Below are 70,079 nucleotides of genomic sequence, written 5' to 3'. Positions count from 1 at the left end.
GGTCTGCGGACCCGCGCCGTACCGGATCTTCGCCTAAATGGACCTCTCCTCGGGAATACTCTGTGCTGATACCTGGACGTTTCATAGTCATCACCCGAGGCACCGCGGTATTCCTCATCTGAGACCCATCGGCGATTACGAGACGCATGCATGAGCATTCTCCGGTGACTCAGGGAATCACGCCAAGACGACACACTTGAGCTGGAAGAGATGCTGTCGCCGTCAACTCTTCTACGACGCCTGATCTCCCTTCGAACTCGCACCTGATGGAGCGTTTCACTGATGAGGGCTGAGGCAAGAAGAGTTACGAAGCCGAATATGAAGTTTTGACGCTTTGCCCAAAAGGTGTCCTTGTCGCACGATGCACATGGCGTTGCAAAGGGTGATCCTCGAAGTTGACTCATATTTGGGGCATGGTTGTAATACCTACGAAGCGGTGGGCAGCAAGACGTCCTTTTACGTGGATGGGCTGCTCACGTAACCCAAATGTGACTACCACTCTCGGTCAGTGTCTGTCTAGTTCTGATTCTGACAGTCAGACCACCTCCCATGGCTGTCCCGCTGTTTAGTGTCAGCAGAGAGAACGCTCTCTTCTGTGTGAGAGCCGACTTTTGTTTCCACTGCTGCAGCACGTGTCTTCTTTTCGCATCATGGTATCGGGGGGGGGGGGGGGCAGGGGGTCCACAACGGCCCCATGTGCTATTTCAAAAGAAAAACGATTTCGAAGCGATTTACGCCTCCACCCCACACGGACGCGATCCTCCTGTAAACAAATGTTTTGCGGAGCGAGTTGCAGTCGGCCTACCTTAGACGTGAATAGGCGATCTGCGCTGAGAAAGGAAGGGGTGTCCAGTACAGCTAATTGCAGCGTTACGATAATAACATCGGGTAGCACGCGCGTCAACTTTCACCACTGGTGCAACCAAAAAGTGTTTTGCCTACCCTCCGGTGAAAGCGCTAGGGTAATCCCTGTGCGGTAGTGCCGCAAGATTCTGAGAGGGGACCACAAAAGCAACAAACAGTTTAACTCCTACACAGCAAAAGCGGCCGTTGACCGTCGCCACAGACTGGTCTTTTCTCTCACTTCGACGCGTATGCTTCTGTGGTAATGGAAGTCAACGGGGACGGAGTGCCGGGATCCATACAAACCGCAGCAGGCGGGAGCACAGGTTTTCTGAGGCTACATGATTGTCAGCGAGGGTTATGCTGAGCACCACAAAATGGCAAGGCGAGAAAAAGTTTATGGCATAAGAGGGCATGCTTCGCGTTGTACGTGTGAGTGCTTCATTCAATGTGATCGACGCGATGATGCCATTTTTAGTGTGGAATCAGAGCACATTGAGAAAGCGACTTACCCTGTCATTATTCCCTCCTTTCAGAACTCGGCGTGCCGCCACGTTTGCACTGTGTTCGCTACTGTGGTCACCGTCTTTCGAGTTGCCGGGTTCGGCAGCCCATTTGCTGCCATGCTGGCTGATCACTAAGTTGATCCTAGTGCTCGCTGTATGGGCGAACTCTGACAGAGCCTCTAGTCGCAGCGGGATCGAAACTCCTGAGGTTTCTGCCCTCATTGTTGTCTCAAGTGCGAACGACTTTATCCTACGCATGTTCGGACGCGCGTCCAGTGCGGCGACCCTCCAGGGGCTACCTGTGGAAGCAGGTCCAGGAAACACTAAAGGAGTCGTGACTCTGCTAAAGACCTGCCAGTAGCATCCGTGGCAGAACGCAGACAGGAGAAAAAATGCTAGAGCCGTCAAAATCAAGCCAACTCGGGGGGGGTCTCCACCTCTGAGGATCACAATGGTGCCAGGAAGTGCAACCATAATGATTCTTCTGCTACGAGCGGGGGAATAATCCTTACGGAGACTTTTCAAGGTATCCTCCGTCGGTCGTGCAGGGCTTTGCAACCCGCCAGGACACATGCCATGCGCCACCACTCATCGTTAGAGTTCCATTGACGTTGAGCTTTTGTGCACAAGACGCACATTCTTGCCCTTGGTAGTCGTGGCTCTACGACAAAACAAGCGAAGGAAGCGTTGCCGCGTCAGAGCACGCTGAGGTCTGGCCTGCGAATCTTGGGAATTCACTTACTCGAGGTTTGCATGAGGATACGAAAGTCCCACCAACGTCGGGTACAGCAAACACAAGAGATGCTGACATGCTACCCCATTGAGTGCAGTCGGCACGCGCTGGACGGGCCACTGCGTCCTAACCTTGTGATGGTAACTGCGTCAACGCCCTCCGTTGCAGCGCAGCTTTCAAGTTCGACAGAAGAAATATCTCCACTGTCCACTTCGGAGGTGTCTCACTACATAAACAAAGGATCGACCGCCGTTGTCACCGCAGGACCAAAAGAAATTAATTACCGCTGCCAATGTTCTTCTGTCTCTTGCGTGCGCATCAGTGGCTCGTCCGACACGTAGATGGTGGGACAGGCAAACAGCAGTTGTTTGGGTGTAGGTACCCTTTTTTTCGTTACGCGCTCAGCAAACGTTGCTTAACAACGTAGTGACAATAGGAATGCAAGGATGACAAATATTTGCCTCTACCGGAGGTTGATGTCGTCTTAGCGCCGGAGAGGAGAAGCCGATCTGCCAGGTTCACGAGACAACGTGCAAAAATGTTGAGAGAAAATCCTCTGGTTAGTCTGGAAAGAAAATTGCCGCGGCTGGCTACATCGCAAGAGGATGGCATAGGTCACTCACGGTGCAGGATTATGGTGAGACCGGTTCGGTCGATACGCCTCTGAACCGTGACGATTGTAGTGCGAACAAGAAGGGGAACCAGTGGAGCTGTATCATCCGTGAAATAAACCACGGAGATACCCACAGTCTTCCAACCAAAACCAGAAACGGCTATATCGCACAGCAAACTGGAGCTGGTTCGCACCTAAGGCGATATTGCGCAACACTCGTCAGCTCTGCTTCGTTCTCCTGTTGAGCATGCGTTCAGACAGATATGCTGGGAAGGAGCAGGGAGTGCACTAAGGAAATTTATTGGATCGAGCATGCCTACGTGCTGTTGTTTGACATAATCTCCCTGCGTCGGAAAAGATGGTGAACACCTTATCCCTGCACTGCTACGCCATCGCTGCACTTGGTTGGAAGACGACGCTGGTCAACGCTTTACTTCAGCGACATATTGAAAATTGAGATTACGAAGTTATGGCGTGGAGCCCGTGACTCACTCTCAGAAACTAGCTGAGAAGCTGAGTGCTTGTGGGACCACCATATTATTTCATTACCAATTCTGCGGTCTGAGATATGGATTGCCTAGCAGCATCTCTATGCTCCGATATCATGTCGTAGCCAGCGACTTGTGAATCTGACACCCCACTACGAGTGCTGAGAGGCATGAACAAAAAACAGAAGGCAGCTGCTCTCGGTCACAGGCCTAGTCTGAGATACAAAGATTTTAGCTCACCAGCAGCTACACAGGGAGGGCAGAACTGTTTTTACTGCGCTGTAAACTTTTTCCGGGGATTACCTTTCTGGAAAGCATTCGGTTTGAGCGACTTCGGGCTGATGACTCGACCATTAGGCATATCAGTGAACATAGCGTTGTTGAGGTCTCCGGTAGGTTCCCCCAGTCGATCAGAAGCGGCAGGCCCTCGTTAACAACTATATGCACGGCGATACGGGGCATCAAGTGCCCGGGTGCGTGCCAGGTTGACGGCGTCGTCCGCCAACAAAGGTACAGCGTCCGGGGGCTGTTTGTTTGCGTTCTATCTAGTTGGCCTTGAAGCGTAAGGCTAGCACTCGATCGTCAGAGCCGAATATGGTAGTTTTGTATCTTTCGTGTCGGGATGATGTCGACGTCTCCGGCTTCTCGGATGCCACTGTTCTCTGCTCTCCTCCTTGTTCCAATACCGGTTCGATGGGAAGGAATCACTTTTTGCCATCGCTTCTACTCTAAAAATGGGCACAAGTGGGAAACAGCCTGAATGGTATTTTCTAGCATGTTATGCGGTGTTAAAGGTAATACCACATGTGTAAAGATACTCCATAAACGTTGGACATGCGTCTTTCGCGAAATGAGGCCCTGCGATATATCCTGCTGGAGCGGGAGGACCGGGCCGACCTCGCTCGCGTCGTGGTTGCTCAGAACGCCTAGTGCAATTCCAATAGCGCTTATCTCATGAATGATCTCCTTTTTGCACGATAAGGGGTGTGGTTTCTTTCTTCAGCCCGAGAATGCTTTGTTCCCTCAGAGGAGGCCAACAACGTATTGTCCTATTTTTCTTCGGAAAAGCATCAAGTTAGACAAGCAATGGGGCGGGTCTGCGAGAGCCCTGCTTGTCCCGCTCCTAGAGAGGCATCGACAACGACACCGCCATAGATTTCCGTAAGGAAAGCTAACATTCTGTATCCCCAGAAGTCGAAGAAACTGTGTAAAAGAACGCCCAAACAAGCTCGTTGTATTAAGAACAGAGCGGCTGCTCAGCGTTCCGGGATGAAAAGAGTTGTCACGGAATCTGACCAGAGAACTACTTTTTTCCGATATTATTGGACACTACTTAGGTGACATCCGCGGCAGAAACTGGCTATATAAGGTCGTGAATTACTGAGTTGTGGGTGAGCTGTAGTGATGTTACCAATTGTGGAAGCGTAACGTATGTTTACATGCTGCCAGCCACGAAGTATGAATTTTTGAAAGGATCAATAACGCGCCGATAACTTACGATGTGCCACAGCATATCCAGTAACACCGATGGATCTCCGCCGTAGGGCAACGTCTCGGTTGCGTGAAGAACACAAATCCTAGACCCATCTATTAGTATGTGAACTACCGCACGAGAGATGAAATCCGACAGTCACGAGTGGTCCTTGTTGTTGTAGCTTTTTTTTTTCAACTCCGGAGGAGTCAGAAATGCTTATTCTATTACATCAAGACAGACCGGACCACCGGCCACCAGCAACCTGTACCGCTGATTGGCAATACCCATCGTTTGACATCAATAATGTGGGTTTTTTCGTCGGGCCACAAAAAATCAAAGCATTGGAACAAATCATCGGTAGAAAGGTCAGAAGCCATGAACGAGCGCTACTAGGCCTCTCGAGGGTACGATAAGCAGAGCGGGGCTCTGAAAGCTAGCGTATCTGCCTTTCGTTTCGCTGAAGAGAGAAAGTTAGACTTGCTGCATATGCACTTCAGGCCTTGAAAATACTGACCTGCTGACTGAACCTACATTTTTTCGCCTACGTCGGAAGAGCCTGTAGCCGGTCACTGGTGTAGCCGGCGAGGTTCACCAGCTTCTGTACTGGTGTACCATGCCCGTCGTACACGGGCAGTCCCCGTGCACTGTGCGGTCATTGGGGTGTCCCTTTTCCGTCTGGCGTTACATAATCGGCCACTGCCTCTGGCCGGACTTACAAAGAATTGAAGGTAAAACATGTGGAGAGATGTTTCCTCTCGGAAGGAAAGACCAGAAGAGGTACATTTCAAACAGGGGAAAATAAAGAGGTGTTTACGGGGGGGTAAGAACCCCGGATGAGGAACTCCCCTCCACAACGTTGCTTGATTTCCAGTCTTGAAACCGAACGCACATGCTGCATCCTCGATTTTAATGTTGATCCTCCTCTATTCCTTGGCTGATTTGTTGACAAGAGAAGTATATGGATGCCGCTTCCCTTCCTTTTTCCTGGGTGGGAAAATACTGCACGCATTTCTCAGCACCGGTTTTACCCGGACAGTGACCGGGCAGGATATATCAGCACAACCGCGGACCCGCTCCACTCGTCCGGGGGGGCGCCTTTCATCTCCTAGCCTGGGGTTGCCTTCGGCCGCGCTGAGGAAGAAGGACTAAAAAAATCATGGTAAACGTGAGGGAGCATCTGACGTATGGGCAGACACTTTACCACCGTAAGGGAGAGCGTTTTTTAATAGGGTGGTACATGCCGTACATGCGCGTCGAGCAATGAGATAACGCCGATCACGTCAACAGACACAGGGCCTTTGGATTTCTTGGCTTTCTTTCTGGCCATTCATTCACAGCTCTTTTCTACCGTCTTGTGTCCTAGGAGCTTCTATGGTCCAGATCCCTCATCGCTTCCGTGGCGTGTATCAGCGAACCGCCATGTGGTGCGCCGGGGGGAGAACCCAATGCCATTCGACCGTCGACTGCGCACGGCGTGAAGTGTTCTGTTATACACCCAATTTTTTCTCCAACCGGCGTTTCAGGGCGATTCCACTATGCGCCGTCGTCACTTGTGTCCTGGTGGTGCTGTCGCCAGAATGGCTCGCCTTCCCGCGCGGGTCTTTTCCTCACCCAGCCCCTGCAGGGGTTGCTACCCCTGGGCGACCGCAGTTTTTTTTCGTCTCAGCGTCAAGACACAGTTTCCAAGCGAAGGGAAACCATACATCGTCAGACGGAGAGGTTCCGCCGACAGGGCAGGGGGCCACAGCAACATACACGCACACGGTGACAACCGGACGGCGCGGTGCTGGCGGAAGGTAGGTGCCCATAAAGAAAATCAGGGACTTCCGTGACAGGTCCGGCCTCCAATGAATCACGCCCAAAATGTCACGACACGGAGTTGTGGGGACTTAGGAATTCGTCTGTCTCCTCCCTTACTATTCAAGGAACATCTGGTACCAGTGACCTGCAGACAAATAAGCGCCAGCTGCGTCTACGGACCGGGGGACGATTCGTCAGCTGGTAACGACTCCGATAACAAGCTTCGGCGTAACGAACAAGTGGATCCGCGAGGGAGGAAGAGCTGTGCAGAAGCGATGACTGCGTTAAATATCTTCCGCCCCCTTCCAAAGTGGCGGCAGTAACGCATCGTTTCTTCGCAGGCGTGTTCGAAGATGCCTCGCTTCAGAAACGTTTTGCGCGTGTAGACCTAGATCGAGGCAACCCGCCGCGAACTGCTCCCGCGCTATGAACTTCCCTTCTTGTAGCTATTGGATTCCACGTCTCCTCGCCTTCGCTTCGCTCATGAATAGAAAATAGTTTGCCTCCTGTTTCATGTATCAGATCTCAGGCCTCGGCTCACGGAGTTCACATTTCGGGACAACGGAAAGAACGACGCCTGTTCACTCGGTTTCTCGTCGCTCTCGTACCCATTCTCGCGACTGCTTACGCAGCAAATACATTTTTCATGAAAGGTGACAAACGCTCAGGTAACGGACATACATCTAAAGGGAAAGAGAGGACAGCGCAGGTGCTGCCAGAAAGCAGAACGTAGGGGGAGCTAAATCTCCCTGCACGAGACACTTAAGGCATCTCACTAAGGATCATCCCTTTTTGAGTTCCAAGAGCCCTGGGTGGCGTGCGGGCGGAGCCTTGCTTGCTTATAGTCGTGGACTGTGATTGCGCGCAAGCGTTTAATAACTCTAGCGAAACAAGCCTATCTGCCGCTTGAGCTGCCACATAAGAGAATACACACATTCGAGAGCATATTTTGCATGGGGCTTCCGGCATCGAAACAATGCAGACGCGAAATTATGGGGTGTACAGACGACAAATATAGCAGGAGCGGTCCTCGACATGGTGCACGATAAAGCTTCCGGATGGCACCCAGGCCTAGGATCTTACCAACTGAGCCAAAAGCATACATGCACGCGTGCTCCTGCAACTTTCAAGTGAACAGCTGAGAGTGAATGAATCAGATCTTCTCCTCTCACAGACCAGTCCGTCTGCCGTTTTTGTGCATCTGACGGCCACTGTGTTGTTGGACCTCGAAGAGGCCGACCACAAGGCTCGGTTCCGCCGATAAAGAGATAGCCCTGTCGGCCTCCTCAGGCACCTGCACCAAAGAGACGAAAGAGATGGGGCGATACATGAATATCGCCTGCGCCAGGTGTTGTCATGAGGCAGGTCAGAAACGAAGTTCCTTGTTTTAACGGCACAGTGGTGCTCCTCTGTCTGACCTTTTTTCGCAGATACGGGAAAAGAGGTCACGACGGATCAGGCGCAGAAGCAGTAAGCAGATGTGTCTCAGCTGCAGATGGGAAGAAGGCTTTGAGGCGTGGCGTTCTTGAATTGGATGTCATAGGAAAGGCGGCTGTTGGGGATCTAGTCACATGCTTTAGCCGCGGCTGAAAAGGTGCAATTGAAAACTAAGTCCACACGTACTAACTGATCCACTTGAAGAACGACTGGTGCCCCCGTACTTCTATTCTTGTATGTTGACAGGGACGTGTTGCAAGGCTTCAGACTCGAAGCACAACCTCTATATTCTACTTTATGCTTGCATATGTATAGGCATATATCCTATCGAGGAATGGAACTTATCCACCCGTAGCCAAGAACAAATAGGTAGTACGCCTTTGGTTACCCATATGGATATATCGGTATACATATGTTTAAACAAGTGCGCCTACATGGATACACATATATATTCCCTGGGCATGTTCTGAGTACGTTTGTTAGCGAGAAGCACGGCCTCAACAAGGCGCGTGTGTGTGTGCACGTAGACATGCGTAGCTGCTGCAGACGCATGGAAAGTCGTTTATGTACTGTTGCTTTCTCGGCACGTACGATTCTACAGCAAATATGGTCTCAGGTATCGATGGGGGGTTAGAGAAACAAACGTAGCTGCATTGGAGGGGGTGCATCAACTCCCTGGCAACGCATGCCTCTTCTTCTATTGTTGTTCCTGATCACATCGTTAGTAATGCAATTTCAATGGCTTACGCGTAGGCCTATTTTCACAAGTGCATTTGTGTATGAATGGCGGACATCTAGGCAGGTCACTGCATGCTCATTAGTGACGGTACCATGTTTCTGGTGTTGAACGTTTTCTGTCTGCGTTTCGTGGAGTCCATTTGCTCCGGTATGAGGGTTTGCATGGCCGCTTCTCCTTGCCATTCCACCCCACGGTGACTCTGTTTGCAGGCCGGAGAGCGAGGAAGTGAGATTTACCAGCTGGAGTGCAAAATACGTTTCACTGTTGCCTGAAACGAGTGGATGGCGTCGCGTGGGTCTGTGTCCGTGTGGCGTGGCCGCGTGGTCTGTGCCAAGTCGACAAAAACAGAGGCATATAGTGCGCAACAATTCAGGTTCTCCAGAACATCTTCCTTGGTCAGCTATGGACTTCCAATCTTCTCAATCGTTCTTCTCCTGTTACCCCCATGTGCAGAGTTTTGTTGAATTCCTCGGGGCGTGAATCCTTGCAGAAACATCTGTTCCAAAGGTGTCTTCGTGATGGAGAAAGGGCGGCAGACACGAGCATCCTCTGCCTTTTCCACGGAGAAATGAAGTCCACATTCGTGAGTCGCGCTGGTGTTTCAGCGGACAAACAACCGGGTACGGCGGTCAACTCATTGCCGCGCACGCCATTGTGCCGCTTTCAGTCTTGATGTGGAAGATGCCTTCGGCTTTCGGCCATCTCGCTGCTGGGTCTGCAAAACCCAGTGCTGTGGCAGATTTTTTCACAGGCAGCGTCTGCACTCCTCCATTGCTGGATCCTTTGTTTCTCTCGGGAACACATTATCTGTTCTCACTGGCGCAGATTTACAAGCGTCTGCATGCCGCGTGCATCTCGTGTTAACAGTATCGGCCATAGTTTTGCCGCCTTCACCTCGCCATGGCTTCGTCTCCGATATCTGCTTCCCTGTTTTCCACCGGCAGGCGCTGCGCTCGAATCAACTTCGTGTCGCCACAGAATTCAAACATTTGCTTTTCACTTTTCTTTTCCCTCCCTGTTTGTTTACCGCATTGTCCTTAGGAGGCCCCGCCAGAGCCTGTAAGGCTGCCAGGACCGCCGCAAAAAAGGATCAGTTTCCGCTTGAGGCGCGAAACCCCGTTTCGAACTCTTCGATAGCCAGCACGTGTCCTGGAAAGGCTGTAGCGATCCGTGTTTTTCGTCTCCCCGAGAGCAATTGAAAAACAAACACATTTCGGTTTTTACTTGTGAAATAGTCTCTCAAGAAACAAGTTGCCGCATCGCTCTTGCGGAGTTTTGTCTGTGGCGAGACTTTGCCTGTTTCTTCTCTGGTCCCGCCACACCGGCGAAGAAAAGGGACATCTGGTTCGGGCGACTGGAGGCGGGGCTGGTATTTTGCATGAAGCAGGATGAGGTGCTTGTGAAGCGAGAACGTCCACGTGAAGGAAGAAACCGAATCGGTTCCTGGAGAGACTGCCTCGGAACATATCCAAACGAGGGTCCAGAGTGCGCGCTCCGGTCACCATCGCCGGGGGAGGCTCCACGCGGCCTCGGATGTTTTCTATCGGCCGGCGGCTGGAAGGTGTTTGTGTCGCATTTGAGAGTGCTCGTAGCTCTGTGTGTGCGTATTGTCTACTCAGGACTACACTTCGGTCAAAATGGTAAGACGCCAAGAAAGGAAAGGTTTGTCTGGAGAAAAAAGGCCGCCGTTCTGGAGAGGCGGGTAGGGTGGCGTATGTCTGGTGAGGGACATGCTTTCAGGCAGGATCGAGCCGTGTAGAACTCCTATCGGGTTCGCGAATTATTGCAGCTTGGTAATAACGTAGATGGTGCAACCTGTGTGGTTCGAACTGTATGCATGCGGCTGCAGACGTAACTGCAGACGAGGCCGAACGGGGAAAGCGGAGAAGGGTAGATGCGGATGTGTGTATGCGCAGACGCTTCCATGTTACAGGACAAGAACATGTGCAGCGGTTGGGACTACCAGGGAGATGGGTGGACAAGAGGAAGCTGATAGGCAAACATTCACACAGATATATGTGGACATATGGAGGTAGTCATCCGATTATGCATCCCTCTCAGTACCCCCAGATAGGTAAATAGTTGGCGAGGTGGGTTGAGGTAAAACCCCGACGGTAGGCAGGTTTAGGTAGCGGGAACCCTAGAGACCTCAAGAGAAAGGCACACAGCTACGTGTGATGCTACGCCAATGCGGCGTCAACGCACAGTCGCCTCCAGTAGTAGGAGAAAGCTGATACAGAAAAACTGTTGTTTCGTGACTCCGCCCATTATTCAACATGCGGCAAAAGCCGTCAGGCACAGGAGTCGCGATGGTTATAAACGAGTAGGAAGACGAATCGGTGACTCACGGTAGACAAGCGAATGAAATGTGCGGAGGCAACGGTTCAGAGATACATACACGTTCCGGTTGAACATCGGAACGCATATCGGTGCTGTGGCCGTCTCTCTCTCTGGCACTGTGGGGCCACCTGTTTAGCACGCGTGCAAGCTCGGCGCTTGCAATGCACTCTTTTGGACCTTACGTTTACTCATTACCCGGCCACCCGATGGTGACTGGTACGCTCTCGGAGAAGGGGGCTTTTAGAGCGGTTCGCTCATTGCCTTGCAACCTTTTCTGGCTTGTAACCGGGGGGAGGCGCTGGGCAATGGGGAACATTCGTTGTTAGCGCGTTCGCCTGAAGCTGTTTTGCTTCAGCAAGTGGTGAAGAACGTATTCCACAGAAAGCACGTGATGGCATCTGTCGGGTCTTTCGGCGGACCTGTTTCTCTTGCAGACGAAGAAAAAGAAGGTAAGTGGTGCACCTGCAGCCGTCCTTACGAAGGTGATTGTGACCACTGAGACAGATGCTGACCTGCAGCAGCAATGAAGCCGTTTTATGGCTTAACAGTCCCTCTGCAACACCATGCCGCCGACCTGTGGGCTTGCCTTGGCTTGTCGCCAAAGCGCCCTATATGCATGCGCGTGCCAACAAATACGGCAACCGGTAACGTGTTACGTTCGTGTGTCTACGCATGTGGAAAAACGATCGGCCGTGCACATGCGTGTTCTGTCATTCGTCTGCGAAGGCTTCTCAAGACAGCAGACGCAGGGCGCACATATGCGCCCATCTTACATGCAGACTTGCGTGTGGAGAATCGTTGCTTCCAGCTATGGAAGCTGTAAAGAAACGAAGGACACACAGCTTTACTTTTATGGTGTGAGGTGGTGTGCGTTGGGAGCTCCGTGTCGGGTTGGGCCGTTGCAAGTCAAGTCGATGTGTCGTAAGGAATCCGCTTCGCAGCAGCATTCCTGTTCAGTGTGCAGGGAAAAGGAGGTGTGCTTTTCTGGTGGCGTCACCATGGTTTTCGATTTCTCTTTCCTTTCGACAAATCCGTAAGTTGGCATGGACTCCTGCTGCCTGTTTCGTCGCTGTTGCGCTCTTCGGCGCATACCAGGTGAGTTGTATTAAGGGTATGGATTGAGCCACAAAGCCGGAAACTCACCGAGTCGCTAAGAGGAACGAACGGCCGATTCTGACTACCCACAGTTGCCTGCACTGATTATATGTACATATGCAACGCTGATTGATTCGTGGGCAAAAATAGGAATTCAGCCTCGCCTATTAGGTTTCCGCGGCCGCTTTTCCCAAAAATTTTCCACTGTACCGCCTTGCCGAGCAACGCACGGCGTCCCCCCCCAAGAGGCAGGTATCGCTTTGGTCGTGGAGCCGGGCGACGTCGGTTGGACTGACTTGCCGAATTGTGTTCGCCTGCCGTTACCTGTGTTTTCCCCCAGATTTTCAAAAGCGTAAGGTTCTCCATCGGCAGATCGCACCCACTCACAAGATCACGTACTCCGCTTTTTGAGAGGTTGTCATTGCATCCGTCATATCGTGACTGTCCATTGATCCAGTTCGAGGCAGTGAGCGGCGATTCGTGGTTGGCCGGCCCGTTGTTCCACGTGTTCCCCGACGGCTGCTGATTCGTGAGGCGACTGGGGGATATTGTCGGCCTGGCTAGGAGGCACGTGTCAGCCAGGACTGGCATCATGGGAGACCCTGTACGAGCGTGAGTGGTGAGGGGTGCCTATGCGAGCATCTTGAAACACACCACGGATGTGTCGAGGTCGCGGGCGGCCCTTCGGTAGATTGCGCGCTTTTCGGATCGTGGCCGTTAGTAGAGCGCTGCGTGGGAATGCCATCCAGGGTGAGAGGGGCGAAGTCCCTGCATCCTGCGGTCTCCGGGAGCGAGAAGGGAAAGGGAGGGTGCCTGTACGGGACACGAAATCCAATCTCGTCAGTCGGGGGCGCGTGCTGCCATGGTGTTGATGGCGGTCATTCGCCGGGCAACTGTGAGGCTGGATCGCGCTGGCGGACGTGTAACTTGCTGTAGACAGTAGAGGCTTCCACCTGCCTATTTAGTGCTGCTCTGACAGCGTGCGGTCGAGGCAGACGAGCCTGAGCCCCTGGATCTGAGAACCTCACTCCACTAATGCGGTGCCTCATCTAGGAAGGAGCTGTATCGTTTTTTTCTGCGTTCCCGGCTCGCGCTCTGCCTGCCTGCACATCGCCTATTGCGGCTCGCGACACGACGCGTAACAATTCAATAGCGAGAGGCGGTACGGCGCGTGCAGACCAAAATTTATATTCCTTGAAGCATAAGGCTGTAGCTTTACACCTGCAACTTTACACCGGCAGTGTATATCTGCGAAGCGACTGAACATCCAGGAGACCCTGTCGTTCAAAAGGATGTGTATGGGCTGCTCCATGGTGGCCTCCCTTGTTCCATACTGTGGCCCGTCTGTTCGCCGTTTCCTGTTTGTTTTCAGGATATCGGACCGGTACGGTTTTTTCTGCAGCCGCCCTGGGCATCGCACACGCGCTGCTAGCTGCCATCCAATCAAAAACTCCGCACCAGCTGTTGACCTGCAAATCCCCGCTATGTCCTGGGTCTCTCGCTTTTTTACCTCCAGGATTTCACATGCATGAATGAGCAAGGGTCTGATGTACTCTATGGCTACTCTCGAGCAGTGGCCAGCTGCAACAGATCTTTCTGAAAGCATGGTCCTCGCTTTCCGAGGCTCACGGCTTTGGACGGGTGGACGCTGCAGATGTGTCCTCGTTATGCGGGGAAAAGAAGCCACTGCTTCTACGAGCAGGGACTGCATAAGACATAGACGCCTCTGCTCGGTCTTCGTTTGGATTCACGGAAAAGCTCCCCAACTGCTGTTGCGAGACTGTAGTGATAGAGCGCGAAACCTGTGAACAGAAGCTTCTGTGTGTGTCTCCCCCACGACGACGTCCGCAGGCACAAATATATATATATCTATATATATACCGAAACTGTGGATTGCAAAGAACGGCTCGCTGTCCTTGGGAGCTTGCCCTGTCGGCCCTGCGAGGACTATCCGGTTTTTTCGATTTGGTGTCACCCGCCGTGTCGACGAGCATGTGAACGGTCCTCCGGATGCTTCGTCGACACTGTAGGGGCCGTGTGCCCTAAGACGGCGGCAGAAACGCAGGATGCTGCGCGGCGGTCTTGTATTTACTCACCGTCGCACGCAGCGCATATGTCGTGTGCTTCGTTCACCCCCTCTTGTAACTATGTTCCCCTCTTCCACTGGATCTTATTCTCTCTCAGGCGCTTCCGACCTAGACGCCTGGCCAAGTGCCCGTTGTCCTCTACGCATATCTCCTCGAGCATCGGCTTTTCCGCGTAGCTTTTCCCTGTCCCTGTGCGAACTTGCACGTTGCTTTGCTCACTGCTCAAAGGCGCTGAATTGCTTCCGACCAGCTTCACGGAACACTCTGTTGGCTCCCGCTCCCAGGAGTGTGCTTCTGCCTGTGTGTGCGCATATGACTGCTTTTTCTGTGTGACGTTCTCTGTCAGGATGAGCCTCCCGCTGAAGTAGGTTGGTTGAGAGCACGACGCCTGCAGCTAGTGGTGCAGCCGCACGCCTGTCAGGAAAACCGACACGGCTGGTCTCCCCTTTCGCTCTTTCCACGAAGACGAAAACGGATGTACTTTGGCCATCACCAATTCCTAGACAGCTACTCGGCAATTCCATGTTTTTCGGCGGTGTCCGGAGCGGGCCTTGCTCAAGGTTTGGTTCAATTTTCGTGACACACCCCCTTTTCGGAGTTTCCTCTTCGTCGACTCGGCGTTAGGTTCATCACGTTTTTTCCCGACTGCTTCATCCGCGCTTGTGCAGACGCCCGCCCGGGTGCCTGGGGTGGAGGTAAGTCTCGGTTCCTCCAACTGCTTCACTTGCGGGTTTTGGCCAAGGTGCGCAGTCACATCTCCTCCAAGCACTGACGGGCCGAAGCAAGCACCAGCGAATGGGGTAAAGACCCAGCGAGACCGGAGAGTTCGCCGGCTCGCGAGCAGGGTGCGAAAACGAGTCACGTTTTTGTCGAGTTCCTTGGAATCGATGGGAGCAGCAAGACACCTCTCGGGATACCAGGGCGGCACATGTGTGCGACCGTTCTATGCAGATACAGTGAAATGAGAGGCTCTCTGCGACGCCGCGTGTATTAACTTTCTATTAGATTTCCTTGTGAATCCGCGTCCGTTTTTGGCAGCGCGAGGAAAGACCAAGTGGAGGAACCCAAGATGCTGTGGATCGAACCCGCGCTTTCCGACAAACACACATGTCACAACGCTTTTTGGGATTTGCGTTATCCTTGCATCTTGCTTACAGAAAGACGTGTTGGTACGTTGTGGATCTTTTCTGGTTCTGTATAGGCCAGGTGATGGACATGACGATGCGTAATACAGAGCCGTCTGGAGAAAGAGCACACATTGCAGACTTCCTCTGAACTGTGATTCTGCCTCATCTGCAGGCGCTCCTCTCACTAGACTAGGATCTTTGCTCGCTCACATCCTTGCTTGAATCGTTCCAACTTTCTCCTCGGATGGGCGTCTAGATCCGTACTGTGTGCATTAGCGCTTGCGGTCTACGTGAGTTCTAGTGTTCCACGCTGTGCGGGGGAAATTGACGAATCGTTCGTTGCGTCTTTGCTCGCTGTGTGCTTGGCTAAAGAGGTGACGGGTCCTCTCCGAACAGCTTTCGTTCACGTGCTACCTCAAGGCTACCGACAAAGATGCGGTGGTGGTGGGCGCACATGCCGTGTGTATTTCTCCTTTCCAGCCTTTCTGGCCATGCCAGGTAACGCCTCCACTCGCTGTTACTTTTGGTTCTTTTGTATCACGCAGAGCTTGCGTACAATCGTAAGTGAAACAGCTGTTGGAGAACGGGTGGCCTCCCACACGAGACACGCCGAGGAAGAGCGAACTTCGTTCTGTTTCCTCACGGGGAGCGGATCTTGAGAGTGGCATGCTCTTCCTGAGTGTTTCCCAAGGAGCGCGAGACAACCAGCGCTGCTCGTGCGTTTCACCTCTAATACGAGTCCTTTCGGTTTTCCTTTATGCCTGTGGATAACTGTCTAACGAACCCTTAATGATCCGCGCGGTTTGCGTGTCCATCTTCTTAAGCATGCAAGCAGGCGGCATTCGTCGTGCCTATGCACGTATGTACCTCGTGCTATACGTATACATATATATCAATATACATATATATATATATATATGTTGATCTCTATGTATACATTCATTGGCATAACTGGATATGCGTCTCAAAGTTTTATAGTCTTGCGCGTGTACTACCGCAACAAGAGGTCTAAGAGTGAATGTGTGGTGCCTTCGAGTTTGCCTGTGAGTGTCGTCCTTTTTGTAAGTATTTGCTGGCGTACCACCACAGGCTGCAGATCTCGTGCACCTGAAACGCGCTTGGCAGTGTTTCAGAAGCCACAACAGCTGAGGGAGGGTTACCCGATTTTGCTCGAATTCTCGTGTTCTAGGATGGAGTTTGGTTCCGACGGAGAAATGGGTGGCAACCGAGCATGTGTGTCGGTGGCTGCGCATGTGGACGGCTAATGCCTTCGTCGAGGTGCGCGTCCCTGTCCGAGAAGCACATAAAAAAAACAGAAAAAAAACAGAATGATTCCATGTTTTATGTGGATCTGTTGCAAGGGCAGGCGGTGTTGTGAATGAGGCCCGACGAGCCTAGTGGACCCCCGTACTCTGTTCTTGTGTATGAACAGACTGTCGGCGCAGTGAGTTTGCTTGACCTCGTACAATCAGAGTAGAAGTACCTTTTGCCTCCCCACGGTCCACTCCCTGGAAGCTACACCATGAAACCGCCCCTGCATGTTGTAGCGCACCCTTGCCCGCGATAGGATGACTCGTTTGCAGAACGGCTGGGGCGCATCGGGTTTCACTCTTGTTGCAGGACACGCAGTAGACGCAAATGTGTGTGAACCGCCATACACGATGAGAAATCGAGGGAGAACGGGGAAATCGTACCAGACGTTTGTCCGGTCAACGACGTGAATTGTGGACCCGGTGTACATAGGGGCCGTCGAGATACGTGGATGCACAGCGTTCGCAGTGGCTGTCCCCGCAGACCGTGCTGTGAACACCTCGTCGGGTGCTCCAGGCAGGAATCTATTTATCTAGAACAGCTGTTCGACGAATAGACGCATGCACACGTTCTTTTTCCTCGCTTCCGTTCTCTATCGCCCCCGGGCGAACGGGAGTGTCGCTGACGTCTGCGGGGGTTTTAAGCGACTTTTTCGTGAGGTCTTTCGCGACAGTTGGGCTCCCTGTGTTTCGCTTCGTTTCTGTATGCCCCAGCCTGTAAGTGGAAAAGGAGCAGGTTCCTGCCGGACTCGCGGAAGCACAGGAACAAATTCGGACTGAAGCCCCTGATCTACGGTTTCACGCGCCAGGAAAAACGGCATCCCAGATAGGAAGGAGTGTAGCACACCCCTCGGCATGCTTGTGTAGCTACGCTTGGTTCTTGTGTAATACGGAGTGCAAGTCTGTCTGTGCAGTCCGTTAGCGATAACTGGTCTACGCGGATATCGGTGCACGTGTGTATGTTGCTTGGATTCACGCAACCGTAGACAGATGCTGGTGCACTGCTGTGACACGGCCTGAGATGCCCCTGTGCCGTGTCAGCCCGTGGGCACAGCGTACACGACGGATGGCGAGCACGCGTACGAAAGCAATCTCTGGACAATGCAACGAAATGCCTTGGAGAAAACATGGACTGGGCCCAAGAAAAAAGCGCCAATACCAACTCGGGGTCTCCTAAATAGGAAGCACACGGCAGATTTCTTCTCTCAACGGACACAAAGGTCGTGAGTTTCTTCTGGTCAGGGCTGGTGTCTTGACATAACCTTCGTCGAGATATTCTAACTCTTGGGATGTGCACGCTGTCGGTTTATCTGCGTTCTACAGGGAACGCCCCCGCGGGGGAGTCTCTCTTGTTCGTTTCTCGTGCGCAGCGCGCTCGAGTGCTGTGTAGCGATCCTCGGCAGAAAAACGAGTTGAGCTCTGCGACAGTTGTGTATACGCAAGTTCTACCTCGACAAGGAATGGTGAAGCTCGGGGTTTACGGGAAAATGTGATCACGAGCAACGCCAGTGGCAAGCGCAGGTTGTCAGCCGTCTTGTCTAGTTCGCCCTGCCACGTGCTTGTTAGCGGGAGAAAGACGAATGGAACATGCCTTGTCCCTGAACGATGTCTTCAACTCATACGCGTGAAAGGACACACGGGGAAGCGTTTCCGAAAAAAATTAAAGAAAGAATCTGCAGCCAAGTCCAAGATAGCCAGGCTTCATACTTGCAGTCGCACTGACAAATTTCCTGATTTCCCGTGTGTTATCTCATTTTCTCGTCTTGCAGGTAGTACGTCGGTTCACCTGCAACGACCGGAGTTTTCCGGGTTCCGAGCTCCTGGATGCAAGATCTGTTTTAGCCAGCAAGACATGCTTTATGCCCGAAGACAGTCCTTAAAGCAGATGGGCGTTCCAACGACAGGGGAGACGAGACGCATATGTATTGTGTATATATACACAGTGCATCTGCATCTGTACGATGTGTGTTTTTCTGTATATCTGTGTAAGAGTGGAGCTGGATTCGTGGTGCGGGGCAAACAAGAAAGGCGCCAGGGCTACGGCTGAGCAGCTGTTGAAACTTCATGGGATGAAGCTGACTGTTTTGGATAGCCAAGATCACCCGTAGCGGTCGGGAAACCTGAGGCTCTTTTCACACCCCCCAGATAGCAAAGGAACATGGCATGCACCCTTGGACGACGCGTGGCCGAAGTGGTTCCGCTACAAGTGCAACGATAATAAACGCTTTTTCTAGATCGTGGATCTGCCTGTCTTATGTTGGCTTGTAACAGGCGGCTGTCGTAAGCAATACGGTCACCATGCCTTGGTTAGGCTTTCCCCGCACCCAGTAATGCCTTTTAGAGATGCCGGGTGAAACGGCCGTTGACCCCGCGTTGTGCCCCACAGAACCTTCAGCCGAGGTCACTGACCGTGTAATCTTTGTCTATGTTTGGCGAACTCGTGCCAGGAGAGAAGCAGCGTTGTTGCAGAGCGATGCTGCCAGAGAGCTGAGGGAAAACTCAGAACACCGCATCTGAGGCTTTGGCAAAAACATTCATTCTTGGCGAAGGCACTGGCGGCAAAGCGAAGAGTACCCAGGAGCCTCCCAGAGGATGTGAAACGACTTTTGAGTGTTGCAGTTCCCTCTGCTTTCAACGGTCGGTTTTCCCCTTTGAAATGCACGCAACACGGATTGCGAAGCGCACATACAAAGTGTGCGTGCCGTGCGGCATGCTCATTTGGAGCCGTGGAAGAGACAGCAGACGTCTGGGCTCGTACACAGTATGGACCCGATCAGGCAAACCTGCGATACCAAGAGATCTTTCAGTGTAGCATATAGCAAAAGGCTAAACTTCGTCAGAGATCTAGCGACCGTTGGTGCCCAGCAATGAGGCACCTATGTTGCTCTTGCCTCAGTATCACTTTCCTCTGATGGCGCTCTCGTCATTTTTTCCGTTGTACCGTCAGGTGGGGGCGATGCTACTGGCGCGGCGCCGAGCACAGCGGACCTCCGACGGCCATCCGATTCAACCCCAGCCAGAAACGCCGCAAGCTCCCCAGCCTGATCCTTCTTCAGCGCCTCAGCCTGATCCTGCTGCCGTGTCCGAGCCGGCTTCTCAAGAACATGAACAGCCTGATCCTGGTGCCGCGTCCGATTCGGATTCTGAAGGGGATGAACAGTCTGATCTTGATACCGCGTCCGATTGTGATTCTCAAGTGGGTGAAAAGTCTGATCATGCTGGAGTGTCCGATTCGGATGTCGAAGAGTTCCACCAGCCGGCCGTCGATGCGGCAACGAAGGCGGTGTGCGAAGACCTCCTTCTTCCAGAGGGTCAGGACACTGAAGACCTCCTGCGCGTCACTCCGCTACAGTTCCCGCAAGACCCGGAAACTAAGGCAAAACTGTTACAGTTGGCTCGCCGTGTGCGGCCTTTGCAGTTACCTCGGAAAGGAGGTTTCTCTCTCCCCATTACGGCGAACATTGAAGAAGCTATGAGCCACGTGACTGATGGCCTCAACGTCGACGTTAGCTACGCAACTGCTTTCGCACAACCCCACTTTGAAAAAGTTATTGAAACATCTCCCCTACGACGTTTCGCTGAAGCATGCGAGAAGGGAGCCAGTACCCCCGCGGAGCGAGAGAGACAAGCCTTTTGGAGTAGGATGCTGAAACTGTACACCCTCCGTTCAACGGCAAGGAGCGAGCAACAGCAATTCGCCGATGTTGTAGGTGCGAAGTGGCTGGAGGAAAACGAAGCAGTTTATTCAAGTTTTTACCTTCGGATGTCGATTGCCACGATGGAGCTGCAGCGATTATACTTTGTGAGGTACATTGCGGCTGCACTCGACAACGGGTGGACTCTTCTGGATACGGACGGCAAGCCTATGCCAGCGGAAGTGACGCAGACCTACTTCATCCATTTGGAAAGACACATCCAGGTCAACCGTGCGCGGCTGAAGCTGTTCTTGTGGAAATTGGCAAACAGGGAAGACGAGCTCAGTCTGGAAGAGAAACAGACGGCGGATCGTATCATATCAGACAACGACCTAACGCAAACCCCCAGCGGGAGGCCTCTTCCCCCCTTCGAAGCCAGGATGTTTACCCTTGGGTGGGCTCCTCGCAGGGGCTAAATCGAGTAGCTCTACCGTTAGTGCGTGCACCTGGGACTTTGTCTCTCTTTTCAGTCCGACAACCGGCCTTCATCGTCGGAGACTCAAATGCGACCGACGTGTTCCACCGCAGCGTCGTAGCACGGTGCCGTCCACCCTGGAGGGTCACCAGGGGCTGGCAACGTTCACGACTGCCCACGAGTGTGAAACTGTAAAATCTTTTCAAACGTGTCGCGGGGTGACGGCCTCTGTAATGCGCAAGGCATTTCGTCTGCTCTCCGGCCGAAGGCAAGAGGTGAGGGTTGTTCAACAATCTGGAGTCGTGGTCTCCACCTGGGATACTGGGGGCCCGCAGGACACGCGAGGGATTCCGCTTTTAGTACACGGCGTAAGGGGTATAGACGCGGGTCAATGCTGCGTGGGATTGTGTGTGTTTCTTGTGAGTTGTTTGCTTATACAGTGAACGATGCTTTTATGTTTGTGCCCAGCATGACTATGATGTCCCGATGCAGGATGCTGGTCCTCAGAATTGTACCATAGATTATGTGTGCCATAATGTGTGTTTGTCGACTGCTGTAACATGTGTGCGTTGGATTAACATTACGCGCGGCCACTGAAGGAACCCTTGGGACGCATCGGTTTCTTGGCACAGTGAATAAGCACCAGTCGTACTGGGCTTTCCTTGAATGTCAGATTCGTAGCTGCGTTCAGACTCGGAAGAACGCACTTTCTCGCGGGATTGCTACTCCTCCTTCCTCGCTCCCGGTGCCGTCCGTGTACGACGGGATCCCCTTACTGAGAAAACGCACATCCGGGGTTGCCGTTGTCGTAACTGAAGCGGAACGCTGCTTCACAAGAAGTTGCCTTTCAGTCGCATTGCTGTCAGGAAAAAAACCATCGCTCAGTGGCGGCCACCAGGTTCTGCACAACTGCCGAAGGCAACCTTCCATTCGAATACAATTGCCACGATTTCGCCACCCTACCGGCTGCATCGGCCTCCACAGTCGGTCGCACATCAATCACTGTTTCTTGTATTGAGCCGAGAGAATTCAAGCAATGGCTGCTGCACTTCTTGGAGTGTGCGGCGAAATGTGGAGAGCAAGCCTGTCAGCATGGAAATGTCATCATACAGACGCGGGAAAGTGATTGGGGACGACACTGCCAAACATATCACTCCCTTCGCGTGAATGCTTTCCAATCATCCTCCATTTTATAATGATTTCAAAGGCAGCCGATTCTTACTGTCGTTTAGTCTGGAATGTTAGGCTGCTGGGCTCGAGAGCGAGCGATGTTACAGGCAGAAGCGACAGCAACCCGTGACCTCCCACCGCATTTCACTGTTCAGAACTCAACTTTGTTCGCTTGCTACGGTACAGCTGATTTGTTACATAGTGCGCCTTTTTCTGTAGCTCACTCTGTCTTACACAACCAATCTGTACTTTTGCTGGGCCTCGTCCTGATTGGGAACGAACGGCCGGATCGCATGGAAATGTACACTTTCAGACTCGGGGAGTGCTGTCACCTGGGACTGATTCACTTTCCGAGCAACAGAAAGTACATCATGTAGAAAGCGCTGCGCCCAGACTCTGTCCGAAATCAATTTACAACACGGAATGCATTTCAGCGTGACCCTCGTTGCCACTTGAGGAACGACGTCACATTGTCAACGCCTGCAGATTCATCATTGGAACCCATGGCCGTAAGAAAGGCATTTCCTTCCTAATCGATTTCCTACTACGCGTCAGTGTCGGTGTTGTAAAAGGAAGTCGCCTTGCAGAGTTGTTGTCGATTTTTTTTTCAGCGCGGTCTTGTTGTGTGGCGCGATCTCCGATCCTGCTCCATAAACGTAGGACGATGTAGCGCATGCACGCTGACAAGAAAGCAGAACCCCGACCTAAAGAACATGCTCTGTCTTCCGAATGCTTCGATTGCCGCTGTAGCAGTGCCGTGCTTTCTTGCTAGTTTTTTTGTAACATTCGAAGTCTCCTTTTATTCTGTCGTGTCACCGTTACCATGATCCTGTGACCTTGCTTTGCTCTCTCCCGTTCCGCCTTGGCGACGTGACCTCGGAAGGCGACACTTCCCTCGGCACGTCAAGACCCGTTTGGCTGCATTGGCGCGCTTCTCGTCTAAATGCGTCGTCCGACCTTCTCAGTCGTTTGGCGAACATCCAAGCTGGTTTTCGCTTGTTTCCAGTTGGGGCAACACTGCGGTGGAAAACGGAGCAGGGCTCGTCTTGCAACCAAACACTATGACTCGAGCTTGTTCTTCGCGGGGCTGTTCTCCAACAAAATTCATGGTGTCTTCCGTGTAGGTTCCAGCGGAGAGCATATGTAGTTTTTTCTGGTGGGCTGTTGTCGCCTACTTTGCTTCTTTGCCTTTTGCTTCACTTGTTCTTTTAGTCTGTCACTCATCTGACCGTGTCTCGCGTGTCGCTCTTTCACCCCTCTACGTTCCATGCGTCGCCGTGAATCTCTTCTTCACCCATCGCGGTTATATTGCCTTCTCACACGTCCGTTCCTTAGCGGTCCGTACATCGGGCTTCTGCCGTAGTTTCCCCTTCTTGTGCGGATATTTGCATCTAAGCCATCCGTTTCCGCCCCCCTCTGGCTCTCGTTGCGTTCTGTCTTCGCGGCCTGCGCCTTGGAGCACACTTGGCATCGTTTCTGTCCTCGTCTCTTTTTTGCTCTCTCTCTCCTCTGTATCTGCATTGGTACCCCGTTTCTGCAGCTGCTTCTTTCGCCCTTGTGTTTTCTCCCACCATGTCTTCTATCCGCGAACGCCAGGCAGAGCAGACTTCTCTGTTAGGCCGCTCTCGCGCCGAGCGTCTGCTCGATGGCATTTACCAAAGACAGAAGAAATATCTTCTGCAACAACGACGCCGAGCTGCAGCGGAGGCTGCCTCTCGCATCGTGCTTCCCGACGAAAAACGGCGCCGGTTGGTTCTGCCGGAAACCCCTTCTCCCTCGACCGATGCAGCTTCTGCCCAGAAGGGAAAGGCGAAGCTGAGGGCGCGCGCGTCTCAACACGACGCAGCCACTCCGTCGGCATCCGGGCCAAAGAGTGTGGAAGATGCCGTCGCCACGCTTCAGCGCCACATGTGGAAGCGCGCCAAGTTCCCCAAGGCCGTTAAACTCCTCCAGCAGCTCTGGCAGTCGCACTTTTCTTCGTCGACGAAACGCTGCTTGTTTGCAGGGTTCCTGACGGCTGCGTCGACCGAGACCTGCGTGAACGCGTCCGAAGGCAGGACAGAAATCCAGACCTTCTTCCGGGAAACCATCGAGCCTCTGCTCCAGAGCGAGCGGCGGAAACGCCAAGACCTGGCGCTTCATCTGGATCGCGTTCGCGCCGCGAGAACCAAGGCTCGGCAAGCAGTGCTGCAGGCGCAGCTCGCGACTGTGGTCATGCCGCGAGACAGCGCAGGCGGCAAACGGCACCACAACGGAAGCAGAGAAGACAGGGATTCGGGGAAACAGGCGACGGTGGCTGCCGTTGCCCAGGCGGCGGCGGCGCTCGTGGTCGGGCTGGAGGACGCCAAGCGGCGGCTCGAGGGACAGAAGGCCCAGGCACCTGGCGGGGACCCGCGAGACGGTGTGGGGTCTACGCAGGGCGACCGAGGGGACGCCGTCAAGGCGGAAGCTCAAGACGAGGTGGAGTTGTCGGATGAAGAGAAAGAACTCCTCGAAATCCTGCAGCTCAGATGCAAAACTCATCTTCTCCTCTTCACCGATGACCCCTTCCAGTTCAACCAGCAAGTTGCAGAACTTCGGCGGACAGTCGACGCCATCGCGGAATCTGTTGAGGCGGCAGCGGCGGAAGGAGAAGAACCAGAGGAAGACGAGGAGGGAACGGACGACCCGGCTCCCGAAGCTGGCAGGCAGAACTCCCCGGTAGGCGCTGACTCCGCGCCCCTCCCAGGAGGCCCCGGAGCGAAGTTTGTGGAAGCGAGCGCATCTTTGCCAGGAGATTCGACCGTTTCCTCGTCGCCTGTCTCTCCGGCGAAGGCCACCGATAGCTCCCACTCTGGTCTGAGGGAAGAAGAAGAGAGACGGGGTAAGGAAGCATGCCAGGCACTCGCGTCTGGGGCGACAGGCAGCCATACAGAAGTCTCCTCGCCGAAAAGTTCTGCGACACCAGGACAGGCACGGGAAACAGGAGACGACCAACCAGACAATCGTGCTGAGCAACAGCGGATGCCTGCCTCCAGTTCCGAACAAGAGGAAGAGAAGGGAGAGAACGAAATGCCTACTCCGAGCGACCCAGAAACCCCAGATTGTGCGGGCGAGGACCCGGACAGCGAAGACCTCGATGAGGAAATGTTTGAGTCGCCGGAGGTCAAATGGCCTCTACCACTCAAGTAAGCAGCGCAGGGACAATGGGGCGAACGCCTGAATCCTCAGTCACCTCTGCGGTCGTCGGTTCTTGGCTTCCGACGAACGGTGGCCTTTCCCCTTGCCAGTCCCTTTCGTGAAGACCATCTGTGGGCGATCCGAGCGGTCGGCAACCGGTGCTGTCACGGGTGACGCAGGCGATACAATTTGCTGGCCGCACATCTGAGGTTCCTCGTGATCCCGGGAAATTCTCCTTCTCGGTTCACTGAAGCTTTGCCTGGAAGGACACTGGTCAACCAGCTACACGTCTGCCTTTGCATTTGTCTGTACACGCATTGGGCTCCAAGGCGAAACAGAGTGCACACAGCGGTAAATTTGCGCACATTTGCACAGATAGATATGTTGAATCCGTGCGTGTGTGGGGACTACGCAGGTGCGTTTGTGCATTCACAAAACTGACCGCCAGATTCGCGATCCCGCGAAAGCGAGGAAGCTTGCGTATGCGCGGGAGACATGCACTGCTGTTCTTGTTCGTGCTGGGGTGTCCAGGAAATCCGAGCTGCTGAATCTGATGAGATGCTTCTTCATCGACTGTCTTGCGACCGTCTTCACCTACCGAAACGTAAGTCCCTTCTCCCCCTTTCGTCTCTGACGTCTGAGCTCCCCCGTCTCTTTCTTCTGCTTAGCATCTTGGATTCGGCCCGCCGCCAGTTCCCGTGCCCATCTCCCCGGTGTGGTGCCGTGTTCTTTCGTTTTCCTCTCCCCTGTCAGTCCAACCAGTCTCCACGTTCAAAGTCGGTTTGGACGGACCTCAGCGATCAAGCTCCCACCGTTTCTTTCTCTGGTGAAACTTCTTTCCGAGTAGACGACAAACCGGGGACAACGCGAGGGAAGACAGGGAAACGAGACCGTGCACCGACGCCACAAGGATCGCGGCTGGTGCTGTCATTCTCTGTTTTGTACGAGCCTCAAGTCCTGAAGAGTTTCCTGGAAGCTCCTCTAAAGGCCCCTCACTCGTCTGTTGTTCGCACCTCTTTTTGTCCCGCGTCGCCTGCCATATGCTGTTTGCCCTTAGCTTTCGTGGGCGCGCGCATCCATCGAGCAGCTCTTCCAGCACGTCTATCTCCACCGGTGAGTTCGCGAACCGAGTAACTGGGGACGGATTCTCTGTCACCTTAGCAATGCTGGTGCGAGGCAGCAAGCTCTGGGCGGTGTGCCGACCTTGTCTCTGTTGCGAGTCGGATGTCGCGTGCTGCTCGGCTGGTTTACCGTGGTCAGGGGAAGCGCAGCGTCAATGATACGAACGCTTTCGCGTGTTTTTTGAGGAGGCCGTCAGCCGGACACTGTTACTTGTGTTTCTCGTCCTCTCTCATTTTCGCTTTGCTTGGCAGTGTAACGACTCACGGAGTGGCAACGAAGCTCTGTCAACGACTGCGTGGCGCAGGTCGTCGCGGACGTGTTCTCTGTCTGTTCATCAGTGTACGGGAAAAGGGAGGGAAAGCAGAGACGGCGACTTCTTTAGTTTGCTCTTCACCACGTATTTCGCGGCCGCGGGCGGCCTACACCGGCCATGCATCCAGTCCCGCACGTGCCGGCTCGGCACTTCGTTGATAAGTGTAAGGTTTACTTGTCGAGATGATCGTTGAACTCTCGGAGGGGCGAGACATAAAGGGAAAAAGTGATCCTCCCGTTGTGAGTTCTTGTTCTCTCTGCGTGCAGGTCGATATTTACTGAGAGCGATCAGGGACAGATTAGCCTCTGGCAAGCGCAGCTCAAGGTGGCCCACAAAACCGCGACCAGTACGTCGTGTTTCGCCTGGTTTGTGCTGTTTACTTCTCAGCTTCTCACTAACTCAAGAAGCGAAGCGGGGAGTGTGTTTCTCGTGCAACGCATTCACCTCTCGTAGTTGGCAAACGTTTCCTCGTCACTTCCCTTGATTATGCCTTTCCTGGCACTTCCGTGAACGGATAAATATACAGATATAATAACGTTCACCTACGCAGATCCATTCGCTTCCCCACATGCCTTGTGTAGGTGTGTGTGGCCGTTTTTGGGTGCCGCTTCGGGCAATTACGAGGCGTGTTTCGCCACTCTGAATTTCGGTTAGACAGGAGAGGAGAGGGTAGGTCTTGCTTTTCGTTCGTTGCTTCTCTGTTATTGCCTGTTTCCGAAGCGTCTCTGTTTTTTTTCGGTTTTTCCCTCATGGGCGCAGATATCACGGCGCTGGGCATTGGCGAAGCAGCACATCCTGTTCAAGACGGACGCGACGAGAGAATCTCAACTGTCCACGGTAAACTCTGCGTGTTTTGTTCTTGATTGTCCGCCTTCTCTTCTTTTTTGTTTCCCCGGCGCATACCATGGGAACGACGGCAATGGTCGTTTCTCGCGGGGTCGTTTCAAACGGTTTTTGTGTGTGTTATCTCCACAGTAACACCCCGGCGCGACGCCCCACAACCCTGTTGCCGATGGGACACAAGGATCTACGCAGCGTATGCATAAATATACATATATATATATATATATCGGTTCAGCATATAATTACATCTATGCTCCGCACGGACTCATGCATATCTATCTAAATATATTCATATGGATGCATTGAGGGATTGCAAACGTATATGGTTACACATGTGTCTACTGCGTTGTCGGAGGTCTCCGGTTGGCGGGTCACACAGTGCCGGTGGATCCGTGTGGGCGTTCGGTTCGGCGGGAGTTTCCATCTGTGCACAAGAAAGTCTTTGCCGTAGTTATCTCGCCGCGGGAATGTCACCACGAAACCTTTTCGACCGCCCTTGGGTCCCGACGCGACCAAACGCAGTGCATGCAGTTTCCGTCTGTCCCCTGCGTTTTGCGATGCTTCAGGCTCTATCGTTTGGAGTGCGAAGCAGATGGGGTGCTAAGCGGAAGGGCGGCCAACCGAACATCTCCGTTTTCTCTCATCGGTTTCCACTGGAATCTCCTGGCTTCCGGGCTGCGGTGAGCGTGCACCGTGGACACGTGCTGTCTCTCGCGTCGCTCCCACGTTTCGCGTTTGCAGCGAGGTTAATTCGGGTCCAGTAAAGAGGATGTGTGTGCTGCTAATGCACGCACACTTGTCTTCTAAACATAACACACGATGTGGAGGCAACGCGTTTCCTCCCTTCGGCTGTCTCCCTGCCGTCGCGCCAACCCTGGCCACGCGTTCCGCTCTCCCACTGTACACCCGTATGTATCTGCACATAAACAAATACATATATGCTTGTGGATCTGTTGGTGTGTTTGTCGAAACCTGAGGGATGAAGATGCTTGCCTTTTATAAAATTGATTTCTGCCGGAGGATGCCCTGTACCGCTTTTAGGCGCCATTGGGGATCCAGGCTCCCGAGGGAAGAAAAAGGGAGAGGGAGAACACCACTCTAAGCCGCACTGATGACGCTTGCGAGGGGGGAGACTAGATCGCGCGCGGTATGAGATGGGCGTGGCACGGCTGGAGTCACAGAAGACCGCATGCGATCAGAGCTGCCGACGAGGATGACGGATTCGAACAAGAAATGAAGCAGCAGGGAGTGTCCTTGGCTAGGCCACTTTTGTGTGTCGCGTTGCGTCGCCTCGTTGCCGGCGCAGTCGTGAGGCTCTGTGGAGTGAATTCAGACTTGTGGTGCGTCGCCACCTTTTTTCTCCTGTCTGTTGTCTTCCCCTCACGAACTCTGTTAGCGTCCGTTTTTCGATTCTGTTAGCGTCAGCTCCTGCTGTTGCTATCATCTGTCGACTAGTGGGAGTATCCCAACCAGCGTGTTTGAACGCTTCTTTTGTCTCTTTCTCTCCGGTAGTTGCATCTGGTTGTATGGCGTTCGGACGCCTTTCTCTCTCGCTCAGACGGCAGAACCTACGCAGGTGTCTCTTCACTGTATCGTTTCCGTTCCTCCCTGGCTCGCCTGGCCACGAGGCAGCCTTGCGCGGCAAACCAGTCCTTGTTTGCGTGTCTTCCAAGCAGAGGATAAAATGTGAAAGTTCTGTGGAAGGTAGCGGAGAAAGCCAGTGAACGCGTGCGAGGGGTTGCGTGGCTGTGTCACTTAGTTTGTTGTCATTATCATGCGTCGACGAGTCGGTACGACCTCTTCCGCGGTCCGTCGCACCCCGAAAATAGACAGAGACCGTGCAAGGTCGATCTTCGTGAGAGGGGTTAACAGTTGTCCAAAAACTGGACGCCATAGCTAATGGGTTTGTCGAGGCCATTGGGAGCCGCCAAGGTCTCGTCAGGAAGCCCCGAGTTATCTTCCTCGCATGCCTTCCTGTCCGCTCTCACGGCCCGACTCGACTCGCCAGCATTAGGGCGACACCCTGCAGATGCAGTACCACCGTTGTCGGCCTAGAGTCAGTGCGTCAGCCGTAGCGACTCCAAGAATCGTGTACCAGCCTCTCGCAGGGAGAACAAATCCTTTCTGTGTGCGCATTCTGCCGCAGCCGAAACCAGAATTAAACCCACCACGAAGCGTCGAAGTGCCAGGGCACATTCTCAGATGCCACGTGGCGTTCGGTTTAGGTGTCCCGTCACCAAGAACAGCACTGCCGCAGTCGTCTCGCGCTCCTCTGAAACGGAATGCCGTCTAGCCCGTATGTGCGGCTGCAGCGTTGATACGACAATTCACCCCCCAGCTTCCGTTGTCCTTGGTTGCCCGCCACACTGTCGAAGTCGGTCGGCCCACGTTCACGCTGTGGGGACCGCGTCTGGTGTCGAGCCTCCATGGTTTCGTTTCTGGCCTCTGCATGCGGGATGCGTGTCAGAGCCTGCCACCAGGTCTGTTGCGGGGGGGGTGCGACAGACGCCGCTGCGCCACGGAGCCTGCGGCTCGGCCCCCTAGAAAGGCCGGAGACGGTTCCTTCTCTGTATTCTATCCTTTCACTTCTGCGTTGTGTGCTGAGACGCCACGCCTGCCTGTCGGGAGGCAGAGATCTAAACGACTGCTCTTCGACTGCAGTTAACGAGTCTTTCTGTCGAGAAGCAACCTTCGAGAAGGCACAAAAAGAACCGGAAGAAAGTCCACCGTCACTGAGGAGAGAAGGGTGCATCTGGAACTGGACTCGTGTCCTGTTTCCACGGTGTCAGGACGATGGCGCTGCCTACCTACACCGAACACCAGGAATGCCACACTTCCTAGCGATGTGTTCGAGGTCAAACAGACCTTGAACTGCCTCGCTCAACTGACGCACAAGCGAGTCAATGTTACGTAACTCGGTGAATTCGGGACCGCCAGGAGTGGAGTTCGCCCCCAACACAGACACGAGCCGTCTGACCACACACAAAACGTTATCGCGAGTTTTACGGTATGCAGCCAAACCAAGCTCTCGGCGAGAACTTTCCGAGAGCTCCTCCTCCTTCTCACTCGCGTCAGGCGCCACGAAGGGCGAATCTGCGGGGAAGGTCCCGAGCTCGACCCGGACCAGCGCGGCTAACGCTTGGACTGTCAGGAGACCTTGAAGTGGATACCCTCCATCGCGCCCTGTGCTTTTGTTCGGGTTGACACCAGACGTGTTTGAGCAGAGCAGCGCGGCGCTCTCAGGGAAGAACAGGAATCCATGAGAGAGGCGCGCCCGAAGGAAGGATCGATAACAAGTCAACAGCTCGTCCCTCGCTTCTGGAGGAAATCCACCTGGCCTCATCAGCCACCAACTTGCCTCACGAAGGCCCCAGAGCCCGCTGCCGTGGGGCGTTATGACCCCCCACGACGGATGGCTTCCCCTGAGCGTTTTCCTCACGTCGCCCGCGTTTGGCTCGGCCGATGATGCTTCTCTGAGTTTCGGGTTCCCCCCCTCGTCTGCCTGAGCCTCCATTTGATTTCCCGCCTTCTCGCCTTCGTACGGCCTCCTTCCGGCCCCACAAGCGTCTTCTCCGTCTTCTTCCGTTCCGTCACCGACTGTATCGGCTGCTCCCCCAAGCGAGAGAAAGAACGTGCGATCTGCGAGAGTGAGGATGCCGCCTTCAGAGAGGGTCAGGCGTCGACACTCAACAGGGAACGCAGGCGAGAAAGCGAGAAGCCACAGAAGAAGGAAGAGAACAGGGTCAGAAGTCTCTTCGCTTGTTTGGGCCCTGAGGACAAGCCGGGCGGCTCGCGTGAGCAAAACATCGTGAGCTTTTGCGCAGCAGAGAGGAAACGCAGTCGGAGGTGAAGCGCGAGACGCGGCACTCATCTTGTCAGAGGCATTAGGGGCGGCAGATGATCTACGCTTGGACTGCGGACACAGCAGGTCGACACCTGAATACCGGCCTTCCTCTCCATCGTGCTCTTCTCCACACCTCTCAAAGTCTCGTTCCAGTCCGCTGGTCTCCCCACACTTCTTCGTTCGTAGTGCAAGCACAACAGCGTTGTCTATACATGCCTCCGCCTCTTCCAGGCTCCTCGCCGAGACAGCTTTCCAGATCGTCATGAACGCGTCGCTGAAAGAAAGAGATGACTGGCCTTCACCCCGCATTCCTGGCCGGTCTAGCGTTTGCGGCGACGCTGACGGATCGCATGTCGTGCCATCTACACTGCTTTCCTTCTGCGCCTTGCTCTCTGCAGCCTCCGTTCCTTTGCCTTGGTCTGTTCCTGGGACCACTGCATGGGAAAGCGGATCGGCTTCAAGCAAATGGCCATACATCGAGGCCTTCCCAAGAGGCTGCAAAACCCATGCGTCAAGTAACCACCAGAGATCTTCCAACTGCTGTTGCGGGCGCTCTCCCTGGGGATTTGGATCCACGGAGTGGCAGCACCGCGAAGAAGCACGTACCCGGCAGAGACCAGCCACGCCGTTTGCAATACTCGGTTCTGTGTAGAAGAGAAGAAGGCCCGAGAGGAGAAGGCAAGGAGGGAAATAGTGTCCTAGATCCTCGACAAGGTGCGGCGCGGCACGCAGAAGGAAGACGAGTGGAAACGCCCTGTCGTAGCCTCGGTCTGCTGCGTCCTTCCCGTCCTGTCCCACACTTTTTGTGTCAGGCATGCCAGACCCAGGTACCCCAGAACAAGAGGAAGAAGAGGTATGGAGACCTAGCGAGCCCCACAAGCTCCCCCCGACGAGCGCGTCAAGCGGAGACACAAATAGAGGAACGCACGGCAGTTCCCCGTGAAGGGTCTCGCGTGAGGCCTTATCTTCACTGCTTCCCTCACGCTGTGTTGCATCTACACTTCGCTCCTCCGTGTGCTCGTACGCCGCCTCATCCTCTCCAACGTTGGCAGAGACGCTGCTGCAGGAGCTGCACAGGTCATCGAGGGACTGAAGGAGACACAGAGGCGCCGGGCAAAGGCTCTCCTGACGTCTCGCCACTGCTCCGCCCTCGCATTCTGCCTCGGCTGCTTCGTCCTCTTGTCTGGCGTCGACTTCTGTGATGACAGCTGAGAGTGCGCGATAAACGGTCGCGAACGAGACACCGTTGTGGCGCGAATTTTCCTTCTTGCAGGAGACGGGTCCCGGGAATCTCTGACGAGCGACTCCGTGCGGGGAGGTGCCTCCGGAAGGAGGGAAACAAAGGACGAACCATTCGGCGGCTGCAGCTATCCACTTCTGCCTCCATTCGTCCTGGTCGCCCTTCCAGAGAAGCTGTCCTCTTTCAGCTTTTCCGTTTCCGCCTTCTTCGCCCTCGCTTTGACCTGCGCTGTTGGGCGTCTTCCTTCCCACGCTGCGTGGCAGATAGAGCTCAGAGGGCATGCAGGTCTGGAGTCTTTCCGAAGTCCCGGTTGCGAAAACGGTATTCGAATATAGAGAGACAGTACACTTGAGAAACGTGTGAGAGGTCGTCGCTGCGCTAAACGCCGCCAAGAGACACTCTTGTTCTTCGCGTGCAGTCCAGAGGGTTGCCCCGTAGCCCGCCTCGCTGGCGTCTTCTTGTCCTTCCTCTTCCTTCGCGAGCGCAGAGGCTGTGACGGTGCAGAGGCGCCGCAGGCCGAGGAGCGCGAGCATGAGACGTGCCAGAATATCGAAGAGGAGCAGGGGCCCGGAGCACGCACTCGCTTCATGAGAGCGCAGAGGAGGAGCCGAAGAAGGTGAGACGCCGGATGAAGCTGAAGCGGATCCAGACGCAGAGGCAATCCCTCGACTTTCGGACTTCTCAGCTTTCTTACCGCGAAAGGCCAAAATCGAGCCGCAGGCATCCAGGCGCCGCCGGCGCCCCACCAGAGGCTCTGGCCACCGCAGGTGCTGGAACAGAGCGAGCAGGAAAGCGTTCAAACTGCGACACAGCGATGTGGCGGAAATGCCGAGAGCGCGAAGCAGCCTCGGCGGAAAGACATCTTCAAAGACACGTTCGGTCGCACCGTCCGGACCTTGCGAAGCAGCGCGTGGAGCGGCAGCCAAAGTAGACGCGCGGCGCACGAGGTAGATGGCCATGGAAAGGAATTCCGAGACAGTGACGAGGAAGCGTGCCTCCGTTAAGATCCTCTCAATGTCATGAGGCAGAGCGTTCCGGCGATTCGCTTCGAGGTTCTTGCGACCGTGGTCAAACAGACACGCATGATCACTGCATTCTCCTCGGAAAGCGGTCGGCTTGCAGGAAGGCCTTGAACAAGACGCCGTCTTGTCACACGAAAACGGCGACGATGAAAGCGAAACCGTCTCCTCAGTGGCTCCACTCTCCGCCTGCTCTTCGCCGAAGCCTTGTTCCCGGGTCAGCGAGCCAGCGGCGTTGCACCGGTGGCCAGCAACGAATGAACTTTCCCTCTCCAAAGGAAGCGAAGCAAAATTCTCACTGGTGGCGGGAATGCCGCCTCGCCAGCACTGCGACGCCCGGCGCCGCGCCACAGCGCTGTCGGCTGTCTCATTCTCGTCCCCAAGAGTCTCCGTATGTTTGGTCCCCGTCTCTTTTCCAGCGCTCCTCACATCCGCGCCGTGTCTCTGACAACAACATCGGATTCCTGACGCCCAACCAGTTTCCACGGCGTACGCGGTGAAGCTGGCTGCAAGGCCGGCTCGGTCGCCGTTCCAGTTTAGCTTCACAGCCATTTGCTTCATAACTTGAATACAGGGGACGCCAGGCGAGGGAAACGCTGTGCTCTGGGAGTTCCACGTGTCTTCGCGTTCACGCTTCGGTGAGAATATTGAACCCAAAGACGAAGACTCTTCACGAGTCTCACAAAGGAGTGCGTCCAAAATGGGACGGGACGAACGCAGCCATCGGAAGAAAAGGAGCTCCTCGTCTCTGGTCCACGCCACCCTCGCTGTCTGGTTTCTGCTCTTCCCTTCACTCTCTTCCCGGCAGCTCTTGGCATCTTGCTTTCCGTCGCCCGCCAGCGCCTGCTTCTCGGACGCGCTCGCCGAGCTGAAGCTCGCTTTCGACCCGTTATCCGACAGTGATGGTTCTCCATCCTCGCCCTTCTTCGTGCTGCTGTTCATTGGCGACAGACTCCCGACGTTCCCGTAGGTGGCCCCGGCGGAAACAGAAGCCGGCAAACCGGCTGGTCCGTCGCGTTTGTTTGTCTTTGCTTTTGTGCGGGTTTTTTCTGCCCGCGCAGGGGCTGCGCAGCGGCCGCTAAGGCTGGTCTTGCTTCGAGGAGCCGGAAGAAGCGACCGAAGAACCTGCGACGCGCCGGCGGAAGCGAGCTGAAGCGCAGTCTGGACGACGCGGAAAGCAGCGCGCGAAGGGAGCGACGAGGCGTGAGGCTTCAACTGCCAAAAGAGGCGAAGAAGCACGGGAACGGGGCCTAGAAGCGATGCACCCTGATAGAATCGCAATGGACACACGTGGACGGAGAAAGGTGGCGGCGCTTTGAGAGCGGCCGGGGCAACGAAGCAGCAAACGCCACTAGCACTTTGGTGACTCAGACGTTGACAACCAAAAGGAAGCAACCGACGGACAAGTGCACAGAAACGCAAGGAAACCTACGAAAAGAGCTGAGGACCAGCAAAGAAGCACACACGTCTTACGGGACGTCACGACACTCTCTACGAGCACCACAGGGGGGTGGAAGGAACGACAAACAGCAAGGAACAAGACGAGCGCGTCGAGACACCCAAGACACTGGAATCTAACGGAAACCGAAAGACGCCGTAGAATCATGACGTGCGTCGAACATCAGACGCCCGCGTTGCTGAACACCAGCACAGAACGTCAATCCACCTCAGTTGTCTACGCTCTTCCTTGTCATCACGCGAGTTTTTCTTCGCAGAGGGAAGATGCCCTCACCTCCATGCCAGAGAGGGGAAGCCGTTCCCGTTCGTCGCGCCTGTCGCGCCTCCGTTTCTCCAGACTGAGAGCTGCCCAGAGGAACACTTCTCTCGCGACACTACCATGGAACGTCCAGATCGTCTCCGCCTGCAGGTCGAGGGAGGCCACCTGCTGCGACAGTTTGCGCGCGGACCCGCCCAGACCAGGAGGCAAGGAAGGAGGGAGCGAACAAGCCAGCGGAGAGGCGGCTGTCGGTGGAAGCAACTCGCACGTGGTTCCGGGTCCTTGTTCTTGGGGTGGAAGCGACGACGCGGTCGTTTCCAAGAGAAGACGTAGGAGGAGTGCCTCGCCATAGACCTGTTGTAGGACAGTTGCGAACTGGTGTGCATACGTGGAAAGAACCGGAAAGAACACGGCGAATTCGTCAGGTTTCCCAGACCGAGAAACGGCGACGCGCATGACACGAAGCGCTTCCGCTGCCGCCAGAAGCTGCTGGACCTCAGTCCGAAATGTTTCTGAGCCGCCCCAGGCTTCCGCTACCGGTGTGCGGACAGCCGACAAGCTTCCAGAGCGATCGACAGACGCGAGGTGAGTCGGACGCGCTTCGGAAGAAGGACCATCAGTTAAACGTGTCCCCTGCGCGGCGTCATCGTGGAGTCGAGTTAACTCTGGTTCGGCCAGTTGTTCTCCCTGTTCGTTGTGAGTCCGCTCGCGCTTTCCATCTAGTCGTGGGACGACAGATGCGCCCTCCATGATGCTCTGGTTGATCAACGCCCAAACTGTGGAAGACGCCTCCCCCCATAGAGCTTCTCCTGCGTCGACGTCCCCATCGCTTGCGGGCAGTTGAACGTTTCCCCACCGAGCGACACACCGAAGCAAGCGAAGGAGGTCAAGGAGTACCCTGCGTTCTGCCACAGATAGCGGCGTCCCACAGCGCTCCACCAGGGCTGTAGCTTCGGCCTTTTTCGTGGACAGCATGTGCCCATACACCTCACCAGGAGTCAGGTGTTGAGGTCTGTTGGCCGCCGAAGCGTCGCAGCCTTTCGAGGTCGAAGCCCGAGCGGCGCCCTGGCGCTGGATACGAAGCCCGCGGGCACTCGAGCCGACAATGAGGCTCTGCGCCAGGTGCTGAAGGCGCTGCAAAAGCGCAGGATGACGGACGATCTGCTCGGCTGCCGAGGGGCCGAGGAGCGAACAAGCGAGCAGCAGACGGAGACAGCTGCGCTCGATTTCCTCGTCTCCCTCGTAGGTGGAGAAAAAGAGAGACAGGCGATCTAAAAGAGGACTGTACGTGAGGAGAGAAGAGATCGGATGGCGGAAGAAGAGCTCAGCGATCGAGACGTCTTCCTCGTCCTCGGAGGTGGGGTTCTCCTCAGCAGAGTCCCCATCTGGAGCCGAGAACTGAACCCGTCGGGGTCGCGGGTCCTGTGGCTCCTCGGTCTCGTGACAGCTCATCCTGCGTTGGTGCGCTCGTACGCGCAGGCACAGAGCTTGCCAGAACGTGCATGCGCCCCCGCACCCCGTCTTCTCTTCTTCTCCGCCACCGGGCCCGGCGAACGTCAACAGAGGAAATCCAATATCTCCTTCCTCAACCAGGTCGAAGCCCCCTAAGCCATACAAGCACACGCGGTCGGCGACTGCCTGCTTCTGCGGATCTGAGGTTCCCTCCCTTCGGCCTGGCGACGAAGCGGCGGAAGCTGTATCCTGTGCTTCTCTTTTCTTTCCTGTTCCGCCTTCGCCTGCTTCGCCGGCGATCGCGCGTCGCCCAGAGTGAAGCCATGGGCCAGACGCGGACATTTGGCCTTCTCCGCGGTTGAGGAAGTCAGCTGTGTTGGCCTCTGTGGCGTCTGCAGAGACCCGCGACGGTATGGGGTGCTCTGGAGCGGCCTCGTCGTTGCCGCGCGTTCGCGCGGCCCTTTGTGCGCTCTTCCTGCACGTTTCGAGAAAAAACGGGAACGACCGGCTGCCCCCCCAGACAACGCCTCGCCAGCGGAACTCGCCCTCGCCATCGCCAGTCTCTCCATCCTCGCCGTCCTCTCCGTGTCCTCGTCCTGCGCCTCCTCCCCGTTCTCCACTCTCTTCGGCGCCGTCCCCGCGCCTCCAAACGTCGGCGAGCACAACCGTCTCGTCGCGCGTAGGGACAGAGACGGCAGCGTCGAGGGCGACTAGGGCCGCCCGGTGCATTGCAGGCGTCTGCTGCTGAAGGAGAGACGCGAGCCTCCAGCAGAGGAACAGATCTCGAAAGACGAACCGTCTCCACCTCGGGAAACCTACGCCGAAAGCTGAGACGAAGGCAGAGTCGGAGAGGGCGAGGCGTGGCAGAAGCGGAAACGTTTCTCCGCTTGCCTTTCCCTTCTCAGTAGCGCCTCCGAGATACACGGAAGCTAAAACAGAAGTAAACTCGCTTTCGCATTCACACGCCGGGTCGCCGCGAGCCGTCCCCGTGCCTCCCCGAATCGCCGTAGGGCTTGCTCCCCTCCAGCGACGGAGACAAACGAGCGTCCGAGACTGCCGAAGCACGGCACCTAGTGTACGAACAGCCAGCGCGGCCTGCGGGCGGCTGGCGCTCTGAGCCAGCTGAAACAGCTCGCCCAGAGTATAACCGGGGAGCGCAGCTTCGTCTCCGTGGTGATGGAGACCCCGGTGGTACTCTAGAGGGTCTGCGGGAACCAAATCACGAAGACTGCGAACCGAGAGTGCCTCCGACGAGAAGGCCGCTTTGTCGATTTGCTGAAGCAAGTACGCTGCTTGCCAAAGAGCCTGAAATGCGAAGACCTGACTCCGAAGCTTTCCATCAAAGTCGAACCGAAGCCGCTCAATGCGAATGCGTCGTTCCGGTGTCTTTCGTGGCCTCGCTGAGCCCGTGGCAATCGCTTTCACCTCCGCTTCGCCCCATTCTTCTTCACCGGCTTCCTCCACAGGTCCCCCGTGGGCGTCCTCATCGCCAAGAGGATTCGCCCACTGAAGCTTCGCAGCCTCCTGGATGTCGAAGCGCACATAACTCTTTGCTCCTCTCGGTTTTGCATCTTCCTGAACTCCCGGTGAGGCGCCCGACACCGCCGTCTCCGGCGAAATGCGCTGCGCGCTTTGCGTACTCTTTGTGGTGCCACACTTCCCTCCCGCTTGCTTTTCTTCGTCCCTGACGAATGCGGAGGCACTTGCAGGGTTCTGAATCCTTTGCTTCACGCCAGCTTTCTCCGACAAGACACGTGGATCCACGCTCCACTCCAGAATGCACTTCCCGCCACCAGGAAGCGCGAAGGAGGCCGACGACGATGAAGCTGGGAGTGCGGACGAGGCAGACGACCTGATGCAAGACGGAGAGACAGAGGAACACGCTGCAGAAGGCGACATTGACGGGGTGGCTCCACCATGACGGTCCTTCGTCGACATCCTGATGATGCCTTCTCCGTCTGGACAACCAGTCGATGCGCCAGGCGCTTGAAGGGATCGCCCTTCACCGTCCTTCCCCTGCGCTGTTCCCCGGTCCCCTACCCCACGAGTGGAGTCGCCAGCGCCTGCGTCGCCTCCCCCACCTCTTTGGACCGCCTGTGCCCGCCTAAGTGCACGTCTCTGGAGAACTGCAAACCGTTTCGTTCCGAAACGCTGGAGGATCTCTTCCTGCGCCTCTCGAATTTCGTGGGGTTGCATGCGCCTCAGAATTTCGAGGTTGTGGTCTTCAATTTCTTCAAACGCTTTCTTGCTTAGACGCCAACCTCCGGGAGCGCCTGCGTCTTCTTGTCCCCTTGGGGCGCGTCCTCCTCCTGCCTCTCCAGCTGGCCGACAGACACCCTCGAGCCTTGGCACTGCTTCTCCAGCTTCGCTCTCGTCTCGCCGAGACAGCAATGAACGGTGGACAGGCACCGGAAAGCCGTAAGGAGCTTCGACAGCCGCGTACGAAGGCACCGTCGATGAAGTCGCGCGCGGACCTTGGCCACCCCCGGCTGCAGGTGCTGACTCCGGCCGGCTCAACGAAGCTGATAGAGAGTCGCTTGCGCTGGCGGTAGATATCACGGATGGCCCCGTCGAACTTTCAGACGAAGCGTTTCGTTCAACGACACTTCCGAGGACGAACGCAGAGAGCGAGCCGTCTTCCTCGGTTTCTCGGATCGCCAACTGAGCGATCTCAGCGTCTGCCTTGCTTTTCTCGAACACTCCGCCGACCCCCGGGAAACCGTCAGACGCGAATGGAGATCCATGTCTCTCTGCATTCGCTGAGAAGACGCAACGCACGCAGGGTAGCGCAGGCGCACACGTCAGAATGGCAGGCAACACCGCGTCAATGCTCAATTTTGGGATCCTGCTCTTGTCATCGATCGAAAGCCCGGAAGCAAAGGAGAGGCTCCCACACGCATCTGGAAAACGTGAGAAGGATATGTCTCCCTGTTTCTATAGCCCCTGAAGACGAGGGAAAGATATCGCCCACCCTCGAACACACGAAACGATCCGCGACACTACGTGCATGCGCTTCTGGAGTCCGTATAACAGAACGATCCATTGCACGCGCGCCGTGGCTAGTGACTCTCGCTGTAGAGGCCTGCTCGCCCTCTCTCGCGGTTTTTATCCACGGAGCTAACCCAAGTTCTTCGCCGGACATCCCAGGTGCGCCTCCCTACCTTGTTCTTCTGCTTCGTACGGATTCAGGGCGAAACGCGTGCTCTTCGCCGAGGCAAAGAAAGACCTCGGAGTGGGAGACCTGCTCGGAGTCACCGCGTTTCCCGCCTCAAGCGAGAAGTCGTCCTCGATCCGCGAGGCACGCGTTCGACCGGAAGGGCGGAACGAGGAAGCAGAAAGATCTGCAGACGCAGGGAAACGCAGCGGATCCACAGGAGGGAAGAGAGACACTCGACCTAGAGGTGTCGTTGACGCACTAAGTTTGAAGACGCTCGGCTGTCGACGAGCAGGAACTCCGCCACCAGGAGAGACACGTGAAGACGATGAAGAAGCGGAATCAGGGCCGCAGTTGTCAGAGCTGTAGCCAGAACGACACTCAGAAGACAGATCCTTTCGGCAATTTGAAGGATCCGCCATCTCTGTAAAAAATGGAAAATGCAGGATTGACTCGAAGGACCGGAGGGGGGGAAACACGAGGGAGCGCGTGTTGCCCAGGAAAGAGAAGACAAACCGGAAACTGCTCTTCGTTCGTCCGATGGGTTGGCGCGCTTCGAAGGGGCTGATCCGTTCTTGAGTATGCCACAGAATCGGAGATTGGAGGGAAAGGGAGACACAGACAGAAAAAGCCGCCAAAAGGCTGCACGCCCGGCGTCCCCTGTCGGTAAAAAAAAACGAATTCGTTACGGCGAAAAGGAAATCCCCGATGTTCACCAGTCCAACGCAGTCCCGGGGAGCAACGACAAGTAGAGCTGCGTAATCCAGCTAAAACTTCCAGTGGGGATAAGTCGGCGAATGCGAGGAAACGCTGGAGAAAGCCTCAACATCTGAATACCGCGTCGTCTCCGTCGTCACTGCCGCTGGTGGACTATAAACTCAAGCACCTCAAGCTTCTCCCTCAGGCGACAAACATCGAAATGCAGATTCACTCGGGACAACGGCGAAAGGCACCCACAAAAAACGAGTCGTGTTCTTTTTTCGTCGTCGATGACTCTGGAGTATCGACCTGACTCCTCGTCTCCTCAACAGCTTTGCGGGTTCCGTTCGGGAACTGGCTTCTTTGGAAAAATAGTTCATTTTGCACGTGCGCTTCCCATCGCTTACGCGTTTCAGTTTTTCTTAGCGTCCGACGCACATTTTGTCCGTTTTCTTGACAGTCCGTTTGCCGTTCCGTCGCGGCAGAGTTGCTCCGACTTTTCTCGCGCAAACACGGCAGATGTACACCGCAGCTCAGTCTCGCGACTGTATGGACGCGGCCGGACTCGACCTGTGCGAAGGAAAGACAAGTAGACTCTGTCTCATGTATGCTCTTATTGTCTCTAATGATTTGTCTTCCTCGTAGAGGAGAAATCCTCGTCTTGATCGGGAGGGAAGTGAAGCAGCATCTGTGGAGGAGGCAGCCGCCTGGGTCTCATTGGGCTTTCTCTGTCGTCGGCGAGCAGTTTCACGTTCTGATGGAATTCACCGAGCTGAGATGAACGGTTCAGAAAAAAAGCACTTCAAAATTCTCTATCGCCCCTGACAGAATAGCAACGTTATTCTAGCGGTCTTGCGTCTTCCGACAATGTCTTTTTTTGGAACTATTTTACAGTGTCGCCCAAGACAGCCGACCACATCCGGGCATTGCGACCAGCTCAGGAGCCCCGCGGTAGAGTGGAGCACACACACACACACGTGGCAGTATTTTGTTGAGCAGGTTTTGCGTTCATGTGGGGACGACCAGGAAAGAGGTATATTTCTCTTTCCATTTACGACAAAAACTTGTTCAGGCATATAGGAGTGGATTTGTCACTCACGGCGATCTACTGGGGTCGTGTATTTGATGCAGGGGACCGTGTATTCGACGCACGATACAAGAGACGCTATGTAGTAACAATTTATATGCTTAGATCTAGCGATCTTTGGCTCCCTGAACTCCCGGAAGAACACGCCGGAGTTTCGTTCACGGTTTTCACCTCGATGTTTTCATTTTTTCTCGGTTTTCTCAACTCCCCACAGGTAGCAACTGATTCGTATCTAGAGTTAGAGGGGTTTGGAGGGTGCACGAGTAAGTGTAAAAATGTGAGGAAGAAGGTTTGGCAAGGAAAGATTCGGAACGTCAAATAGGGGAAGCCGTGTTTCTCCGTAGCTTGCGTTCGATGCCTGCGTCCCGTTGGAGATTGCGACGACATCGCCAGAGTTTCGCTCGAAGGCGGTGTACCGGCACCTCTCTCCAGCACGATGCACTCCTGCATATCATCGGTCTCAAGGAGTTGCTTGGCAAACGGTTGGAGAGATACGGTAAATTGCGCCTATTCCCTGGGTTCTGCAGCAGACGGGAGAGACGCTCAGGCAACCTGGTGCATGTTCGTGTCTCTCCCCATCTACGCACGTTCGTATTTCGGTTTTTTCAGACACACTGGTGTACTCGGCAGGATGGCCGGTATGAGGGGGGGTTCTGCCCGTTCAGGAGGGCCTTCCCAGGTTTTGACGCATCTCGCCTTTGTTACTCGGAAAACGCTGTTCGTTTCAATCCTCATTCTAGATTCCAGACAATACCTTCCACCTAGGTGGTATGCCCTGTGCAGCCCCCACTCACAATTTCCGTTCGTGTCTCCTCGACACCTTGTGTGAGTTCACATTTGATGGTGGCAAGCCAACAAAACTTTCGCTGCGTGAGAGAGACCTCAGCCGGAAAAAAGCAGCAGCGTTCTGAGGTAGAGAAAGGTACTTCCCAGGGAGATGGGAAGGAAGAACTATGTAGAGTGAGAGAGAGAAGCAGATATATCAGGTGAGCGAAGGGCGGATGCCGACTGGCGGAAAGATCGAGAAGGCTGCTAAAGGGAGACCCAACGCTGACACTGGGGCGATACCAGACGTCTCGACATGGAGGCAGACACTTGAGGCGATACCAGAAATCCTGATGCAGAGTTAGACCGGCATGCACCTAAATGTGGAGTTGCCAATTTTTCATTCGCTCCGCGGGATATACGTACAGACTTCGGCAATGAGGAACACCCCAAAAACTGCAGGGGGGGGGGGTGAGAAAGGGGGACTTCTACGCATGCTACAGCAGCCAACGTAATGTCTGAACACAAGGAATTCACTTCCGACGACGTTGGATGGTGAGCACCATCAGGTACGAGTTCGCACACAACGGGTATGTATACGTTTCGTGGCAGGGGATCTCTTGCCGTCCTGTCGGTGCTGTAAATCCGTGCATGAGTGTGTTTGCCTATGCCTATTAGTGCTTGATACCACGGGAAAACATATCCGGTCTCAATGCCTATAGAGCGAGACTTATGCCAGTGCAAGTGTGAATATATAACTGCGCACGCTTGCTCATTAAGTGTAACGTGTGCACTTGCCACTGGTGGGTCAACAGTTCCAGTGCGTGCTTCGCCACATCACGGACTGTTCGCGCAAAGATTCCTTTCCGCTGTCAAATCAGCAAGCACACGGACATGGAATGCGGTGCTGAAGCGGTTCGGTTCGAGAATGAAAAGCATTGCCGCAATAAATTCGTTTCAATCCTGAAACGCCGCCAGGGAAAACTTCCTTGTGCCGTCCTCTGCAGAAAGCCAGCTCATTGACGACCCATGTGCATGCGGCCGTGTCTTTTGCGGAGATGAAACCGCACGTTGCCCATCAATGAAACCTAGTGTGGCGGAAAAAGAAGACAGCAGGACTGTGAAACGGCAAGAGCGTGAGAGAAAGAGGCATTCAAGAACATACACTGAATCTTGGCGAACGCACGTTTCTCACATTTTTGCGGTGACAGACGAGTCAAATCGATCTAGCTGCATGCACACCGCGTCCCTCACTGCGACGCATTTCGCCAGCCTTGTTCCTGCCCGGAAATCCGCTATTCGTATCTTTCCCTCGTCCTTCTGTTCTCTCTTTTCTCCAACTACATCCTGCTCCATGCCTCTCCCCTCTTCTTATCCACGGCCTTTTTCCACTGTCTCCGTCCTCAACGTCTCGGCTCGTCCTGGTTGTCGCCGTGGAGTCTCTCCTTGCCTTTGTCAACGTCTTGCATGCCCCATTGCTGTTTTCTTCAGTCGACATGTGCGTCCATGGCGGCTTCACGGCATTCGCTGTTGAGGGGTGCATGCGCGGAATCGAGGGCTGCAAATCGAAGAAATCTGGCACACGGGGCGGGAGATTCTGTGCCCGAATCTCTTTCTTTTTCTGTTCTTCGGAAGCTCTGTCGGACACGGAAAGGCCTCGACAGGATCTTGCAGGTTTACCAGACCCATCAGGCTTCGTCTAATTCTTCTCTCGCGTCTTCTTCCTCTTCTTATCGTCCCTCTCCTGCGTATCCGTTTCGGAATGGTGATCCAGGAGAAAGCCTCATATGCTCTCCCGACGCACTGGCATACGTCGCGCACGCCCTGTGTCATGCACAACTTGCCAGGTCTCCTTCCTCTTCAAAATCCTCTTCGCCATGTCATTCTTCCTCTTCGAAGTCCTTCTCTCCATCGTATGCTCTGAAGCGGGCGCAGCTCCTTCGAGGACGCAGGACGGTAGGCAACCCGCCAGCACAAGGGAGACAAAACGAGCACAACGCAGCCGTAACAGATGAGATTGACAAAGCGTCACTTGCGCCGCATTGCTACTTGCCTTCTCAACCCTCCGCTCCCAGCTTTCCTTCGTCGTCTCCATCTCTCTCTTCGTCCCCAGCTGTTTCTGCCTGTCCATTTTCTCCATCGTCGCGTTCTTCTCCTTCAGCCTCTTCTTCCGCCTGTTCTTCCGCTTCGTCTGCCGCCTCTTTTTTCGCCTCGTCTACCACTCGTTCCTCAACCGGCAAGCGCTCTCTGGTGGACACAGACGAAACGAAGGAGGAAAAGGCGAATGCCTCTGAAGACGGCGGAAAGGAAACACATCAGAGCGAGGTCCGGTCTCGAGAGGATGAGAGGGCAAGAGAGCTGGAAGTGAATGCTTCCGCTCTTTTTCGGCTACGTGGCTTCTCGCAGGCATCGCCTGCGGCGTGTTTATCCTCCCTCGCGACGCATTTCCTGGTTGACCACGCCCTGATTCTAATCGATAAGGATCATTCACTCGAGCGAGGAGCACATCTGCCTCTTGTTCCCGATTCGTCGTCCTCTCCTTCTTCTCCACCTCGCTCGACTTCAGCGCGTCACGACTCCTCTCCTTCTCTTCCTCCACCCTCCTCGGACCCGCCTGCTGCCTCGCGGCCTTCGCGGTCCGGCTCGTCGTTCTCTCCAGCGAACTACGCCTTCTTGCTCTTCGCCCTGTCCTTCTCGCCCTCGCACAGCATCAGCGGTCGAGCAGCGCTTGGCCTGCTTCGTCCTCTTCCCGTGCTCCTTCCGCAGTTTTCCCTTCTCGACGTCTCTCAGGCTGTCGCCTTCATGACACAGTTGCCGCGTCTCCTGGAGAAGGAGACAAAACGAGGCGTCGCGACAGCTTCCTCCTTGAGCTTGGCTCGTGGCCTTCGAAACCAACCGACGTACAGGGTTGCCGTCTCTCCTGGAGCTCCGATCCTCACTGTCTTATCCTCTCCTTCCGCAGCATCCCCTCCGCTTACACCAACCTCGTCATCGTCGCCGTCTCTCGCGTGTCGACCTCCTGCTGCTTCGTATCAGGCCTCTGTGTCCCTGTCTCAGAGACACAAGTCGGGGTCTTCTGTCTCACTGGACTGGTTTCTTTCTCGCGTCGCTTCTCGACTCTATTCGTACTCTTCGCCTCTTCTCCCTTTCGATCCCACGTCTCCACAGGCGCCCGTCGATGCGCTGAAGCACGCCACCCTCATTCTCTCGGCTTTCTCCAGCGTTCACTACGCTCTGAAGCCCGCTCTGCTCTCTCTCTTTCTCTCGTCGCTCTTCCGAACAAGCTCAGCTTGTCATGGGGCACACGCGGACAGTTCCCTGCTTTCTCTCTCGACAGGTGGTCCTTGCTCATCCCAACCCGTTCTGGAACCGCGCGCGTTGCAGGCAAGCCCGCAGGGCGGACAGGATCCACAAGGCATCGGTAGTGGAGAACAAGACAAACTCCAACCTGCAGAGAGGGGCGGAGATCTGCGCGAAGCGGGTGAAGAGAGAAAGAGGCCATCTTCAATTTCACAGCCGGCTTCCGCGTCTGGGACTACCGGCAAACTCGAACGAGGCGCCCCGGAACCCTCGCGACATCCTGCGTCCTCTCCACCCTCGTTTCCCACTCCTGGGACACGTTCCCAAGTTCTACGAGCACCTTGGCGAATCGCAGGCGAAACGCTTCCCTTGCCTGTGGCTGCGAAATTTTTCCTCGCTTTGGCAACTCAGTGTGCGTTCCAGGCCCATGAACTTGTGGGGAAAAGACACCAAGTGAGTCACAGATCCATCTCGCCTGGCGACGCGTCTTCTGGATTTTCGACATCGCCTTCAGTTCCCCAGTCCTCACCATCTTCCCTCCCCGCCTTTGCCCTGTCCTCGGCTTCGTGTCTGTCGTATGCCGCTCCCGGTTCTCTTTCCTTCTGTCCTCCCTCTTCCTCCTCTCCTCCGTCTTCCTCCCCTCCTCCCTCTTCCTCCTCTCCTCCGTCTTCAGCTTCCTCCGCCTCACCCTCTTACCCCTCATCCTTTCCTCCGCCTTCTTCGTGTGCTTCTCCTCCATTCTCTTCTGCCTCCGTTTCTCTGACCTCGTCTTCTTTCTCTCGTCCTTCCGGCATCTGCTATGCTCACCAGTGCGCAGAGAGCACCCCTGCGTTTATGGAGAGCGTGGCTGGTGGTGTCGCTGCCTCCTTGGCAGCGTCAGTCGAAGAGCGGTGCCGTCTGGTCCGCACCCCCTCTCAGAATCGAGACATTTCCGAAACTCAGACACAAGAGACAAGTCAAGTGCTTCTGCAAATGGAGGCATTCATGCGCCATCTCCTGTCTTCAGTCACTCTGGAGCCAGTGCTGGGCATTGATGGCGAGGCGATGGCGGACTGTGTCGAGGCGTGTGCAATCCTCGACGTTGCCCTCACTGCGCTTCACGGTTCAGTGCGCTCCTCTGTGTCCTCTTCCTCTCACGAGAGAAGTTTCCTTCAGAGTCCGTGTGGTCTCGTCCCCGGTTTCGTATCGTCTGCCGAGCCTCCTCACTCTCCAGCTGCCTCGCCCGTACTCTCGGGTGTCATGCCTTCGCTTCCCTCTTCAAACGATTCGATACCTTCTTCTCCTCGCGTCTGTCCCCTCGCTCTCTCCTCATCCTCTGACGCTTCGCCTTCACAATCTCCGTCTCCGTCCTCTTTGGTGGAGCCTCGTCAGGGCGCGGAAGGCAGTTTCTCCAACGCGTGCGTGCCAGGTGAAGCGCCAGGGGGAGGCCTCAGGCACAGGCAGAACGAGGAAGAATGCAACGCTGTGTGGCTGGAGAGAGTACGAGAGAAACTCGCGGAAGCAGGCATGTTGCTGAGTCGGAATGCTCGGCCGCATCGGCGCCAGAAACGCGCCTTCCAGTCAAAAACTACGGAGTCTTCGCGCGATGGATCCGAGGTTCCGCCCTCTCCCAGTGTCTCTCCACCCCCCTCTTCTCCTGCGCTAGTCGACTCGCCCTTGCCTTCCTTTCGCTCTGCAGCGTCTCCTTCTGCCTGCCCGTCGCTCCCTTCCGTTCCTTTGCCGCACTTCGAGTCAGACTCCCCTTGCCACCGTTGGCCCTCCTTCTGTTTTCTCCCGTTTCTTCGTGGACGCGTGCACCTGCGTCTGGCGACGACGCCGGGTCTTCTTGTTTCCCTCTTTGCTGCGTGGGCCCACGACCCCAGATGGTCCACGTCTGCTCTGGTCCATCTTCTTCTCACGGCGTCTTGTCTCCAGTCTTCCCCTTCCTCTTCCGGCGCTTGCTGGTCTCCACAGTCTCCCAGTTCCGTTCCCTCTACGCAGGCGAGTGGCCTGCCGACGCAGCAAGCGAGACGGAAGGCGACGGAGCGAGACAACGCGAAAACGGCAGGCGCGACAGACGAAGGCGCTGAGGAAGGAGTCGGTGCGGGACAGCAACGGAGTCTGCGCGATGCCTGTGTCGTACCGACTCACAGAGGGGTTCGGGAGAGATCCGCGGAAACGTGGAAGCCGGTCGAAGCGAAGGACAGGTGTAACGAAGCGGATGAGGGAGACGAGACACTACACTCTCTAGATACCCAGAGAGCGCCTCTACTACGCAGCGGGGCTCTGGTCGCGCTCTTCAGTCACATCTCCCATCGGCTGAGAGGGGAGGACGGAGACGAACCGAGCAAGCTTCAGCGCCAACAATGCATGCGCTCAGGGACGGGGGATGACGACTTCCGCGAAAGACAAAGAGAGACGGTTCTACGAGAGGGAAAGAAGACGAGTGACTCTCCGCGACCCCTCATGAGGTTGCAATGTGCTCGAGGGACACACGATTCCTCTGCGTCTGGCTGCGCCGTGCCCCGTTCGTCTTCGGGCTCCTCGTCTTCGGCGCCTGTCTCCTCGGCTGCTTCATCCTATGCTCCCATGTCTCCACCTCGCGGGAAACACGGCCACAAGCAGAAAACAGCTTTCGTCCCTACAGAGCTTGGTCCCCTCCTCTTGAGCATGCTGTGCGTGCGGTTCACGTTCCACAGGTTGTACCCAACCTCTTCCTCCCTCCTCTCCTCTCCTTCACTCTCGTCTGTGTCGGCATTGTCCTCTACGTCGTCCGGAACGGCGTCCGCTTCTTCGGCTGCGTCCCCCTCCACGTTGGCTTCCTCTGCTCTCGCAGCTTTCTCCGCTTCTTCCCCCTGTGTGTCTGCTCACAGCTATCCAGTGCGTCTTTCGTCTCTAAATGCTTCTCCGGCCTCTGCGCATGCCGCCAGAGTTTCCGGCGGAGACAGCCACTCTTGCACATCCACGTCTTCGCCTGATGGGAAGGCGCTGGTAGATGCCCTTCGCGCCAATGCCTCTCTCGCCTGTGTGGAACAGTCGGCCAGGTTGCTGGCGGAAACGACACTCTCCAGCCTTCTCCGAGTTTTGTCCTTTTTGAGGCCGCGGGAAATCGACGATCTCAGGTGAGTTCCGTGCGTTTCGTTGTGCCGTCTCGAAACACGTTTTCTCGTATTGTCAGCTGAGGCAATGCAAGGCACTGGTGTGTTCCCTTTCAGTCTTTTTTTCGGTAGGAAATCTCCAGACACAACAGCAGAGTATAGACTGTTTTGCCGTTATGCTGGACCATCGTGCTTGCTAAGAAGACCCATTCGTTTTTCACTGTGGGCTCCACGCTTTTCCCGCGTTTCTCTTCCGCACTGTGTGTTCCTCCCTTTCCCACCTCCTTTTCTTCTCCAGGCTCGTCTTGTTCTCTTGGCGGTACATCGGGCTTTTGTGGCACAGTCCTCTTCTGCGACTGCCGCCCTTTCCCGCGGCTTCTGCCGTGGCTCCTCGCCTTCCCGTTTCTCCTTTCTCATCCTTTTCCCTTCCAGCGCTTCGCGTTTGTCATCGGCTTTTACCGGTCACACTCACTGCATCGACCGTTTCATCTCCTTCTTTCTCCGCTGCTTCCTTGCCGCGGGAACGGAACTGCCTGGGGTCAGAGGCTGCAGTCCAGTGCTCGTCCTCATCGCTGGAAAGGTTCGTCATATCTCGGATTTCTGAGATCCTAGAGCATCTTGGGGACACGCACGGTCCTCTCACTGCTGTGGATGGCAAGAGCGAGAAAACCGGAGACTGTTTTCTTCGAACGGAAAAAGAGGATGAGCTTCGACGGAGGAATGACATGCCCACTCCCACAATTATTTCTCCTTTCGATGCTGTTGCATACACGCCTCCTCTGCCAGTATCTCTTCTTCTTCCTCCGTTGTTCCAAGGGTACGGTGTACCGGCATTGGGGAGGCATGTATGAAATTGAATGAGCAAGCATTTTACTCCCATGACTGCCTTCTTCCGCTTGTCGTCTGCTAGGCCGCACGTGGAACGTCAGTGTGGACACCGGCGGTGCTCTGCAGTAGAGCACCAGTTGAGATATTCGAGGGGGAGCACTCGGCCCCTATCTACGGTGTCAGGATCCGACTCGCTTTGTCTTTTTAAGAGGTCTTTTCAAGTCTCCGTCCCGGAGCATTTTCCTGTTGTGCGGCTGTCCACATGCTTCGCCACGTCTCCGGATTTCTCTCAGTACGCTGCGACAGATGTGACAACGAGAGGTTTCCCGGCACCGCTCTAAACCCCCGAGGCTAACGCCTATGCACAGGACGGCAGAATGGAGGGAAGCGTCAAAGATCGTGCCACCATTTGTTCACTTTTCCGACCCGTCTACGAGTTTTACGTCGCTGCAGGTAGTGAGCAAAACATGGACACGAGGTAGACACTCTTAGGGAATAAAAAGGCGGAGGTTTCCGCATTCGTTTCATCGCTGTCTGACTCTGCGCAGAGCCCCAGCGATCCACTCTCCTTTGTTGCCTTCCTCCTAGGTCATTGGGTTTCGTGTTCCTTTGCCGCACACACATACACACGCATGTGCATGCAATCCTTCACACTTCTTGCTTCCACCTTAGTGCCTGGCAGGAGCTTCGCCGTATCCGGGTGGCAACCACCAAGCTCCTAGGAGACGGCAATAAGAGCTCAGGTACAGTCTAAGAAATAGAAGATAGCAGAAGTTGGTCAGCATAGAATTTTGGGGCCCGCGTAGGGAAACCGTGCAGAAGCATAGACCACGAGCAGACCGTTCTCTGGCTTCGAATCGGAGACTGAGAAGGAGCACGGAGACTGCAGACTGCTTATTGCAGCACGAGGACGGCTGTTTTTCCGAAACAGTAGACGAATTTTCGAGCTGTCTCGAACGCAGATGTCGAGCTCAAAAGAGACTCTGTCGTGCTTGCTTCCTCTTTCTAACCCAAAAGTTGGATCCTACACCGCGACTCCCCCTTCAGCAGCATATGGACGCTCGAGACTTAGTGCTTCGCATCCCCGTAAGTTCCCGGGGTGAACTGGAGGCCGCTGCGTTTCTGATTCTACACGGTTGTCCTTCTCACGGGAGTCGCGCGCCCGAGAACCCTGCAGGGGATCCCTGGCGGATTGACGAGGCCGTTCTTTCATTACGCGGTTACCGCACAGACTATGCCGACAAGGTTTCCATTCGCGTCGAAGCACGGGAGCAACACCACCTCCAAAGTCGCAGTGGTTACTGGGTGAACGACAGAAACCGTTGGTGAAGAAGTAAATAGATAAACACGACTCTGTAGCAATGCTGCTCTCCGAAGCTGGGTGATACCGGTACCGCGCATTTCGCCTGGCAGATTAGTCCAGCGTGGAATCAGAGCCCACCAAAGGGTGATCAGTGGACGCGTGATGTGGGAAGCAGTTAAGGCATTGGCACATTGGAACCAGTCCAGCAGAGAGGTTTTTGAGGCAAGCAAAGACGTAGATTGGATCGGTTTTGTCGCCCCCTTTTTGAGCCACAGAGCCTTGACCGAAGGACGAGACTGACGGAGAGGCTAATGAGACGGGAGACCGCAAGGAAGAGAAAACGAATCTTCTTGCATTCCCGTTCCATCTTTTCCTTCGCGTCGTCTGCCACAACGCGTACGTTCCTGTGATGAGCGTTGGCAGATTCAGAAGCCAACAACAGCCGCAAGAGAAATGAATATGTTGTGCAGAATGGTGACCGTGGAAACGTTTATGTTTCTTTCTCCTGTCTCAATGAGCTTTGCATCTGTTCCTCATCGGCAAACATGTTATCTCGGCCGCCATTTAAGAATGGGTCCAAAGGCTTCTTCATAATTTATGTGTAACTGATATATTATTGTGTATACATATATATGTTTATATCTTGGAACAATCGTTCCCTGTGCCCGAGCCTGCAACTTAAACGTTGCTGCATTATGTATCGTGGAGATATCAATGCGTCCGGTAAGATCTACGAATACATGGCCATAACATAGATATTCATATATTCACAGGCTGTCGGCTAACACTATTTTTATTTGGTTTAAAATTGTTTTGCACCTAATGAGGCCCCGCAAAAGAGCTATTTATACGGCGCGGGAGGCAGCCTGAGGGTAGCAACACACAGCCACGTGTGACGCCCTCTTTCGATTATTCGCGTTTTTTTCTCCCGTTGGCTACATGCGCTGTCTGATGCGTTCTCAGCGGCGCCGCATCCACGTCTGTGTGTTCGGGCCTCCTTTTTGTGTTTCCACTTTTCTAGAGGAGGAAATATCTCTTCACTTTCCCTTTCTAGCTGGTGCATTTTTCCATGGGACAAAAATCGGTTTCACCGACGAAGCAAGCGAGTTAGAAGAAGACGCGCCGGTGTCGCGGCCCTCTCGACGGCCCGCCAGGAGGAGCCTCCGGTGACCCCGTTCTTTTCGGCTCTCTTTTCTTCACCCTTTTCGTGACCATGTCGCCTAATGTTTTGGTCCATTAGCATGCGTCTCATTGTTTTGCGGGCTTTTTAACTAAATTTTTGTTTTGCTCGCTCTTCTCCCCCTCCACTCTCGAGATTTACGATCGCTTTAAGGCCACGCTGGGGCTTTGTGTCTCTGATATTCGTCGATGCTTCCAACCCCTTCCTTTTCACCTGCTTACCTTCCTTACTGCGGGTCAGACTCCTTTTCTTTACTGTTTTACTTCGAACTGTGGCAAAAGCTTCGAAAGCTGATTCTCCCTTCTTCTTTCCTCAAACGGAGGTCTACCGTGCGCTAGTCTGTCCGCTACAGCCACGGGGCCGTGTCACCGACCTCACGCCCCAGTGCCCTGTCTTCATGGCCTCCCAAGCGCTGCGCTCCCTCGTTGTCCACTTGTGGCAGAAAACGTGGAAAGGGGGTGAGGGTTTAGCCAGCGGGACGTCAAGTTCTTGACGTGTTAGATCTAGACACAGGTGGAGGCGACGGCAACGCTTCTCTTTGCCGGCACAAACGGCCTGTTGTCGAGGTGGAATCCAAAGACTCGAGCCCAACCACAGGATCGTGGCGGTGCTCTCGATCCCTCTCAGTCGTCTTGTGCTTCCTTGCCAGTCGGAACGATGAGACGGGACTGCAGGTAATCTGTCAATGGAGCCGGAGGGTAACGGACGTCTCCTTTCCGTCGTGCCTGCTCGTCTCGGTGCCCGTCCTATCATTCGCTGCTCGTGTACGGATGCGAGAGAAGAAAGTCAAGGTCTTGTAGTGACCAGGATTTACCGTAGAGCTGGCTGTCTCTTCCTTTTCGTTTTTGGATGTTTCCCGCAAGTGGACGGCAGGCGAAATTATATGAAACAGGAGGACCGAAGTGCGCTGTGCGAGCTCGCTTTTGGCGGTCTCACAGGATCGTTGCCTTCGTGTGGACTTCTTTCATGTCTTGTATTTTTGTTGGTTGGGGCCCGGCATTTATTTTCCGACCTCCCTCTCGCGCTTGATCGGATGTGCGACCTGGAGATTCGTCCTTTCACTGGTGCGTTATCAGTTCGAATTGTAGTCTTCAGCTCGCCCAGAAAGAGCACGTGACAGTCAAGACACAATCTTGAGGTCGCCAATCCGCTTGCGAATCGATGCGTGGATCTTCTGACTGTAAGCGCTTAATTGTAAAGGTGTGTTAATCCGGTGGATGAGTGCCTTTTATCTGACGTGTTTGTCGTCTGCGTGCTCGAGCCCCCGTGCAGCTTCGTTTACCTTTTATCGACCACCTTTCCTGGGCGTCGTCCGGTTCCTTTACAGAGTCGTGTTTCCGCCATCTGATTGAAACCGATTCAGATCTTTCTCCTGAGGAAGGGGGAGCGAAAAAAACCAGACCAGCTGATGTGTAGTTCTGTATCGGGCACAGGCCTTTGAGTCGCCTTCACTTCGCGCTGGTAGCCCTTTGTTAGTCATCTTTTTTTCGCATCGAGAGAAACGCAAAAGGCCTGCTATGCATCTTTCCCACCTCCCCCCTTTCGGTCACCAAAGATGGCTGTACGCGGAGGCTCTGCGCTTGCCGTCTTTCTCCATTTGGTTCTCGTCTTGTTCCTTTCGCACGCTTTACCCTCGCTGGCGGACTCCCTCAGCACTGCAAGCAATGCTGACTCTCGTCGACTTCAAGCCGCGTCCGGCGGCCCCTCGCAGGGTGCAAGGAAGGCGTTTGCGCCACGCCTTCGATCGGAGCTGGAGAAGGATGAGGGCGCATTCGGGGCTGTGGAGGCCGAGGAGTGCACTGCTGGTACGGGGAAGAAGTGCAGAAGCCGAGAGTGGGCCCCGGTCACGATTGTAGACGACGGCCTCTTCGACGTGATCAATCCGACCATCAGTGGCGACGAAAAAGATGAACTGAACTGGCGCGTGCACCAGCAGGAAGAAGGCGCAGGGACACCAGAGTCGAACGGGGAACGATCGGAACCGCGGGACCAAGCAAAAGCCCGCACTCTGACGAAAGGGGGAGACGCCGGACGGAAGCCGCGGAACGATCAAGACAAGACCAAACCGCGCGTGGACGCCTCCATTGACGGAAAGCTCGCGGGGCCGGATGATGGTGACAGCTCGCCTATCGGAGCGTCCAGCGCAACACCCGCGGAGAAACCGGAGGATGCGGTCCCGAAACCAGGGCGTGCAGACTGGAATCCGTGGAAGCTTCTGGATGAGAATCCGCTGCCTAACAATCGAGAGAACTGGGAGGAAGAGGAAGACACCGAAGACGCAGACATAGATCCTGACGTTTTGCCTGATGCCCCGGACGGTTCTCCGCGAGATGTCATACCTGATCCGGGAGATGATGTTGCGCCTGATCCTGGAGATGATGTCATACCTGATCCTGGAGATGATGTCATACCTGATCCTGGAGATGATGTCATACCTGATCCTGGAGATGATGTCATACCTGATCCTGGAGATGATGTTGCGCCTGATCCTGGAGATGATGTCATACCTGATCCTGGAGATGATGTCATACCTGATCCTGGAGATGATGTTGCGCCTGATCCTGGAGATGATGTCATACCTGATCCTGGAGATGATGTTGCGCCTGATCCTGGAGATGATGTTGCGCCTGATCCTGGAGATGATGTCATACCTGATCCTGGAGATGATGTCATACCTGATCCTGGAGGTGATGTTGCGCCTGATCCTGGAGATGATGTCATACCTGATCCTGGAGATGATGTCATACCTGATCCTGGAGATGATGTTGCGCCTGATCCTGGAGATGATGTCATACCTGATCCAGACGGGGAAGCCGTCCACCCACCGGGAAAAGAGAAGAGCCCTGGAGATGGTTCTGGCGGCCGTACGCGGCGCGGTTCTTCGCCGTCGGAACCTACGAAAAAAGAGCCCGATACTAGTTCGTCAACGCCATCTCCTGGTGATGAATCCACTCCTGTGGACTCCGGTGTAACGAAATGGTCCGGTGCAGGCGTTTATCGTGGCACTGCGATCACGCTGAATGCACAGTGGATTGACACGCACGCAGTAGGACAGCAAGGAATTCGGCTCGAGTATCAGGAGTCGGTTTTTCCCGCACCGCCTGTTCTTCGGAAAGTGGCTGTGAAAAGCACGTGGAACCAAACCGTCAAAATTTTCGTGCGCACAACGAGGGCCCGTTTCAGTCCGGCGCCTCGGCCCATTTTCACCCCTCCTGAGACCGCGACGTTTTCGGATTCATCCTTGTCTCCCTGGTGGTCCACGTGGACGAGTTCTGCGGTCCACGCTGCCATGGCGGCCACGAGTTCAGTGGCGGGTTTCCTATTTGGGACTGATGCAGGGTGGAGCAGCGAAGAGAAACCCGAAGCGAAAGGTCCCACCATAACCTCTCTCAAAAATATGCTGAAGCAGTACAGACGGTTCAAACGAAAACACCCTGGAAAACCCGGTGAGAAACACAGACGCGTCAAAACAGAAGGAACCGTGGAGTCCTGTCGAAGTGCTTTCGTGCAGCTTCAGCATTTGGACAGTATTCTGGTGAGAATGCAGCTGGTTCCAATGTAGATGGTTGGTTATTAGTGGATGTGAATGCATGCTGCGGTATGCCACGTGGGACGATCCTTACGAGAAATTTGAGGTGTAAAATCCACGCCTGGCGCTTCTGGGAACTTGAACCAATGGCCATCATGAAACACATGCCATTTCCCAAGCGTTCGCATCTCCGCTGCTCGCTGGCGGCTTCCTCGTGTCGACATGTGTGGAAATGTGTATGTATGCGGCGCCGGGGCCCGAGCCTGAGCCTTTGGGAGTATGCACACCAAAACGGCAACCGTGCCGCTGTCGCAGGTGTGTGGCGTTTTGACTTGAAGAGAAAAACCGTTTTTTTTGTTTGTCCTATGTTCAGGTGAGCTAGTTATCGACTTTTGCAAGGACGAGTACGACTCAAGCTCTGTCTCCCACGCAGCGTCGTCTCCTTCCGTCCCAGAGTCTTCCTCCACCGGTCCCGTACGGGCGTCCCACAAATCATCAAAAGATTCTCCCTCTTCTTCGGCTCCTTCTCCGTCTGCTTCCTCGTCTTTTGTGGGTCAGAATACAAGACGCGACAATAAGGCAGAAACTGAGGGGGTGCGTCGAACGGTGTCGTCTTCCGAGTCGAGATCTGCACAAGAAGAGAATCAGAACAGGAAGAAAAGACCAAAGAAGAGGAGAAAAGCTCTCGCCAATGCCCACAATATTCTTGAAACACAGGACGGACTTGCGTTAGTCAACCGAATCCGCGACAAAATGACAGAATTGTTTGGAACCCCGTCCACGGCTGTCCAGGCCCTTGTAAGCACCGGGCACGTAATTGTAACTCTTCCAGCAGGTGAGCGAAAAACAAACACATGGGATGTTTTCATGCCATACTTTTGCTAACCGCCTTGGTGTGAAAGGCAAATGGATGCAAAAAGGTCGCAGAAAGTGCGTAGTGTCACTTCGGTTGTATGGGTGCCGCTTCGTGCAGCGTCTGCACACCTGGCACGGTGCATGTGTTGTTAGCCACGCAAAAAGGCAATTTGAACTAAAACAGCTTCCGTGTTCGTTTGTCGGTGGACAGGCATTTATCTCCCTTTTGTCTTGTGCGTGGAGAACCCTCTGAGATCTCGCATGGCGGTCCTATGGTTGATTTTGTATTCGATTGTGTGAACTATTGCCTGTCTACCTGTTCCGTGTAGAAGGCGTGGACAGGTCCAGGCTTCAGGCGCTCCTAGAAACTATCCAGGACACGTTTGGAAACAATATCGAACAATGGTCCTTCTCTGAAATAGTAAGGAAATACATTCATGCCCCCTCTTGTGCGCACATGTGATGCCGATGTATACAGTTGCAGTGATCTAGGTGTGAGTGCTGTACATACTCTCAAGTGAGTAGAAATAAAGTGGCCGATGCAGGCAAACGCCCAAATAGATATGCGTCCATGCCGGCGAGTATACATGTATGTACATATGCCTCGACTGCAATATGAGGAAGAGAGAAACAGGCTCCAGAAGTGCCATTCTTATCCTGCGATTCCGTTCACATCCACGTCGGATTTTCGCGATGTGTAGAAACGCTAGCCATGTTGCCAACCACCCATTCGGCTATACATGATGTATACAGTTCCATTTGAGTTGAGACCCGTGCATACTTTGGTACATGTGTTAGACACTTGAGTCACAAACGAATGTGTATATAGATACATAAGTATATGCGTACTCGTATCAGCTGGCTGCGCGAGGATGCATTCAGCTCTTGTGATTTCGATCTATTCTCATCGGTGGTTTCGTAGGTTCAACTCCGGACTGTCGTCCGCGAAAGCGACCCCCGTCCGCATGCCCAGATGGTTGCGAAGATGGAATCGCTAAGCGGGAAAAGTGCGCAGTCGTCGAAAGCGAGTTCGCTCTCCGCCAGGAGTGAGTGGCTCTTAAAAGGAAAAGGATTCGGAATCTGTGGGAGGCCAAGCAGCCCCCTGCAGATTAAGGCCACACCTGCGTAAAGAATCCATATATAGATATACTATATATATATATATATATATACGTAGGTCGGTATCTGCATTTGGCTGCTCTCTATCGTATGGTGCCTAACGTTGGCAAACAGGAGGAATGGTGTGTGCATCATTCCATTCTTACTGACAATGCCAAGGAGAATCATTTTTCGAATCGACAGAGCCAATAGCTTTGAGAAAAAGCAAGGAGAGTACTCTCTTTCTGCGATTCACGCTTGCATTATCTTGAAAACAAAACGTTGCTTCGCTTGTTGCTCCATGAGTAGGTGTTTGTGAGTTTCCGTGTGGCAGGTGAGATAGCCAGGAAGAAATCCCCGTTTGAGGGAAGTATGCCGACTGACTCAGCGCTGGAATCAAAACTCTACGGGATGTACATGATCACGGCAACAAACGCATGGATCCACGGAGAATCAGGCGACGGTACCGTGGTACGTGCTGTACAAAAGCAACACAAAAAGGAGTGAAAGGTTGCTGGCCTAAAACAACAGATCCTAGGAGAGCCAGGCAGGAGCGATTTTTCTACTTCGAAATCACCCGTTTTTCTCTTCGCAGCAGGTGCCAGAAATAGCTCGAGCGATACGTGGCAAGCATATGCCTAATGCAGCAGAGTGCTGCCAGCGGGAGAAAAAGTCAACACGATAGCTATCTCGTTTCCCGTGTCTGTCCAGGGGACGCACTTTCCGGACTGGCCGGAGAGGTGTGTCAGGGTAGGACATGATGGGCGTGCCCACGCGCTAATGTAAACATATATATATCTGATATATATATGATATATATATATATATCATATATATATATATATATATATATATATATATCATATATATATCAGATATATATATATATATATATATATATCAGATACTTGTGCATCTGCACTTTCACGCTACTATATTCGCGTGTTGTTTGGTCTATGTACATGCAATATCCTCAGGTCGCGGTTGTTGATTCCGGTATTAGCCCCCACCCTGACTTAGATTGTAATTTTTGGAAGAATCCGTACGAGGAGCAGGATGGCCGTGACGATGACGGTAAGAGGAGACCAAAGAATAAATACGAGAGTTGTCCTCTTGTATGATGTCCCTCCCTCAATATGTGTCGTTTTCGTTTTCTTTCTCTTTTTCGCAAAACGTATCGAGGCTCTCGAATGAAGTCAACCTGATGCTATGGCGAAGCGAAGATGAAACCGGAGCGGGAAAGTCGGGCTACAAATGATGGTGGACAGGATCACGATGAACGGAGAGAGGAGGGACGCGAGAGTGTCAAAAGGAAAGAAACGAGAGATTGGCGAGAGGAAACGGAAAGAAAGGGGTGCTGCGTCCGAAGCTGGAAGAAAATGAAGGTTCAGGGCACAATCGTGGTGAAGGATATTGGAACCAATTGTGTCTCGGGGAATCTGTAGCATCTTTGCGTCTATCTACCTTCCGAATTGTGTGTCTTCCTCCATGCCTAGTGTTTTTTGTCGAATAACCGGTGTCCGTAGGTGCCATATATTCCTCAGCATTCACATCATATATCATTTCCATCTTCATATGTATCGCCATCTGTGTGTCACTTTGATTGTATAGCTACACCTTCCTGTTTATTCATTTGGTTTACGAGTTGTGTAGCCGCCCCCGTGTACGAACCTGTGTTTATCTGTCTTTCGCTGAATATACACCTGTGCACCTACAGATGTACGAACGTGTGTCGACAGGAGTTGAGATTTTTTTATCTCTCCTGATTTATGTATATATGTAAGCATACATGAACTTGGTCGTTTTCCGAATAACTCACGCGACACCCTGTCTCCAAGTACCTGTTCGTTCTGTGTTAGTTACTCGGAGTATCTGTACTGAATCGACAAATAATAAAGGGGTGAACCGTGGGTTAATTTCAAGCGGGAAAGCTAGCAACTTAAATATACAACGGAGTATCACCTTTGATGCATAGATGGGCAGAACTCATCATGTAGGGGCTGTACCTAGGTGGCTCCTCTGTTTTAGTTCAAGAGAACTTTAAATGTTTACGGGTGTTGCTCTATCGTGTCTGTGTGCCGGATCCAAGTTGTGTTGTCTTTTCATGATTTCATGATGACGGCATTAAGTACAGTGGTGGCCACAATAAGAAGTTCGTCCCAATGAGCCGCGCGAATGGAAACAAAGGCGAAAGAATTTATATGTTCGTCTTCGGTGACTTACGTTTGCATGGCGCTGGCGAATTCGGTTTACTGATTGTCTGTTTTCGCTGCATCCTTGGGGCGGTCTGAATAATTGGTCTTGCCTTGTCTCTGGGACCTCATCAGGCAATGGGCTGATTGACGATCAGCGCGGCTATGACTTTGAAGAGAATAGGTCTGAGCCGGACGATAGGAATGGACACGGCACCCATGTTGCAGGTACGCTTCTCTCTTCATTTTTTGCCGTTATCTCATTCGTTTGAGTGGTTGCGTTTTGTTGGTCTACGGCCTGTCGTCATTCGTCTTTTTCTGCATTTTTCATCTCTCGTACCGAGTTCGCTTTCATGCCAGATATCAGTTATAAAATTGCGCACGTGCTGCGCATGGCGACGGACGTCCTTCGACACCTGGGGTGGGCATCGTTCTTTGTGCCTTCTCTCTGTTCTGGGTCTGTGAAGTAGCTCACAGAGAGAACGTCCTTGTGTCGTTCACGTGCTTCTACTGCACACGCCTATTGAATGTGGTGTCGTATTAGGGAATTAGACATTAAGCGAGAACGACACCTTGTGTGCCTTCGTTCCAGGAATCATCGGCGCATGCGCCAATGGGGGAGGCACTGTTGGTGGGGCACCAAAGACGCAACTCATGGCTCTTCGATTTATCGACAAAAACGGCTTGGTACGTTCATATGCTAACATCTTTGCATCTAATAATGCATAGATGCAGTTCCAGATATCATCGCTCACAGACATATATATATATATATATATATATAATAAAACCAAGCGTGAATACCGACGAAGCTGTTTGTTAACTCAATGACCGGGAACCTTAGCCAATACAGGTGAACGATGGAGGAAGACAGGTGGGTGCGAAGGTAACCACATACCTTGTTGTATAGCGTATTGCTCGGTCCACGGAAGGAGACACCTGTAACTTGGGGACACAACCCCTCCGTTTCCGACTTTCTTATCACAGAAGTGGAGCGCGGTCTGGAGGCGCTTCTCGTCACGTTTTCCCTTCTGTTTGGGAGGAAAGCATCTTGCCGCATCGTGTTTCTCTTTGTTTCCAGGGATCTATGGCGAACAGCATTCGTGCGCTGAACTATGCTATAGACCACGGTGTTCAAGTCATCAACAATAGCTGGGGTGGCCCCCAATCGACGGCTGTGTTGCGGCGACTGGTTCACATGAGTGCGGCCGCTCGAAACGGAAAAGGCATCCTCCTTCTCAATGCTGCAGGCAATGAGTCTTCGAATAACGACGTCTACCCGTCGTATCCTGCCAACTGGGATCAAGACAATACCATTAGGTCGGAAGCACAATTGAAGCTAGCGTGCATGCACACTGTTGAATGCATATGCAAGTATATATGGAGAGCTGCACGTGATCACGTATCCGTGCATAGATACTCACATTTTCCCTGCCTTTTCCCAGCGTTTCTGGTATGGTGTCTGCCTGGTTTGCTCGGTGCAGCGTGGCGGCCATTGACATTAATGGAGAGTTAGCGGACTTCAGCAACTACGGCAGAGAAGCGGTTGACATGGGAGCCCCCGGTGTCAAAATATATTCAACCAAGCCTGGCGGCGACTACCAGCATATGTCAGGAACGTCCATGGCGACACCCCATGTCTCAGGTACGGTCGCCGCTTTACTTCGTGGTTGTTCTCCGTTACGAGAACCTCGTGGTCTCTCATTCTCGCGGTCTTTCATCGTTTTGTGCGGTGATTATGCTTTTTCTTCGTCCGGTATACGACTCCCAGTCCCTCTTCCGGTTTGACGTTTGTGCCGGGGCGTCTGTTCATCTCCGTCGTCGGCTTTTCTCCTTTCGCGATGTTCACCGAAGGTGTTTTGCTCCCTTCCTCGCTTCCAGTCTTTTCTCCATCCCATCTTCTTATTCTTTTTTCTGCTGCTCAGCACCGACCGAGTCTTTGCTGTGTATTTGTTCGCCTCTTCCCGGCACACGTGTTCCCATTGTAATTCGGTTCGTCTTTTCTTTCGCGGTTTCGCCTCGAGCCTCATATGGACTAACCTGTCTACGAACGCGAATGAAGTTCTATCCATCGTTATCCGTCTGTGCATGCTCACCCTTTTGTGAGCAGACGGCCTTTTCTAGTGCTGTTCAATGCTCCTTAAGGTAGCATGCCCCATGCGGAGCCTCTTTTCTACGTCACGCCCTCCAGCGATATCTTTCCTGTCTATGCGAATACGTTTTACCCATTTCCTGTGCGTGTTTCGTCTCTTATCTTTCTCGGCCTCTGGATACGAGGACCGCTTCCTCTCATGTTCCGGCCCTTTGCATCCTCGCGAGCCCCGGCTCTGGCCTGCGTACCTTTTCTGTCTTCAGCCGTTGCAGCCCTGATATTCGGGGCCTTTCTGCGTAATGGATACGATGCTCCCGCAGCAGAAGTGAAAGACATCATCCGTCTCACTGCTTCTCCGGTCGACCAGCTCAAGGATGTGACGAGATGGGGTACAAGGCCAAATGCTGGAGATGCTGTTCTCGTAAGTTCTAGACCTCGTGCTTTGCCCTCTAGTAGCTTCGAATGAGTGATCAATTACACACTGAGTGTAGAAGCAGAGAGAAGGGGCTGTACATTTCAGGATGGAGATGCCTTTCGCGCAAGTTTTCGCGAGGTGGTGTTTCGCCCGTAGCCGTAACACTGACGATGAATAGCGCAGTTAACAAAGAACTACCTGAGAGAAGGAAACAACGAAGGCATCAGAGGCGGGATTCTTCGAACATGCAGCACTCACGGCGAATCCTACTGGAGTTTTTCACGGGCACACAGTGAAATCGCCTTGGTCTTTTTTGAAGCTGCAGCCGCATGCGTCTTCTGGTTCCTGGTGTTTCGGATCTCTGTTGTCTTGAGCGGCACGGTGCGCCACACCTAACCACAGAAGCATGCAACGGTGTGGCCATGTTCCTGAAATATTTCTGTCTTGCTTTCTTTTCAGATGGCCCGGATGGGAGGGATGTTCGCACAGGCAAAGTGCGAAGATATGGTTTTCGAGCTGGACGCCGGATCTGCTCACATCGTCGACATTCATTTGATGGGGTATCGCCGTGGCACATATACGTAAGTCGATACTGGGGATAAGCCCCCTCAAGATCAATTCGCCTATCAATATCTACAGACTGGAAGTTTAATCCTAAAAACACTAGAAGGGTATATGAACCTAACTATTTGCCTCAAGTGTCTTCTTGTGGACATGGCCGCTTGCGAGGAACCCTTTCAGTATTATCCATGCGGACTAGACTCAAGGTGCGTTCAACCGTCGTCTCAGTGTGGGCCGAGTCCACGCGACTCGACATGACAACATAGACGGAGTCAAGCACAATGCATGCAAAGCGCGTAGGCGTCTGGTAGGCGTCGGTTTTGTCTTTGACTGTTGTTCTCACTCCTTCTTCCTCTCCATTCCAGCAAGCCTTCATGGAAAGCTTTCGGGACATGCTCCACGCGTGCACTACTTACATCTTGGAGCACAGCTGGCCTTGCTTCTGTGTGCGTGCTTCCCCCCCCCCCCCCCCTTCGAAAAAACGCCTCTGATACGGCCAAGTGTAACTTCTGCGTCTCCCACACGTGATCTTGAAAACAGGGCTGATTTAACATTCGATGTTTTCTCCGAAAACGGCTACCGTCTGGACCAAATAAGAGTTCCGATGAAGCTCGTTATCTCCTCGGAGCCGCGCGAAGACGATAACGACTCACGTGCAGCGGCGGCATTCTCGGACGTCGTGTCGACATTTTCAGCTCACCCATCTGAAGGCTTTGAAGAGCTATGCCGTTTGCAGGCGAAAATTCATGCTGAGCGTGAGTCATTCTACAGAAGAAACCATATTGTCTAATATGCGATGGCTGTGCTTTCCGTGAATTGAGGTGTATTTGGGCTGAGTGCTCCACTGAATCGCATCAGCTCAGCCCGAGGAAAGATTGTGTTTGTTTTTGCCGTGGTTCCTGGAGAATATATATATATATATATATATATATATATATATATCGTGAAGTTACTATCAATGATCTGCGGCAAACATGTCGCGGTTTCTGTTTCAGGTTTACGTCGGTCGCTCCTGTTGCTTTTTCCTTCTCTTCTTTGTGTAGTGTAAACGTTTTGGAGGGGCAACTGAACATCAGAAGGACCGTCTCTTGTGCTGTGGTCTTTTGTCTTGTTAGGGAAAGCATCGCCCGCCATGATTATTGCCATCTGCGTTGGGGTGCTCGCTGTCGTGTTGGCTCTCCTTCTTGCCATTTTGTGCTGCAGAAGCGGGTAAGTTTCTTTCTGTTGTGCGCTGTACTCTCTCATTCTTGCGAATAGTTCATTAGGTTGAGATTCGGCGTTGCCGCTCAAGCTAGCCGGTGCAGCAGCGTCCTTGTTTTCAAGGGGTTGGGCATGCTTCTATGTATACGCATCCAGACGAGTGAGAGAATTCAGGGGTGTTGGAATAGAGTCCTAGGACGTCGATGTGGGCTAGCTTCTGTATATCTCTTAGAAAACACCAAGAAGCATGGGTATATACTTCTTGTTTGCGTATTACCGTATAAAAGAGATCACGCACTTTCTCCTTGTCGATAAGCTTCTGGCGCAGTGTGATGCCAGGTGTTTTCCCTAGTTTTTGGCGCGTTTAAAGCTTCGTTTAGAGGTTGTCACGGGGCACTCGCTACCTTTAGGATTATTTTTGAGGCAAAATGCGTCGTGTTTGCATCTTTCGGTTACCGTCTGAAATTATTTCTCTAGGCGCAAGGATTCAGGAGCAGCAGCGAAAAGGCGCAAGGCCATACATGGTGCTGCTGACAAGGGTAGCAGAGCCCGACCCAACGGAAACCGCCGGGCTCGGGAAGCAGCACATGAAAGGACGGGTTCGGATAACAGGCCACCGCACGTTTTTGGAACAGACGAGGATGAGGCATATCCTGCTGGCCATTTATGCGGGAGGGAACATATATTTACACCGTCAAAAACTCTCGAACAGTTCGCGACGTCGAATTCCAACCAGGAGGCGTCGTAGCCGTGGTGGACGTGGATGCCAGGGAGAGTGAGCCAGAAAAGTTCTTGAAGTCGTTTCTGATGCCAAATCAAGGTATACAGTACCAGCGGGCGACTCGGCTGGCTTTCCTGTTCGTGGGTGACCGGCTGCATCGGCTGTACACAGCAAGGCGGTGTGGAACGTCGGATCAGAGAACGACAGGATAAAGGGCATCACGGGAAGCAATATGAATCATAAGGATGGAATAACCCTTCAGCATGCGTCGTGAGGGTGGTAAAACTGGAGAAAGGAACCAGGCCAGAGAATGGATGACGATGCAAGCGACGGCCAGACGGTGGCGACCGCATGCAACCGAGAGATGTGGGGAGAAGACGAACGAGCAAACCACACCCGAAATGTCCAGGGTCCGGCTTTTTTCTAAGCGTTCGCTGTGTGTCGAGCCCTGCAAGTCACAGGAAGGGGGCAGAAAATGAGATCTCATCTTTGCTTCACCTTTCTTCCTCTGTGCAACAAAGAAGATGAGAAGGAAGCGGGGTGTTGCTTCCGCTACAGGTGGGCAATTCAAATGAAGGAAGACAACAAACGGATATTCATTCCAGCTAGGATACGTGCCCATTTCGTTAATCTTGGTGTCAAAAGTGCCATCACAGGCGCAATGAGCACGGTAGCAGGATGTAGGGACGGAGCCCCCCCTGTCAGTAAGGAAACTTTGTCACTATCCGTGTGTATGACTGTTGGGAGCGCAACTCTTCTTCGGAGAACTGGGTTCGTGCCGCTTGCCGAGTTGCGCCCGCTGCCAACGGCAGTTGTTGTTCTCCCTTATTTTTTCCCTGGCATTGTGAGCAAACAGGTCTCGTAGTCGTGTTTCACGCTACGCCGAGAACAGGCGGGCATGCGCGAACGGGTATACATGCTTTCATTTCTCAAATTCGCTAATGCTTGTGCTTACCAGTGTTTCGCTTCTACCTAAGAAATGCCGCATACTGAACAGTGGACGTATTGCAGATAGAATTGCTTTGTTTCGGAAACAGGATGGGGAGTCGCGTTTTGGGGGAGGTAGCGACTCGGGTTTGGCCTTCGGAATGTCAGATGCTGTTTTCTAGTTTGTTATGCCAGAACGCGAGAACTGGTTCTTTGTTAACTTTGAGTTGAGAATTCCCGGTAAAGTAATGCATTTGGTAATCGGCAATCAACGGCGATTTTGTTGCATGAGATCTCTTTTGTGCCACGTGCCCGCTTGGCATGGGTGTGTAGTCTCACATCGGGGCAAGGATGCGTCTATGTGGATGCGGGCGTGTACGACTTTCCTACTCGTGTACTCCGACACGCCTTTGTTGACGTATAGACGCGTCTGTGTATATTTGTGGGTTTATGTTTACGTGCTCACACAGTACATTCCGTAGAAAGAGGGAATTAGCAGTAGATTTACAATAATTTCATATACACGTACTAAACTAATATCTTACAAATTTTGACCTCTGCTGTGGCATTTGCTCTCTTCCAAGTAGTGTGGTGATTGGTGCTGGGAGAAATTAGAAGAATGATAAGAAGGAGACCGTCCAAATTTCTCTCCGTCTGATCAGCATCTGGTGCTGGATGAGAAAATGTAACAATATGCAGTTTGTGTCCTCCCGGTATTCCTTTAAGTCACGTTGAAACTTCGAAAATGTGTGCATCTGCTGAAGGGAAATCTGGATAGGTGTGCATTCGATTGTAAGGCAGCTGCGGTAAGCGGCTATATCTCTGCCAAGCGGCAACTGGATTCCAGGAACGCGTGTTGTGTGGGTCAAACAAAACCACATATTTGCGCCACCTATGGCATGTCTTGACCGCTAACACATGCTTTTGTACACTGCGCCGCACTTGTAAGGAGAATTGTTTTTGAGGATTTTGTGAAATGCAGGATGTTTCCACAACTGAGCTTTTCCAGATTCACTGGTTTTTATGTCAGTAAAACGCTTCTGTGAAGTGTGTTCGATTGTTGGCTAACAACTGCAGGGACGCGTATGTTTCCTCCAGTCACAAAGCGGCAGATCAACTGTGGTGGTTACCCCCAAGACTTTTGCTTGTTGTGGGGAGGCGATGGAGATGATTGCCTGGTGGCATTTCATTTTCTCGTGCATTTCGCTGTGCGGCAGCTTCGCATAGGTACGAAGGGTTTCTTTACGTATGCTCAAAAGGGCTTCCGGTAATCGTTCGCAACCCTATTACAGTTGTGCCGTTATTTCAGGCAACACACTAAGGCTTCTCTTTGAATCAGGTTCTGTTGTGAGATGCAACAGGAACCATTCTTTACACTGCTTGCCTGCAGCGCAACTACAGGTATCTTCGTCCCATGTTTTCCGGCCTGTTGAGGACGAATGGATAGATGCGTCTTTGCACAGACCCTGAGCGTACGTGAAGTGTGTTGTTTCTCTAACGTGTGTTTTTCATGCTAGTTGAGGAAACGTGTTTTTCATGCTAGTTGAGGAAACGTGTGTTCTTCATGCTAGTTGAGGAAACGCGCCTTTTAGTGCAACTCACCGAGTGAATGAAAAGAAAGGAACATAGGAGTATATCCCGCCACGTGTTGTGAAATGTATGATACGGGACCGTCTCATTGAAGAAAAGTAGAGAAACGCTGCCTTTAAAGCTTGTGCTTTGGCACAACACGAAAATATCCTTACGAAGCATTGCAAGCGACAGGGGAAGCGGACGGTCTCCCACAGTTTTTTTACCAATCGCTAAAGTTGGGAGTGTCTTTCGCTGCCATGTTGCAACAAAAAGAACGTCGACAAGAAACAAAATCGGTGGAAGGCCGTCTTGTCCTTCAGCAGGTGACAGCTTCGCGTCACTGGACGATGTACGGAGGATATGGGAACTTCTTTGGATCAATGTATATGGGCTGCCTTGTAGTCTAGACTATATAACCAAGTATGAAATTGGATGCAAACAAGGGCACAATAAATCCTCGTAGGGTTTGTACCTATTTGACTCCTGAGTATAAGAACTGTAGTTTGTCGGGACTGAATTCAGCAAAATGAATTAAACGGTACTCTCCAGGAAAAAAAACAGTTTGTAAAAAATCTAGGAACCCCATTTTACAATGCGTAACAGGGAGTGTATCTTCAGTTGTTCTCTGATTAGTATTGCATGCCCTGAGTTGTAAAGCGAAAGGAAAGGTAACCGGGCGGGCCGCTGTGTGGAAGTGCCACCGCATTCATGCCGCGACTGCAGAACGACAGGTAAACTGAGATAGAAGACCGTGGTAGTGACAATTATCAGGTGTGTACGCGTGGCACGGCAACATCGCTCGGCCTCGAAAGGGTGCGGTTGCTCACAGTCCTCCGTGTGCCTGTTGAAGACAGAGATGCGGAAGGAATTGAGAGTCAGGGAGTTTGTTGTGGACAGACGCGCCCCGCACAAGGCCCTTCTTCAACTCTACTGGTAGAAAGATGCGTGGAAGGAGTCGTTTTCCCTGCAAGACGCAGCGTACAACTATTCGGCAATTCAAGTCGCTCCAAGAGTGCTCTCGGTTTCCTTATGCTTAATGCAAGGGAAGTTTGGTTTGTATGTGCAACTGACACCCAGTTGGAGTTTTCAGGTCTTCAGGGCGCGTGGATCAGTTATGGGTACAAAAAATTTAGCTGTCCTTGGGCATTAAGCCTCCCGCCTGTGATTACTAACGAAGGCGGCACCTGTCGGGTTATCCCGTCGCCTGACCAGGTATTTGATTTCGGTTCGGTCAGCCGAATCCCCTTTCCAATACATGCCGGATGGGGATCGAAGTCGAAGGTAATACGTGGTGTCCGATGTTGCGCACAAGCTACCCCGGGTGTAGTTACGTTTTTCATTCGTTGACTCAAGGACCTGCATCTCGGTTGAACGAGTGGCTGCGAACACCTTTCGTCACTTTCAACAACACTCCCTGATTCAGCAGAGGTCGCGAACACAAGGCTTGCATGTTGCTCAGAGTCGTTGCCGGCTCCTATTGCCCTTGAGTCCGGAGTATCTGGATGGATGTGGCTTGGACCTTTACTTGGAAATACTTGCCACTGGTTAACAAGGCAAGCAGACGGTGCACCATGGCCACCGCAGCATTCGCGGGTGAGGTTCACATGGTGGCAGCATGTCGCGCACACTGACTCCCCTTCCTCCATCTCTGTACGGCAGCAGGATCTGCTACGGCGCTTGACAGGTATGAATGAAGCGGGGTAAGCCTCGTACTGTTGGGGTCGGTGGTCGGATTGAGGCAAAGATCCTGAATGTGGCAGAGGAGGAGGGACGGCGAAACAGGAGGACGAGGCCCGGGCTGGCGTAGGGCCTCGTTGGCTCCTGACAAGGTACGGCGACACAGAGCTGCGAACGCTGCATCCTTTCCGATGCGGTGGGAACAAGTCATCAGCTCTAGTGAAATGATCTCTTGCTATCGGCTGAGCGGCCGGAGTAACCGTATTAGCCTTATGGTGACCCGAACAGACGGGCCTTTTGTTGTATGCCAATTCCTGCCTTTCGTAAACAGGAAGATGAGTGCCGGAATCGTGGCAGCCGGGATGTGTGCACATGCCCGTAGAGACGCATGGGTCATCTGAAACAGTGGTAGAGGACGATGCAATGCTGGGGCCTTCCAGGGTCATCTTGCCAGGAGGAGTTGTCAATTGTGGACGGTCAGCGCATCTTCGCTCTATGCAAAACATTGGCAAATGGACAGCCAAGTCAGCCCAAAAGCATGACGCGCACCAAAGCCTGCAGGTCCTTTTTCGCCCACAAACTTCCCTTTTAGACGAAGTGCTCCTGGGTTGCAGTGTGGCACGACAAAGGATCCTGACTCACGTATCGAACGCTCGCAAACTGGAACCGCAGAAGGCCCACCGTTTCAGCTTCGTTTGACCCCGCGTTCGCTGCTCCTGCGCACTTGAAATCTACGGCACTTCTGTGATGTAGTAGCCGCCACTAGAAGGGACCGTGTGACCCCAAACTTTGTTGCTTCGTTCTTTTGTGGATTCCATCGTTCTCTCTCTTGTCAAATATCATGGTGGGAAAGGGCTGGGAAGCAGCAACCGTCTTACCTACTGTTCTAAGACGCTCGTCTAAAGCCCGGCATGCGTTTGCGGAAGAAGCTGCTAGTTGGCGCACGTTGCCCAGCTGTGCTTGTGTCGCCTGGATCGCCGCTAGGGCGTCTACAGAAAAAAGTGGACACGTAGAAACTCTTAGCGCCGACTGTTTAGATTTGGGCCGGAGTAACCGTGGTCAGTCAAAACTGTACCACAACTCTCACGACTCGGAAAGAATAGCGGTGCAACGCAGCCACGAGGAAAACAGTATCACGTAAACAAATATTGCAGTTGCTCTTATACACATGTCCTCTCCTCGAAGTTCGTCGGAATAAGACGTCACTTGTGTGCAACACTCCTAGCTGGGAGAATCCTTCCGTTGTGCCCGCGCCTGTCCTCCGTG

General features: G+C 53.7%; 5 protein-coding genes across 5 annotated transcripts; 4 read left to right on the top strand and 1 right to left on the bottom strand.

The window, feature by feature from the left end:
- Positions 1–19,548: 19,548 nt before the first annotated feature.
- On the top strand, positions 19,549–20,703 carry NCLIV_057590 (conserved hypothetical protein; the record flags this gene model as incomplete). Its single annotated transcript, XM_003885315.1, has 1 exon — positions 19,549–20,703. The coding sequence occupies one exon, from the start codon at positions 19,549–19,551 to the stop codon at positions 20,701–20,703; it is 1,155 nt and encodes a 384-aa protein (XP_003885364.1).
- Positions 20,704–23,444: 2,741 nt separating this feature from the next.
- NCLIV_057580 (conserved hypothetical protein) lies at positions 23,445–27,913 on the top strand (the record flags this gene model as incomplete). The annotated part of the gene is made up of 6 exons (XM_003885314.1): positions 23,445–25,039; positions 25,563–25,635; positions 26,089–26,144; positions 26,733–26,812; positions 27,226–27,303; positions 27,876–27,913. 6 exons carry the CDS (start codon positions 23,445–23,447, stop codon positions 27,911–27,913), a joined length of 1,920 nt encoding a protein of 639 aa, XP_003885363.1.
- Positions 27,914–29,319: 1,406 nt separating this feature from the next.
- NCLIV_057570 (conserved hypothetical protein) lies at positions 29,320–40,157 on the bottom strand (the record flags this gene model as incomplete). The annotated part of the gene is made up of 5 exons (XM_003885313.1): positions 29,320–29,446; positions 30,117–34,678; positions 35,145–39,340; positions 39,743–39,922; positions 39,977–40,157. 5 exons carry the CDS (start codon positions 40,155–40,157, stop codon positions 29,320–29,322), a joined length of 9,246 nt encoding a protein of 3,081 aa, XP_003885362.1.
- Positions 40,158–43,792: 3,635 nt separating this feature from the next.
- On the top strand, positions 43,793–49,275 carry NCLIV_057560 (conserved hypothetical protein; the record flags this gene model as incomplete). The annotated part of the gene is made up of 2 exons (XM_003885312.1): positions 43,793–48,445; positions 48,868–49,275. 2 exons carry the CDS (start codon positions 43,793–43,795, stop codon positions 49,273–49,275), a joined length of 5,061 nt encoding a protein of 1,686 aa, XP_003885361.1.
- Positions 49,276–53,529: 4,254 nt separating this feature from the next.
- Positions 53,530–63,929, top strand: NCLIV_057550 (uncharacterized protein; the record flags this gene model as incomplete). Its single annotated transcript, XM_003885311.1, has 14 exons — positions 53,530–55,420; positions 55,877–56,338; positions 56,688–56,779; positions 57,281–57,404; positions 57,791–57,927; positions 58,434–58,530; positions 59,784–59,876; positions 60,241–60,335; positions 60,730–60,968; positions 61,133–61,293; positions 62,004–62,161; positions 62,615–62,736; positions 63,257–63,471; positions 63,832–63,929. The coding sequence occupies 14 exons, from the start codon at positions 53,530–53,532 to the stop codon at positions 63,927–63,929; spliced, it is 3,984 nt and encodes a 1,327-aa protein (XP_003885360.1).
- Positions 63,930–70,079: the final 6,150 nt, after the last annotated feature.

The sequence above is a fragment of the Neospora caninum genome, chromosome XI (genome assembly GCF_000208865.1).
Source record: "Neospora caninum Liverpool complete genome, chromosome XI".
Taxonomy (NCBI): domain Eukaryota; phylum Apicomplexa; class Conoidasida; order Eucoccidiorida; family Sarcocystidae; genus Neospora; species Neospora caninum.
This window is presented reverse-complemented; position numbering and strand designations above follow the sequence as displayed.